Below are 59,905 nucleotides of genomic sequence, written 5' to 3' on the forward strand. Positions count from 1 at the left end.
GCCTCAAGGTATGGCTAATAGCCCTACTCTATGTCAAGAATGTGTGGCAGCGGCGTTAGAGTCTACCCCGTCTCCCCACATACAATCCTTAATCACACTCTTTGTTCTAAATTTTTTAAACCTGGATGCGCGTGGCAGATCTGCCGCAGATCGCTTCTGGCATCCTAACACTCAACAAGATTATGCCCAAGTGAGATGGCAGGATCCAGTTACTAACCAGTGGCATGGGCCAGACCCAGTCCTAATTTGGGGACAAGGGCATGTTTGTGTTTATTCACAGGACAATGGAGGTGCGCGGTGGCTGCCTGAGAGGTTGGTGTGGCTTGCTGATGAGCGTCTTCGAGATCCTGCTGGTTGCGCAGATGCCTCAGCATACTGGGCATATGTTCCTGACCCTCCCATGCTACACCCCACTGTGTGGAACGGGCCTGAAGTCATTGGTGGGACAAATGACACTAGGCTGTTAGGACATCCATTCGCTCCTGCCGTCCTACAAGCTGTTGGATTCAATCATAGCGGCTTGGGCATAGGACTCCTCATATGCTTCGCGATAATGTCAGCGTTACTGGATGTTTCCGTGTGGGCAGCCAGACAATTCACGGAGACAACCTAGGACAGAGTGTCACATTCCATCAGCCAGCAGGATGGAAAAACATCAGGGATAAAAACCCACCTCCACCACAAGCCCATGATCCTTGCAGTGAGGAGAACAGAAAAAATAGCAGATCCATCCTTTGGAGACAATGTTATAAAGAACCCGGGGAATATAGTGTCCCTGGGTTTAATCAAGCTGTTATAGATGGTCCGGAGGCCATGACACAGGTGCTGATGTCCAACACGGGACTAAGACTGGAGTGGTTGTGGGATTATGGTATACCTCCCGGCCCCAAAGACATATTTGGAAACTAGTGGGAGCAGTGGATACAGTGACTATGAGTATGGACGAGGGACGAGGCAAGGTAGAAGGCAATACCACTGCTTGTGTCAAGGCTCCATATGTGCTTATGATTGGTAATTCTAACATCACCCCTATTGACGGGGTCCAGTTTAATGTATCTTGTATACAGTGTACCTAAGTAATAGCATCAATTGGTCAAATGACAAAAGTAGAGCTGTAGTTCTCCACCGACCCTCTTTCATTATGGTACCTGTTAACATTTCAGGTCCTTGGTACTCGGACCTCAGAGGAGAATTCCCCTCCTTTCTAGCTCTTTTCCATTTGCTACTGCCTTTTGTAATAATCTTTGTTGGTGTTCCTCTATTCATGTGGTTTACTCCGTTGCTCAGAAAGGTAATACTCAAGGGCTTCATCGATCTCCAAACAAAGGTTCATGAGTTGAGATTATCTGCCCAGGTCCACCGTGTCGCTGACACCCGTGTATAAAGCCCCTACAATGGGTCGGCAGCCAAAGATGGGTAAGGATTTGGTAAGAATGTACATAACCTAAGACAGGAACCGTTCGCTAGAGGGATGGTCTCCTATGACGGGTAAATGGACATATCTGTACCAACCACCTAAGCCAGGCGCAACCCTTGTGTTAATTTTATATAAAAAAGGGTGACCTGTGGGAAACCGTGCTGAAGTGCTAGCAGGTGTTGTTTTGTGAAATGTTGAACCTTTGACTTCCTTGAGTGGTTTGTGCTCCCAGCGAGGCAAAACTTGCTACTCTGAGAACACAGAACCAGACTAGGTCAGGAAGTGTGGAGCTGGCCAAAAAACAGGCCCTTGTGTATTACCTTTATTGTAACTACTAGATTGCAGACAGTTCTGTTACTTTTTGATGCCCAGAGTATATAAGCTGCAAAAATAAACTTGGGCTGAGGCATTCTACTTAGAACTGCGGCAGTCTACTTAGAATTGCCTGCCCTCCCGATCCCATCTTTGTCTCTCTTCTTTTTTCTCAATCCTCACTCCCCACTTCAGGGACTGTTCGTCTCGTCGGCAGGCACCGACAGTTAGTGTAGCCACAGCAGTTATATTAGTGGCCAGTGGCTCACTGGTTACAGCTGACGGCCAACTAGTCACAGCTGACGGCCATCCAACCACAGTTGATGGCCATCTACTACCTGAGCCAGCACCCCTCCACGTGAGGCCGAGAGCCTGGAAACTGCTCTCTGGGGCTCTGTCGTGCGGGGTACCCTGCTCGCTGCGCCATTTGTCGTGCAGGGTCTCAGCTCCCGCTCCCCGCCCAAGAACGCAGGACACGGTAAGGCCAAAAAGGAACACCCACGGAGCCATAGATAGGGGAGTCAAACCAATATATTCTCGCTGGCGGCTGGGCTGGAGACACAGGAAGTAGGATCTACATAATCTGCCTAACAGCAGTCCGCGCTTGCCAGCCACCATCTTCTTGCTAGCCCCTATTCCTTTTTGCTAGCATAGCCACAGCCGTTATATTAGTGGCCAATGGCTTACGGGTTACAGCTGACGGCCAACTAGCCACAGCTGCTGGCATCTGATCACAGTTTATGGCCATTTACTACCCGAGCCAGCACCTTTCTATGTGAGGCCGAGAGCCTGGAAACTGTTTTTTGGGGTTTTGTCCCCACACTCCACCCCTACAGGTTCTCGCCTCACAATCTACGCGACAAGTGTCTTCCGCGAGGGTCCCTGTGCGAGGAGCCTGGAGGTGAATGCAATATCCTGGACACAGCCAGGCTCTCTGAGCACAGCCAGGGTTTCTCAGGGCACCACCAGTACTTCTGGGCACAGCCAGACTTCCTGGGCTTCTTAAGGTACCACCAGTCTCCCCGGGCACAGCCAGGGTTTCTCAGGGCACCACCCCAGTACTTCTGGGCACAGCCAGACATCCTGGGCTTCTTAGGGTACCACCTGTTTCCCCGGGCACAGCCAGCTTTTCTCAGGGCACTGCCACTCTCTCTGGGCACAGCCAGACTTCCTGGACACAGCCAGGGCCTCTCAGGGCACTGCCACTCTCTCTGGGCACAGCCAGACTTCCTGGACACAGCCAGGGCTCACAGGGCACTGCCACTCTCTCTGGGCACAGCCAGACTTCCTGGACTCAGCCAGGGCCTCTCAGGACACTGCCACTCTCTGGACACAGCCAGACTTCCTGGACACAGCCAGACTTCCTGGACACAGCCAGGGCCTCAGGGCACTGCCACTCTCTCTGGGCACAGCCAGACTTCCTGGACACAGCCAGGGCTCTCAGGGCACTGCCACTCTCTCTCTGGGCCTCTCGGGGTACCGTGCTGGAACAACAGTGGCTCACATCAAGGTGCTTACATATTATCAATGGTGGCCAGTCAAGACACAAAAGCAAACATCCGCCAGTCCCACTACATGATGGTATGTTCCCAAACAGTCAAGCGTCCATTAAATCAGGGATAGAAGGCAATTCCTCATAGTCCATAGTCATTCGCCAGGGCTGTCCTGGGGGTGAGGGATGACCTTGACCTCACCCTCATCTCACAATGAGGACTCAGCAAGCGTTTCCTCCTGGGACAAGTCCCGCATCCAGGCTGCGTCAGCAAGCAGTTCCCAGCCCACAGGGCCGCAACAACCTTCGCTTTCTCCGCTTTCTCCGGCCTCTGCTGGTTGGGGAACCATCCACATCTTCCCACCGCTCCACGGAAATCGAGCTCTCCGGCAGCTGCTCCTCCTGGTCTTCCTCAGACTGAGCTTTCATACGCACAAACTGCTCCACTGCCCTTCGGAGAGCTTTGGCCAGCACCGTATCCTGCCGACTACGCCATGTGTCACGCGGTGGACCCTGCTCGCTGCGCCATTTGTCGTGCAGGGTCTCAGCTCCCGCTCCCCGCCCAAGAACGCAGGACACGGTAAGGCCAAAAAGGAACACCCACGGAGCCATAGATAGGGGAGTCAAACCAATATATTCTCGCTGGCGGCTGGGCTGGAGACACAGGAAGTAGGATCTACATAATCTGCCTAACAGCAGTCCGCGCTTGCCAGCCACCATCTTCTTGCTAGCCCCCATTCCTTTTTGCTAGCATAGCCACAGCCGTTATATTAGTGGCCAATGGCTTACGGGTTACAGCTGACGGCCAACTAGCCACAGCTGCTGGCATCTGATCACAGTTTATGGCCATTTACTACCCGAGCCAGCACCTTTCTATGTGAGGCCGAGAGCCTGGAAACTGTTTTTTGGGGTTTTGTCCCCACAGGCTCTGTCCCCACAACATATGATACAAAAATATTTTCCTGTAATAAGGATTTCACATGCCATATATTTTGGGATACAATTAACATGTTGTTTAAACAGCCCAGTAAATACACTTGTACTATTTATATTTTAGAGCTTATACTTTTTTTTCAAATTGTAGACGATTTCTAGTTTTATATTCTCAAGTAGATTATCAATAGGTGATAGAGGAACTTTTCGATTGAATTTAGATTCAAATTCAGCAGGAGCTGGAAAGAAAAAGACAGAATTATGTTCTTTAAAATACAACTAAGTATAAGTGTTAAGAAGAATGAGAAAACCTCTAGATGAGGCTACAGCTCACAACAGGAGATCATATTCAATACAGTTTGCCCACGGCTGCACACTGACTTGACTGCTATTGTGGCCAAGTATCAGAGCTTCTGGTTGTCTCATCCTTCATTCATTTATAAACAAGGTCGTACGACAAGCACTGAAGTTACAAGACGAAGATGACACGGTCCAGCCCTGACCCATCATCTACTATAAGCTGAAGGAACAGATGAACAGGCAATTTCCATTCAGAGGCCCCTATACCATACAAATGCACAACAGGACGCCAGTGGGACCCACAAAAGGGACATCCCAGTATTGATTGTCTGCTCTCTGGTGGAGGTGACATGGATGTTGATGCCTGAAGGACAAGGACAGAGGATGCCAGAGAGAGGGAAGACGCAGATGCGAAGACTAGTGTGGGGGAGAACACTACGGAACGAGAAGTAGTCTGGTTTAGCTAGATGCTAGAGCAAAGGGGCAAACGAGGGTTGGTAGCAAGATATAGGCTGAGATGTTTGGTGAGAACTACATTGATTTGGGTGTTTTCATTCCATGCAAAGCAATGTGGAGTTTCTCCTGAGGGTACATGGTAAACTAATGACAAAGTAAATGACTGGAGATTTAAATGTCACCCATCAGGTGACAGCTACAGTGTTTCCTCCAAAAATAAGACTAACCAGAAATTAAGCCCTAATGCGTCTTTTGGAGCTATAATTAATATAAGACCTGGTCTTATTTTCGGGGAAATATGGTAGCTTGGCCCTTCTAGGAGGTACCGTATTTCCCCAAAAATATGACCTGGTCTTATATTCATTTTTGCTCCCAAAGACACATTAGGTATTATTTTCCGGTTAGGTCTTATTTTCGGGGAAACACCATATATGAACAGTAATTGCTTAAGTATCACTAGATAAGTCTGGTTATTGGGCCTCATATCACTGGCAAAAACATAAAAGTTGATGAAGCCCCGTTTTCAACGTGCAGGTGGAAAGTTCCATAGGGATGGCAGAAGAAAGGAAGGGGACAGGCCAGAAATAAAAAGAGATACATAGACTCTTGAGATATTACTCATATGACCTTGTCTTCACTATGAATGTTTATGCTTTCACCTTTTTTATTTGCTAAGGCCAAGAAAATATTTAATGTAGTATCTATTATCAGAACATGGAAAGGGATGCCATTTAATATTTACATTTTATTCCAGAAATCAATGATATCTAACTTGAATTAATACATTTTGGCAACATACCGTCTTTGTATAGTTCTTTAGTTTTTTTTTTCCTGGTACTCCAGCAGCGACTGAAATAAATCAAATCTTATTATAGCATTTAAGGTAAACAAGAGACTTTATTGTAGAAATGATATATCTTATGAAATGTGCTGTTTAAATAATGCCTTTAGAGAATAGACTTAACGTATGATTTATATAAATACAAAAAAGTTTAAAAATGAATAACATAAATTACTGCTTATTTTGATTGTACATAATAGAGACCATCTATATGAGATGCTATTTAGATTAATCTGACCAACAGTGCAATTGATATTGGTCTACCTAAGATACATAATTTCAAAAGAGTGACGTTTGATTTGATTGGTACAATGAAGTTTAAACAAGTCAAGTCATATTTTACACTGAATGCATTACTTTGCAATTTTTAGAAAAATTGTCCTTTATAAATGTTTCTTGTTCTTTGTTTTTACTTTAATGGACTTTTACTTAAAATGAGCTTTCCATTCTTGCACTTCTAGAAAAGTAATCTTAAGGTGTATTCTAGGCTATTCATTTTTCAGCATAGAACCTTAAAGACATAAAATGATGAAAGTGGTACTGTGCCGTCATGTGAAAATTCTACTGACAGAAACAATAACCAAAACGATTTTGCAGTCTATGACTGAAACATTACCGTATTCGTATGCACAGAAAGATTTCCGTAAAGCTGCTTGAATAAAGTATGACCTAGAGCCAGTTTTCAAATTTACTTTCTCATTTATGACTTTGTAGAGTTAGAAACAAAAAATAATATATAATTTTTAAATGTGACTTTGTTCCTTAGAAATCAGGTCCAATTTTCGAAACACTAAAATAGCTGTAGTTATAGTCTATTTAATTATGAAATGTGTGGGAGTATTTCAAACTATATTACAAGTGTCCCAGTCTAGAGTGGTCTTACTGAAACCTTTCTTCTGAAAGCTATCCTCTCACAAAATGTCCAAAGTAGTGCTTAAAATAATATCCAGAAACTAATAGACACTATGGTGACAACAATGTGACAGCCAATCCTTGTACAAATTTAGGGGGAATGTGGGAAACCGTGCTAAAGTGCTAGCAGGTGTTGTTTTGTGAAATGTTGAACCTTTGACTTCCTTGAGTGGTCTGTGCTCCCAGCAAGGCAGAAGTTCCTACTCTGAGAACACAGAACTAGACAAGGTCAGGAAGTGTGGAGCTGGCCAAAAAACAGGCCCTTGTGTATTACCTTTATTGTAACTACTAGATTGCAGACAGTTCTGTTACTTTTTGATGCCCAGAGTATATAAGCTGCAAAAATAAACTTGGGCTGAGGCATTCTACTTAGATCTGAGGCATTCTACTTAGAACTGCGGCAGTCTACTTAGAATTGCCTGCCCTCCCGATCCCATCTTTGTCTCTCTTCTATTTTTTCTCAATCCTCACTCCCCACTTCAGGGACTCTTCTTCTCGTCGGCAGGCACCGACAGGGGAAGACAAATTTGTTTTCCAATATTTGCATAACACTTTTTTTTGTGAATGGCTTGATAGAAAGGGCTTATAACGTGAATAATGTGACAACAACATCACCAGACAGGCCGTGTAAAATCAATAACTAAATACCATAGAAAGGGAGAGGACTTTCATGAAACAGTTTTAAGTTATTGTTAATCAACAATATAAAATGTAAATCACATTTTTACACGACTTGAATTAAGGAACTACCAATGTAGCGTTATTATTTTCCCCCAAAACAGCTCTTTTCTTAAATATTTACTTCAGCACTTTCTGTCGTGTTTCCCTGAAAATAAGATGTAGCTGGACCATCAGCTCTAATGCGACTTTTGGAGCAAAAATTAATATAAGACCCGGTCTTATTTTAACATAATATAAGAATGGGTCTTATGTAATATAAAATAATATCAGACCAGGTCTTATACTAATTTTTGCTCCAAAAGACACATTAGAGATGATGGTCCAGCTATGTCTTATTTTTGGGAAACACGGTATGTTTATTTCTAGGTGAGGAGTGTGTTCAGATGGTGGAAGTAGCTTGAAGTCCAACATTAATAAGGACAACATATCTGCAGTCTTATTATACTTTTCCATTTATCAAATATATAGAAAGGTGAGAAAATTATACACAAAAAAAATGTATCAGCAAACTTTAATTCAAAGGATTTCAACTAGAAGGATTTTCTCATTACTGGCAGTTCTTACTAGACTACGTCTCGGAGAAAGCTCAGGTTCCACTGGGGACACCCACGGGATAGCACAGCTTAGGAGTCTGCATCCCTCCTTTAGCTAGGTAGCTCTACACGTCTCTGCTTTGGTTTGTTTTGTGTTAATTGGGGACTACTGAGGAACAGTTTGCTTTTCCCGGATGTCAAATTGTTCTTTTTTTCAATCTAGTTGTGGATGGTGCATCTCACTGGCCAATGTGGGACTTGAACCGGTTACCTTGGTGTTATGGGCACCTCGCTCCAACCACTGAGCCAACAGGCTCCCCACCAGCAGCCCAATTCCAAGCTCAACCCATTGCTTCTCACGGGTCTATGTGGGAATGGAACTGTCAACCTTGGTGTTATGAGCACAGTGCTCCAACCACTGGGCCAACCGGCTGCCCACCATGGTTCATCTCCAAGTTCAAGCCATTGTTTTCAATCTAGCGGTGGAGGGTGCAGTTCACTGGCTCATGTGGGAATCGAACCCACAACCTTGTTGTTAAGAACTTGCACTCTAACCAACTGAGGCATGTGGCCACCCTTGGTCTCTGTTTTTATATACCGTGTTTCCCCGAAAATAAGACCTAGCTAGACAATCAGCTCTAATGCATTTTGGAACAAAAATTAATTAAGACCCGGTCTTATTTTACTATGATATAAGACCGCGTATGACATATGATATGATGTGACGTGATGTGACCGGATCTTACATTAATTTTTGTTCCAAAAGACACATTAGAGCTGATTGTCCGGCTAGGTCTTATTTTTGGGTAAACACAGTAATTACACAAAAAAAATTTTCTCAAAGAACGGTACTATTCTTTGATAAAAAGAATATTTTTCAGGTCTGAAAGTCACTGATTTAGTGAAAGTCCCTAATTTTGCATAAGAGGCAACCAAGACTCACAGAGATTACATAGGTCACCTGAGGTCACCAAACCAAGGAGCTGCGGGCCAGGAATGGGATAAGTCTCCCTATTGAGGCTAGCCTGCTATGCCAGCTACTACCTCATATTCCGGAAAATTCCATCAATTTCTGAGTACAACTCAAAGAAAATGAATATGCAAAACTTTGTCATGTAGCTCAATAATGTTAAAGCATGAGAAACAAAATAGTAGCTTTCTAACTCAAGTATTATCTTTAAAGTCATTATTAAAAATAAAGACAGATTAACATCACAAGTCCTATTAGCAGTAGTCAAACACACTCAATTTATAAAGCATAAACATTTCTAAACACAGAAAAGGGAACTTGAAGGAGAAAATCATGAGTTAAAGAAAGCAAACTCAAGTTGAGGAAATTCTTCCTTAAAATGACTTGTCTTTTCCTCAGAATCAAATTTGGCTGACCAATATAAACCAACACAGGTAATATTCATGGTGGGGGTTAAGTATAGCGAAATGGGAAACACAAAACAGATTTCTCTTTACCATCTAGTGCACTTGTGTCCAACCTCACATCATCACAACTGCATCATCAGTCTTTCCAGTGTTCCCTAGTGATTTGGGACACTTATCTCTGGATCTTGACAGAGTGGGGCTTTTCCATCTCTTATTCAGCCTTGCATGATTGGGCAACCCAACGCCTCACAAGGGAACAACGTTGGCCTTGGAATGAGGGCATTGACTTTAACATAAACAATTTTCCAATTTATGAGGAAATACTGAAAACTAAACACCTCTTTCCTACCAAAAAATAATTAAAGGAAAAATGTCCACAAGCATATTCTCTCTCATTGCTTCTGCCTTTACACTCTTTCATCTTCTGATTTCTGTGGTGAAACCACTGAGAACATTTTAATTGTGCATCATGCTTAAGAATTTACAGAAGCGTTGGCCATTCACTTTCTTTTTGTACCCAGTCCTTCCTCCAGGTTCACCACTTTGAAGGACTTGGACTCCATTTAGCCGAAGGGCTGTCCGAAAATCCTTGGCTTTGTTCTCCTATGATTTATTAAGGGGAAGCTAAATGAAAACACAAGGTTGGAGCCCCATTTAGCACAGGCCTGTGCTATGTTTCTCTGCATTAAGAAGGCCACAGTTGTTAGATGTGGGAGGGGGTTGGAGATGGGGGGAAGGGTGAAGGGATTGGGGGGCGGTTGGTGACCACAGGATGGCCTCAGGGTCTTTTGAGAATTACTTTGGGGAACTTACTCAATAGTGTTTGGGGATTTTGTTGGGTGTCCGATGGACATGTGTCCTGTTTGGGAGACCACCTCAGGGATGCGGTGGATGCTTGGTCATGGCATTGTACACCAGAGACTGGACATTAATGAATGCCAACTATAAATTTATGTGTATAATGTGATGGCTCGGTGTGAGGTCGGGGTGGTGGTGGATGGGGGGAGGGGGGTTCACGTTGTGAGGGATGTAAAAATAAAATAAAACTGAAAAAAAAAAAAAAGGAGGCCAGAAAACACCATCAAAACCACAAACCACCCTGCATTGATCAAAATGGATATTCTTTGGAATGATGTAAACATCATGTCAAGAGAGACAACCCCTTTCTATCTCCACGATATCTACAACTCATCGGGCATCTATAGCCCAAGAAAGGATCTTCTGCTCAACACACTACGATTCCTTAAAACACCACGCATCTGTAAAAGGGAAGGAGGGTGCACTGGATGTGAAAGGGAGGCAGGATGGAGGAAAGCACAGGGACAGCCCACAGCTGCAGTTCCAGGGGGACAAGGCTGAGCCTGAAGCCCCAGCAAAGGCAGTGGTGGTGGAGGGGACGGGGTGCAGCTCCCACATCACTGCCCAGGGGAGGCTAAGTGGGGCAGCAGCAGCATCCCCCCACCCCTCTCCAGATGCAGCAGTGCTGGCACCACCAGGGACCAGTAGCAGCAGCAGAAACAATTCTCCAGTCTCACGACCACACACAGTGCTACCAGTAGACATAGGGAACCAGGTAGCAGCTCAGCGGGCTCAAGAACACGCTCCCCTCAACCACCCACTTCCCCCACCTGCTTGGTGGTGGTGACCAGAGACCCTGGAGACCTGGATGCAGTTGCAACACCCATCTCCCTGGTCACCCAGGCTTGGACTCCCACACCCACAGCTAAGCCCCCGCCCCTGGATCCCCCATACTCAAGGAGCACCTGTGGGAGAAAACAGAAATTACACTCTTGTACCATCTACTGAAAACAAAAGAAAGACCTCTAACTATATACCTGTTTAATTGTTCAAATCGAAATGTACCTACATAAGAAAGTATTCACTACTTCAAATGTGCCTGTAGAGGAACAAGGCACTCAGCAGCATGAAGAAGCAAGGTGACATGGTTAACACTGAGAGAAGATGACACTTCTCCAGAAACCAAGTCAAAGTTATGGAAGATTGTGATCTCTGTGACCGAGATTTCAAAACAGCAGTCATGCTCTCTGCTCATCACACAGAACAGCTAAGAGACTTGTAGGAGGATGACTTGAAGGTGGGCAAACTGGGCGAGCAGGGGAAGTGGGAAGGGAGACGTGGCCCGCATCCATGGCTGCGGAGGTGCAGGTGGTCCCAGGACAGAACAGAGACCACAAGAGCCAGGAGGTGGGCTCTTTCCCTGTGTCCCACAGCTCATCTCCCTGCCCGGAGAGCAGCATATCAGAGTTTGAGGCAGTCACCTCAGCTGAGACCTCCAGCTGGGCCCTAGGTAGGACAAAGGAAGTAAACACCATACCTGGGCCCCTCCCCCGACTCTCCCAATCCTACCCCCACCCTTCCAGAGACTCACGCTGGCCCCTGATCTGAGGAGTAGTGTCAGATTACAGAGGACCCATAGTGCTCAGGATCTGGGAGGACCCGGTTTGTAGCTACTGCGACCCAGGGAAGAAGCTGGGAAGTGTGTGACACTGCTGGGCTGAGAGAGAGAAGACTCCTCCATCCCCAGTCCCCACCTTCTCTGACCTGCCCAGGGCAGGGCAATTACAACTGTGGAGACATGCCCAGGGGTTAGCAGTAGGCAGCAGTCGCAGCTCTGGGCTTTCAGCAGCTCAGAAATCTCCCACCACACACGCACACATGCACGCACGCACACACACACACGGAAGGAGTGACCTAAGACTCAGGAGACCTGGGCACAGGGCTGGTTGTGTTACTCTCAGTGCGCATATGTGCAGGCAAGAGCAGAAACTGCACTGACTTTGTAGAAACTACCATCCAGACCCGATAGCCCCACTCATCTACATCTGCCGTCCCAGGGTCACTCTGGGCACCAGGTGACCGGCTCTGCCTGAACAATACACAGAGGACTCTCTGGTACAGCAGAGGACGGCCTGGAGATTACTTGGTGGGCTTAAGCCAAGACTGGCGCTGCGTTTTTTGTTTTGTTTTGTTTTTGTATCTTTGATATTTTTGCCTGTGTTGAGTGTGGGTTACTGGTTGTTTTCACACGTGAGTGTATTTGGTTTTGACTTTGTTGTTGCTGTTGTGCTTGGTGATTGGCTTTGTTCTGAAATTGCCCTACACCAGGGCCCAGCCCAAGAGTCACAAGATTCAACACCTCCTGACACCAACTCCAGACCCAACCAGAGTATTATTGGGTTTGACCTACAAGTGACACACCCAGAGGGAATTCTCTACAGGCACAAGAGCCCATAGAGGCCAAGTCTAATTGGAGTGGTCAACCCTCACGCAGCAGATCATCCACCGAGGGCAGAGCTAAGTCTCACAACTAGGCAGCCTAGGAGCAACCCCACCTACTGACCAGCCAAAAGCAATGAAAGTTCAACTTTACACAGGACAATATACACAACACCAGGGTCAACTTTGGAGCACACGCACAGGAGAATAGGGAAGTGGTGCAAGTCAGATGTAAAGGACACACACTACATAAGATAACCCAGCAAAGACCGAGAATCCTAGGGGATCTACCTAATACATCGAAGCAAACACGGAGAGTCAACCAGAATGGGGAAACAAAGAAACATGTCCCAAATAAAAGAACAGAAGAAACCTCCAGAATTGGAACCAAATGAAATAGAGGTAACCAATCTATCAGAGACAGAGTTCAGAACACTGACGATAAGAATGTTTAAAGAGCTTAGTGACGACATAAAGAAGGATAGAGAAATCATAATGAACAACCAGTTAGAACTAAAGAATACAACAAGTGAAATAAAGCACACGCTTGAAGGAATTACCAGTGGGTTAGATGAGTCAGAGAATCGAATCAGCGACTCAGAAGACAAGTTAACAGTGAACACACAAGCGGACCAAAAATAAATCCACGCCTATATGGCCATTTAATCTACGACAATGGAAGCAAGAATTTACGGTGAGGTAAAGACAGTCTTTTCAATAAATGGTGCTGGGAAACCTGGACAGACACATGCAAAAAGATGAAGCTGGACCACCTCCTTACACCATATACAAGAATAAATTGAAAATGGGTCAAAAACTTAAATGTAACATCTGATACCATAAAACTCCTAGAAGACAATATAGGAAGCAACTTTACATATATTACCCGGAGTAAGATTTTTACTGATACATCCCCTTGGGCAAGGGAAGTAACAGAAAAAATAAACATATGGGATTACATCAAACTAAACATTTTTTTCACAGTAAAGGAAACCATCATTACAACAAAAAAGGGTCCTACTGAATGGGAGAAGATATCTGCCATTGATATATCCAAACTTTACTAAAAAACTCACTCAACTCAGCTCCGAAAAAACAATCAACCCAATTAAAAAATGGGCAGAGGACATGAAGAGACATTTATCTAAAGAGGACATACAGATGGCAAACAGACATATGAAGAAATGCTCAACCTCACTAACCAGCAGAGAAATGCAAATAAAAACCACAATGAGATACCACCTCACCCCAGTCAAAATGGTTATCATCAATAAATCAACAAACAACAAGCGCTGGCGAGGATGTGGAGAAAAGGGAACCCTTGTGCACTGTTGGTGGGATTGCAGATTGGTGCAGCCACTATGGAAAACAGTATGGAGGTATCTCAAAAATCTGAGAATGGAACTACCTTATGACCCAGCAATTCCACTCCTAGGCATCGATCCGGAGAAATCCAAAACTCTAATTCAAAAAAATGTATGCACCCCTATGTTTATTGCAGCTCTATACACAATAGCCAAGACATGGAAACAATCAAAATGCCCATCGGTAGACGACTGGATTAAGAAACTGTGGTACATTTATACAATGGAGTATTACGCAGCCATAAAGAAGAAGGAAATCTTACCATTTGCAACAATATGTATGGACCTAGAGAACATTACGTTAAGTGAAATAAGTCAGACAGAGAAAGACAAATACCTTATGATCTCACTTATATGTGGAATCTAAAGAAAACAATAAATGAGTGAACTAATCAGAAACAGTCTCAGAGACACAGAGGAAAAACTGAAGGTTGCTAGATGGGAGGGGGGTGGGAATAAGGGGGAAGGTGAGGGGATTACAAAGCACAATCGATAACCCCAAGATTGCCATGGGGATACGAAAGTCAATTTGGTGAATGTAATCAATAATGTAAAGATTTTGTAGGGTATCTGATTACACTTGTCTCATTAGGGAGAGCACCTCAGAGATGATGTAGATGCCTGACAACTGCACTGTACACCTGAAGCTGAAGCTGAACAATAATGAATGTTAATGTTAACTACAATTGTTATACACACACACACATATACATGTATGTATATATATGTTTACAAGAAGTAGAGTACAGCCTGAGGGATAGAGGCAGTGGAAATGTAATGGCTGTATGTGATGTCAAAGGGGTCGTTGATGAGGGGAGAGGGGTCATCATTATGTGAGGCATACAAATTATAAATGTGTAACTATTACATTGTTTTGTACACCTGAAACTAATAATAAAAAAGAGTTAAAAATAATAATACTCATTCACTGAAAAAAAAGAAGACACCCAGAACTAGTTTCTGCACAGTGAAACAAACAAACCAAAAAAAATAGCACTTCTTGATGACTTTCAGGCACATATATAACACCTGTCAATCAGCAATCTGGCCCTCAGCTTAAAATAACCCAGTTCAACACAGTCGAGTCATGGCCAAAGAGAAACAGGGCTGAACTATTTTCAGCTGTAGCCCCAGCAAGAAGCTGAGTATATTATATACTATATTATATAAAATACTATATGTCAATAGTCAAAAGACATACAGTATTTACTTCTAGGGCCAAAGAGTAGCACGAACCAGGAAAAGCTTGTTCACCTGAAACTAACGACATACATTATACTTCACTTAATTTTTCAAATACAAAGGAGATAACAGACTCTCTGCCACATATTATATACTCCCCCATGAAAGAATTATTATTTCATTATCCTTTTTATGCCTACTGCTGCCTAGAGAAAAAAAAATCAAACTCACTTAAAGCCCTCCTCAATTTGACCTCTACTAACCGGTTTAAACTAATTTTCTATATTGTATGCTGCATATAAATTAGACCAATTGTTCCGAGCAGATGATTTGTGCTTTCCTTCCTGTATTCTCCATGTTGCTTAAATGTAACAAACATTTTGGAGGGTAAAACAAAACAAAGTCACAGCATGAAGAATGTCACTGAGATATAACAACACTCACAGGCAGTTCAATGAGTTCAGGAGTAAAATTAATGACCCGGAGGAGAACTTTATCAAAGAGATGGAAACTATGAAACAGAACCGAACAGAACTCCTGCTGGTCAAGAACTCAAGAATGAGTATTTTTAACAACCACGTCACACGAAGAAAACGAGTTGTGATTTAAAGACTCCCTAGCACTGCCACCTTACTCATCAATTACCCAAATGCTGTCAAGACATATAGACATAAGTGAACTTCATTTTAAAAATTCAATTATTTGCTTAATGTCCCTATTTAGAATATGTACAACTGTGAAGCAACTCATTTTAAAACACTGAAATAGATAGTGCTACGAATAAAATAAAAATTAAGGATATACTCTCTTGTTAGAAGATAACATTAACCATAAAAACAGAGACTAATCTTTCTGCAGTATTATAAGTTTGCCGAATTAATAAAAAGGATTATATCTGTTTCATTTAATAATAAACATCCATTTGTGGTTAGGTGTTTGGCCGGCCATCATTCACTTACACTTAGGGGAAGAAAAACTGGGATGCACAAAACTTTAAAATTTTTATGAATCATCTCCAACTAAAACCAATTAAGAAGCCAAAGCATCTCAAAGCATACCATTGGTTATTAGGCAATGATATTTAACATCTGTAATAAAATTTAAAGGCAAATTTTCAAGCATTTTAAATGTATCACTTTAGTTACATTTATTAAATAATAATAAATAACTCTTAACACATGAGAGCTCTAGTGACTTAAAAAAAGATTGTTAAATTTCTATCTCCTTTCTATGCATATTAGCACACATATTATGCCTTTTACTTCGTGTGCATTAGTCAATGAAACAACTCAAAATTTCATCAACGACAAACAAAGAAACAAAAACTCATAGACACAGACAACACTTAGTGGGTGAGGGGGGAGAGAGAGAGGTAGAAGAGGGAAAAGGGGGTCAAATACATGGCGATGGAAGGAGAACTGACTCGGGATGGTGAACACACAGTGAAATATATACATGATGTATTATGGAAATGTACACTTGAAACCCATATGATTTCACTAACCAATATCACCCTAATGAATATATAAGACAAAACAAAACAATATTATATCAAAGAAATAAAAAAGAAAGAAATCTGAAACGCAAGGGAAAGAAGCTAATATAACTAACCTTGGGACAGTAATACCCCATGATGTCATTTGAAGCCCGTGCGGTTGACTTAGGAATCACCAAATTTTCTCTTGGAGCAGGATTTCCACTGAGGAGTAACTCAGTATTCAAACTTCCAACACATGGTGGCTCAAGGACTCCCCTCCTAAGAGCAGTGCTGAGAAACTCCTTGGGCTGTTCCTTTGCCTGAAGATCGGTTCTAGCCTCTGCCAGTCTTTCATTAGCACTGTGAAGATTGTAAAACACAAAGCTTTGAATTTTATTTTTCCTGAATGACTTGCATTTTTTTCAAGCTGCCATAATAAATAGTAAAAGAAATTTCCCATTAAACAGCATTTTAACATTGAAAATGCGTCAGGGCAGACCTAGCATGCACAAGGATAGGTTTCAAATTATCCTAAACAAGCACATATGTTTCTATGGGGACGCCAGACTAAGAAGAAATTCAAAGTAGGGAGGGGAGGAAACGGGCTATCAGTGACATCCACGGCTTCACAGATAATACTTGCTGCCTTCTGCAATGGCTGAACCAATAAGATTCTTGAGGATTGCCATGAGACGTACATAGCAAACGAGTTTAGAATTTTTTAAAAATCCCACCAAGATATTTTCAAGCCTTTGCAGTCACCGCCCTTGGGTAGCGCCCTCATTACCCTGAGGACTGAAGTGTCATGTAGAACAACAGCCTCTGGGGGAGAAGGAGGGAGCCTGGTGGGTGACCCTACTGAACTGAAACCGCTCCGCAGGCGTGTAGCTTATAATATAACACTGTGACCAAGGCGCTGGGCGTGGGCTCTGCGCTTTCTGTCTTCCACACACCCCCCCAGGCTCACCACCTTATCTTTTTAGCCACTTCTTGGGTTATACTACCCTCACCCCTACGTTGTTAACCCTCTGCTATATTTCACATGTATGCCTTTGTGGACATCAGAAAGACTAGAAAGAAGAGCTTGTCTGAAAGCGACCTCCAGAGATAATAACACAGAGCACAATGGAGACAGTACATGTACCAAGTGCCAGAACATGCAGAGTACTTAACCCTTTGGGTTTAAGTTGTTATCTTATAATAAATAGTTACCTCATTAAAAACTATTTAGGGGAATTCTGACAAGAAATTTTATAAAAAATAGCGTTGTCTAAATCATAAAGCTTCAAAAACACTTTGCTTAAAGACTGGTAGATCAGATTAACTCTATGAAAACCGCGGGAGGAAAAATACAATCATGTAAAACCAAAAATGGGGAGAGATGCAAATGTCCTGAACTAACTAACATTTTAAAAGTAATTTATTCACTAACATCATTTTCCAAAATTATACTATTTAGTAAGCTTTCATTTCCTATCAATCTCGGGAATCTGCCTTGATAAAAATTATACTTTAGAGGCAAATTAATGAGCTCGATTGATTTTCTCTGACTTTGTTTGGACTTACTTGTTTAGTTTGTTTTGCAATGATGTGATAAGTTTTAATTCCTCTAGGTAGAGGTGTTCATATTCTTCCAATTCTATTTCATGAGAAGTTTTCATTTTGGAGAGTTCAGATTCCAGATATTTAATTCTGAGTATGTCCATGTCACTTACGGAAGCGCCATCATGGTCATTTAACGGGTGTACGTTTTTTTGAGATGCTGTTTGTTCCTAAAGCCAACAGAAAGGATACATTTTAAAAATAAATATAAACTGAATAATTACAGTCTATTTGTATTCTTTAGTTTTAAGTCAATGATTTGGAGGGCAATTTAAATGAAAAAAAAAAGCTGAAGTTTAAAATATTTACCATCAATACGGAATGAAATAGATCTGAATCATGAAAATATTTTGAATCATCTCATCTAACTATTCCAATAAGAGAATCAATTTTAAATTTTAAAAATTGAACAATATGACTTAATAATCTAAGAATATGGTGCATTTTATTTTCTTTATTTCCTAATAGTCTCGTTTTATATCAATTGGTCTTAAAAATCAAATGATTTTTCAGAAAGAACAAATCTCAAAGATCAACTGAGTGACAATAATGATGGGAACTGAAATATTAAAAAGGAGAAGCAGATACCACCTTAGTTCCAGAAATCTAAAAAAAATAAAATAAAAACAACTGCCGTTAAGGGGAGTAGAAGAATCACATACACTATGCATATCGAAAACGTAATTTGCAGCAAAATGAATTAAGGCGTGTTAAAAATCAATGAATTAACCTGTAAAAATAGATTTAAAAAGCTTTTTCTACTACATCCTGTCTTGCTCAGTCTTCAATATCCCAGAATTTACTGTGTTCTGCTTCACTCTTTTTTACCACATTCGTGACTATATGAATTTTGAGGTTTAATAATTTTTATCTCCACTCTTTTTATTCTCTACTTTTTCACATGATATTTGTACTCCTTTCATAGATAATAACTCCTGTTTAAGATTGATTTTCTTCAACAAGGTATAGATATCTTTTTTTAAAAAAACTTTTTAAAACAAATTTATTTTTTATAATTGGGGAACACTGTTTTTGCCAGAACCCATCAGCTCCCTGTCAAGTAACAGTTTCCAATCTAGTTGTGGGATGCGCAGCTCAGCTCCAAGTCAAATTGTTCTCTTCAATCTACTAGTTATGGGGGGTACAGCTCACTGACCCATGCGGGATTCGAACCGGCAACCTTGGTGTTATGAGCACTGCGCTCTAACCACTGAACCAACTGGCCGGCCGCCCACTGGGGGCTCAGCTCCAAGCTCCAGCCATTGTTTTCAACCTAGTTATGGAGGGTGTAGCTAACTGGTCCATGTGGGAATCGAACCAGCGACCTTGGTTACCAAGGATTGGAACCAGCACGATGCTCTAACCATTAAGCCAACTGGCCACCCCACAGATGGAGACATTCTCAAGATGCAGTCTCCAGTTTTGCTTTGAGAGCATCATTCTGAATGAGTAAGATAGTATGATTTGGTTACGAAGGAAGTTGACTGAGAATAGTCTAACCCCAAACCAGTATCAACTTGTGAAATAAACTCAGTTGCCATAAAATGTCATCCATACTGTAGTAGAGTCTTAGAATGTGGAAACTTGAATTACTCAGAATGAAGAACAAAGAGAAAAGCACCAGGAGACTCAAAAATGTATCCTTTATTGTCATCGACTTTGCCACACAACATCTGTACTTGATTTTCTACGATTTCCTGAATGATTGGTTCATGTTTTTCTTCTATAAAATGACTGTAAGTCACCTCTGAGTTGATAGTCTCTCACCTGTTCCCCATTTTAACTCTCCGTAATTTCTTACAAAGTTGTAGGGAGTTACAAGTAACTCATCTTGAGATAGTTAGGCCTCCGTCAGCTACAAATGTTTCATGGTAATTTGAATTGCTTTCAAGAAGAAATGATTCCCAAGGTTAAGGAGAAATCACATCTCACACTGTGAATGTTTAGTGAGATGATCGATACATTTTTTCAACAACAAAAAAGTGTCTTAATTCGATAATGCTATCTTGTAATCCTCTCTTTCCACAATATACAAGAACATCCTAAACAGCAATAATAACAACAAATCTGCTGGAATTTCAGTGATACTGAGTTGGGTAGAACTGCTTTCCTGTAGATACAATGCTTATTTGGTAAGATGAGGTGAGTGGATGGATGTAGTGTTTTTAAAACATGGCTACAAATTCTTGACATTTCTCCATGAAATTCCCTCCCTTTTAATATGTGCTGGCCTTAGGATGTAACTGGATTCTAGTGCATGGAATAGGGCAGAACTGCTGTGAGAATGCTATGCCTGCGGCAGAAAATGTGATACAGCTTCCATCTGACTTTCTCTCGGGAAGCTCGCCCTGAAAACCCAGCCACCATGTTGTGCAGATGAAGAAGCCCAGGACACACAGCGAGGCCTCCTACAGATGTTCGCGCTGAGACGGCCCCAGTGGGCGTCCCGGCCAAAACCCCGCTTCAACTGCTACACGTGTGTGTAACAGCCTTTAGATGATTCTCATTCGCAGCTTCATGGCAACGCAGCTGATGCCAGGTGGAACAGAAATGAGCTAGTCTCACTGAGCTTCACTCAACTGCATTACTGGTGAACAAAACAGATGCTGTTTTGAGCCACTAGCTTTTGAGTTGGTTTCTTGAGCAGCAATGAACAACTGCATTGATACTGATATTCAAAATGGTGTGAGGCCACAAAGAAAAGCAATCTAAAACCTGTAGGAGTGCCTTTCCACCAGGAGGTAGGTGGAACCCGAAAGGATGTGGAGAAGAATGAGAACGACACCCACAATAGCCTCCAAGAGACGGTTATTGGGGGCTTGCGGGCCCCTAAAGAGGATGGCCACAAAGACTTCTCAGCTAGTGAAGAAAATGAGTCTGAAATCTGGATAAAAGGGGACTCTTGCTGTGAAGTAACCAAGTAAAATCCATGAGATACATGAGCTAACGAAAGACTGTGAACTGTAAAGGAACCAGGACTTATTGTGTTCAAATGTGTTTCCCATTTACAGCCTCTCCCACATGCCCTGTTGTCAAATCATGCTAAAATGAAGAAATGGCTTCTGAGTGAAGATCAAATTCGCGGTGCTCCCAGGAAGACATGATCTACGGATGAGGACAAGACTGTAAAGCCTTCCTCAAGACTTCGAAACAGTTAAGGTGGGGCCTTAAATTCCTGGAAGGCTCTTCCGAGGAAAAGAATTTTATAGGCATGGTCCTACAACAGCTACCGGAAGCCCAAGAGCTTATCTCAAAACGATGTATGACGGTGGCTTTTCTAATGGCACGAACCCCAATAAACTCTCACGCAACTCCAAGTTTTTAGGATAATCAAGTAGCAAAAAACCACCTTGTTACCTTGGACTAATAAAAACCAAGAGAGTGAAAAATAGAGGAGGCCTGTAGGTCTTAGACATTTGGGTGGAGGAATGACGCTGAGGGATGAGCTGCAAGCACAGGTCATTTCTTATAAAAAGGACAGAACAAAGAGCTCACAGGGGACAGCAAAGGGCCATGGAGAAGCATTGGCATGATTAGGACTAAGTCCTAATCAAAGAACGGACAGCACACATCAGGCTGTATTTCAGAATTGCTATGGACTAACGTGCCTTCCACTTTCTATTTCTGCAGGGGAAACTTCAGCAGTCGAGCAGAATGTTGGGTGTGTGGGTGGTAGATAACTTGTCTCTTCCTTTCTCATGTTTTCATATTGAAAGGAATTGTCCTCAAGGGGCTTTATCCTAGAAACCAAAACCCAGGCCCTTCATCCCCATTTGCACCAGACTAAGATGGTAAAATCTTAGATTCGAACCTGAGCCTGATGCCATTAAATTGAGACTTGTGGCGAGTATTGTGTAGGGATGAGTGTATTTTCCATGTGGGGGGAACGTAAAGAATTGTGGCCAGTGGACAGATCAAGGTGGTTTTTAAATGTGTCCTTAAATTTTGAAATATTCATTGCATAAAACCACTACAATATGGGTCAACATTAGTGACTGGCTCCTAATGAACAGAATATGTTGAAAGACATTCCCTGTGAATTCCAAGACTCCTTCACAAAGGGCAACACAGCTCCTGTTGGTTATGTCTCTGAGGATCTGAACCTTGGAATCCAGCCCCGTGTTGTGGGGAGGCTCGGGCCACAATGCGAGCCGGGTGTTCAGGTGTAGGTCTTCCTGCTGTCTGCCCCAAACAAATCTTTTACTTGTTTCTGATTGATTAATTACTTCCTGAATTTTAACAGCTGTACTCTTGAAATGTTTTCTTTGGATGGGATGAAATATTTATTCCATTAATTATATATGAAGCTAAAGGTACAACTATGCATCTCAATGTGTTTCTGAGAATGTAGGACCTATGCCAAGAACAAGATTGGCACCAGTGTTTCAGAAAAGAACCGGGTCAAACAGAATCTACTTTTCAATTGCAAGATGATGGATTAGAGAGATTTCTAAAGAGGAAAGCAGATGGTCCAGGTTTCATCTTCTCCTTCCTAGACAGTGAAATCTATGGAAGAGGCTATGGATTAGGAGATAGACAAAATGAAGAAAGTTGTCCACCAAGTATCAGATCCTATTACCGACATTTGATGGAAATGGGAGTGAAAGGGAGGCACTGGGTTAAAGATTAATGTTTTGAATGAAGAAAACAAAAGGAATGAGTCGACTTTGTAAGCCTAATATCCCATCATGTCATAAGGTCACCAAGGTCTGCGGGCCACAGTCTCCATCCAGAAGCAAAACATCTCCATAGAAGTGGAATTAAAGATATTCCCCTACATTGACATTTTATTATTACATAAGGCATTTGGTAATATGTAAGATGACTGGGGAAGCGTTCTCATAACATTTGATTTGGTAATGGCGTAAGGACAGATCTATAGACCAATAAATTGGAAAAGATGATCCAAAAATTAACCCTCATATATACAGTCAAGCGATTTTTGACAAGGGTGCCGAAAAATCCAGTTGGGCATGAACAGTCTTTTGAACTAACGATACTGGGTCTACTGGATATCCACATGCAAAAGAAAAATTAAACCTCTACATCATACCATATATAAAATTATTTCAAAAGGTAAAAGCTAAAACTATAAAAGCTTTGAAGAAGCTTCATGTCTTCACGACTGGAGTTGGCAATTGTGTCTTAGATATGACAGTACCAAACAAAAGTAGATAACTGGACTTCATTAAAATAAAAAAAAAAAACTCTATGCTTTAAAGGACACCATTGAAAAACTAAAAAGGCAAGCTAATGAAAGGGAGAAATATTTGAAAATCCTATATCTGATAAGCGATTTGTATCTAGGATATATAAAGAATTCTTACAATTCAACAAGACAAAGACAAACCAATTTTAATGGGCAATGGAATTGAATAATCAGTTCTTCAAAGAAGTTATACAAATGGACAATAAGCATGTGAAAAGATAGCTCAGCATCATTAGTCATCAGAAAATACATCAAAACCACAATATGGAGCAGAGAGTTCACTAGTGGTTCCCTAGGGCTAGGAAGAGTGAGAAGGGCAGACTGGCACACGGTGAAGGCTAACAGTACACAGATACTTTCCAGGGTGATGAAAATGTTGTAAAACTGATTGTGATGATGACTGCATAAAGCTTTGAATACACTAATGTGGGAAACCGTGCTGACGTGCTAGCAGATGTTATTTTGTGAAATGTTGAACGTTTGACTTCCTTGAGTGGTTTGTGCTCCCAGCAAGGCAAAACTTGCTACTCTGAGAACACAGAACCAGACAAGGTCAGGAAGTGTGGAGCTGGCCAAAAAACAAGCCCTTGTGTATCCCAACATTGTAACTATTAGATTGCAGACAGTTCTGTTAGTTTTTTGAGGCCCAGAGTATATAAGCTGCAAAAATAAACTTGGGGTGAGTCATTCTACTTAGAACTGAGGCATTCTACTTAGAACTGCATCAGTCTACTTAGAATTGCCTGCCCCCCCTTCCCCCCTCCCCCCCCATCCCATCTTTGTCTCTCTTCTTTTTTCTCAATCCTCACTCCCTACTTCAGGGACTGTTAGTCTCGTCGGCAGGCACCGACAAGTGGCGCCCGAACAGGGACCTGAATACTGGGGATAAAGTGAAGGACACCGCAAGGAGCTGAGACGCGTCACATAAGGTAAGGGGTGCGGTGAGATACCACAGTCGGGAGTAAAAAATCATGGGACAGGGTAAAAGCAGAATGTCTTTTACTCAAATGTTAAAAAGTGTGCTAAACGGACTGGACCCCCAAGATGAGGAGGGCCTAGATGAGGAAGGCCTAGAGGAAGCCGCTCCTCGATATCATGACCCTGAAGATTATAATGGGGTGGTTCAGACAGAAACAGGTGCTAAGACAGGACATCTGAATCCTCTCCAGGCAGAGATTGATGTATTGCAGTCAGCAATTGCCTCCCTCTCTGTGCAGGTGCAGATGGTACAATCGAGGCAGGCAGAACAGACTTGCCCTCGTGATTCTCCTCTGCGTAAGGTTTTGCAAACCGCCTGCAAGTTAGGGGAAGATACTGGAGATTCTGGGTTGGCATTTCCAGTGATAGAAAGACAGGACGCACAAGGAAATCCTGTCCGAGACCATGTGCCTTTTGCATTCAAAAGTTTAAAAGAATTAAAAATGGCATGTTCTCAATATGGTCCTAATGCCCCGTTCACCCAGGCCCTGCTAGAATCACTAGCTACAGAAGCCCTGCCGCCTAGTGATTGGAAGCAACTTGCTAGGGCTTGCTTATCAGGAGGGGACTATATCTTATGGCAGTCTGACTTTGCAGAATTCTGTCAGAGTACTGCAGAGATAAATCAGACACAAAACATTCCTATCTCCTTTGATATGTTGGCAGGTGAAGGACCTTATAGAGACTTGCAAACACAATTAAATTTTGACCCGGCTGCTTATGCACAAACAAGTGCTGCCGCCAGGCGTGCATGGAAAAAGATTCCTATGCCTGGAAAACGTTCTGAGGACCTCTCTAAAATTATCCAGGGGCCTGATGAGACTTTCCAAGACTTCCTTTCGCGATTAATGCAGGCGGCTGGAAGAATTCTGGGAGACTCAGATGCCAGCATGCTGTTAGTTAAATAGCTCGCTTTTGAGAATGCTAATTCTGCATGCCAGGCTGCATTATGACCTTACAAAAATAAGAGTGACTTGTCAGATTATGTCTGGTTGTGCTCAAAAATAGGACCTTCTTATACACAGGGTCTTGCAATGGCCGCTGCTTTGCAAGGAAAGACTGTTAGAGAAATGTTATTCCAACAACAACAACAAAAGAAAATAAAGGGACAGGGCAACTGTTTTGGGTGTGGACAGCCGGGCCATATGATCAAAAACTTCCCTAATAAACAAGGTCAGCCTCAAAGGAAGGAGGGCCCAAAACAACCTGGATTATGCCCAAAATGTAAGAGAGGTAAACACTGGGCCAATGCATGTAAATCTAAGAGGGATGCCTCCGGTAATCCTCTTCTTCCAGGAAACAGGAAGAGGGGCCAGCCCCAGGCCCCGCAACAATGCTATGGGGCGCTGCCGCAGTTGGTCCCCCACCAGGGAAATCCATTCAGGAACTCTTCCGACCAACCCCAGGCAGCGCAGGATTGGACCTCAGTAGCGCCGCCTACACAGTACTAACACCTGAGATGGGAATGCGAGCTATTCCTACAGGGGTCTTTGGGCCTCTGCCTCCACAGACTGTGGGACTCATCCTAGGAAGGAGTAGTATTACCATGAAAGGGATATTGGTTGCTCCGGGAGTTGTGGATATGGATTATACAGGAGAGATCAGGATTATGACACATTCGCCTGGAGGCATTTCAGTGATCGATAAGGGCCAACGCATAGCACAATCATTGTTAATTCCACATGTCAAACCGGGTAAAACCGCAGGCCATAAATCCCGAGGCGACGCGGGCCTTGGTTCATCAGATGCTTATTGGGTCCAGGCCATTCACCACCAGGCCAGAATTACCACTATCCATTAATGGCCGTTCCTTCATGGGCCTTTTAGACACGGGGGCCGATGTCTCTGTTTTAACTGCAGATCAGTGGCCTAGCCACTGGCCAAAGCAGCAAACAGTAACCCAATTACAAGGCATAGGACAATCTCAGTCACCAGAACAGAGCAGTGATATATTGTTGTGGAAAGATCAAGAGGGACATGAAGGATCCTTTCAACCATACACAGTGGCAGGATTGCCTGTCAATCTATGGGGCAGAGATGTCATGAGTCAGATGGGAGGTTACCTGTACAGCCCTAATCAACAGGTCACTAAGATGATGTTCCATCAGGGACTCCTGCCTAGAGATGGCTCAGGTCCCTCTGGACAAGGGAGAAAAGAGCCTATCTTTCCCTCGCCCTTACCACAAAGAGCTGGCTTGGGATATTTTTAACGGGGGTCACTACTCCTCCTGTACCCCATGCAGATGCTATCACTTGGAAAAGCGACACACCTGTTTGGGTAGAACAGTGGCCCCTATCATCAGAAAAGATACAGGCTGGAAGGTTGCTGGAACAGGAGCAACTTGATAAGGGACATATAGCACTTTCTAACTCTCCATGGAACTCTCCATATTTGTAATTAAGAAAAAATCAGGTAAATGGAGGTTGTTATAAGATTTGAGAAAAATAAATGAGACTATGGAGCTCACGGGGGCTTTACAACCAGGATTGCCTAATCCTTCTGCTATACCCAAAAACACATATAAGAGAATCCTGGCTTTAAAGGATTGTTTTTATACAATACCATTGTGCCCCAAGGACTGTAAAAGGTTTGCATTCAGTGTTCCTTCAACTAACTTACAAGAACCTATGAAGAGATATCAATGGCTGGTGCTGCCTCAAGGTATGGCTAATAGCCCTACTCTATGTCAAAAATGTGTGGCAGCAGCGTTAGAGTCTACCCCGTCTCCCCACATACAATCCTTAATCACACTCTTTGTTCTAAATTTTTTAAACCTGGATGCGCGTGGCAGATCTGCCGCAGATCGCTTGTGGCATCCTAACACTAAACAAGATTATGCCCAAGTGAGATGGCGAGATCCACTTACTAACCAATGGCTTGGGCGGGGCCAGTCCTAATCTGGGGACGAGGGCATGTTTGTGTTTATTCACAGGACAATGGAGGTGCCCGGTGGCTGCCTGAGAGGTTGGTGCGGCTTGCTGATGAGCGTCTTCGAGATCCTGCTGGTTGCGCAGATGCCTCAGCATACTGGGCATATGTTCCTGACCCTCCCATGCTACACCCCACTGTGTGGAACGGGCCTGAAGTCATTGTTGGGACAAATGACACTAGGCTGTTAGGACATCCATTCGCTCCTGCCGTCCTACAAGCTGTTGGATTCAATCATAGCGGCTTGGGCATAGGACTCCCCATATGCTTCGCGAAGAATGTCAACGTTACTGGATGTTTCCATGTGGGCAGCCAGACAATTCACTGAGACAACCAAGGACAGACTGTCATATCCCATCAGCCAGCAGGATGGAAAAACATCAGGGATAATGTTTTTATCCCTCCACCACAAGCCCATGATCCTTGCGGTGAGGAGAACAGAAAAAACAACGGATCCATCCTTTGGAGACAATGTTATAAAGAACCCGGGGAATATAGTGTCCCTGGGTTTAATCAAGCTGTTATAGATGGTCCGGAGGCCATGACACAGGTGCTGATGTCCAACAAGGGACTAAGGCTGGAGTGGTTGTGGGATTATGGTATACCTCCCGGCCCCAAAGACATATTTGGAAACTAGTGGGAGCAGTGGATACAGTGACTATGAGTATGGACGAGGGACGAGGCAAGGTAGAAGGCAATGCCACTGCTTGTGTCAAGGCTCCATATGTGCTTATGATTGGTAATTCTAACATCACCCCTATTGACAGGGTCCAGTTTAATGTATCTTGTATACAGTGTACCTAAGTAATAGCATCAATTGGTCAAATGACAAAAGTAGAGCTGTAGTTCTCCACCGACCCTCTTTCATTTTGGTACCTGTTTACATTTCAGGTCCTTGGTACTCGGACCTCAGAGGAGAATTCCCCTCCTTTCTAGCTCTGTTCCATTTGCTACTGCCTTTTGTAATAATGTTTGTTGGTGTTCTTCTATTCATATGTTTTACTCCGTTGCTCAGAAAGGTAATACTCAAGGGCTACATCGATCTCCAAACAAAGGTTCATGAGTTGAGATTATCTGCCCAGGTCCACCGTGTCGCTGACACCCGTGTATAAAGCCCCTACAATGGGTCGGCAGCCAAAGATGGGTAAGGATTTGGTAAGAATGTACATAACCTAAGACAGGAACCGTTCGCTAGAGGGATGGTCTCCTATGACGGGTAAATGGACATATCTGTACCAACCACCTAAGCCAGGCGCAACCCTTGTGTTAATTTTATATATAAAAGGGGGACCTGTGGGAAACCGTGCTGAAGTGCTAGCAGGTGTTGTTTTGTGAAATGTTGAACCTTTGACTTCCTTGAGTGGTTTGTGCTCCCAGCAAGGCAAAACTTGCTACTCTGAGAACAGAGAACCAGACAAGGTCAGGAAGTGTGGAGCTGGCCAAAAAACAGGCCCTTGTGTATTACCTTTATTGTAACTACTAGATTGCAGACAGTTCTGTTACTTTTTGATGCCCAGAGTATATAAGCTGCAAAAATAAACTTGGGCTGAGGCATTCTACTTAGAACTGCAGCAGTCTACTTAGAATTGCCTGCCCTCCCGATCCCATCTTTGTCTCTCTTCTTTTTTCTCAATCCTCACTCCCCACTTCAGGGACTGTTCGTCTCGTCGGCAGGCACCGACAGTTAGTGTAGCCACAGCAGTTATATTAGTGGCCAGTGGCTCACTGGTTACAGCTGACGGCCAACTAGCCACAGCTGACGGCCATCCAACCACAGTTGATGGCCATCTACTACCTGAGCCAGCACCCCTCCACGTGAGGCCGAGAGCCTGGAAACTGCTCTCTGGGGCTCTGTCCCCACAACATATGATACAAAAATATTTTCCTGTAATAAGGATTTCACATGCTATATATTTTGGGATACAATTAACATGTTGTTTAAACAGCCCAGTAAATACACTTGTACTATTTATATTTTAGAGCTTATACTTTTTTTTCAAATTGTAGACGATTTCTAGTTTTATATTCTCAAGTAGATTATCAATGGGTGATGGAGGAAATTTTCGGTTGCATTCAGATTCAAATTCAGCAGGAGCTGGAAAGAAAAAACAGAATTATGTTCTTTAAAATACAACTAAGTATAAGTGTTAAGAAGAATGAGAAAACCTCTAGATGAGGCCACAGCTCACAACAGGAGATCATATTCAATACAGTTTGCCCACGGCTGCACACTGACTTGACTGCTATTGTGGCCAAGTATCAGAGCTTCTGGTTGTCTCATCCTTCATTCATTTATAAACAAGGTCGTAGGACAAGCACTGAAGTTACAAGACGAAGATGACACGGTCCAGCCCTGACCCATCATCTACTATAAGCTGAAGGAACAGATGAACAGGCAATTTCCATTCAGAGGCCCCTATACCATACAAATGCACAACAGGACGCGAGTGGGACCCACAGAAGGGACATCCCAGTATTGATTGTCTGCTCTCTGGTGGAGGTGACATGGACGTTGATGCCTGAAGGACAAGGACAGAGGATGCCATTGAGAGGGAAGACGCAGATGCGAAGACTAGCATGGGGGAGAACACTACGGAACGAGAAGTAGTCTGGTTTAGCTAGATGCTAGAGCAAAGGGGCAAACGAGGGTTGGTAGCAAGATATAGGCTGAGATGTTTGGTGAGAACTACATTGATTTGGGTGTTTTCATTCCATGCAAAGCAATGTGGAGTTTCTCCTGAGGATACATGGTAAACTAATGACAAAGTAAATGACTGGAGATTTAAATGTCACCCATCAGGTGACAGCTACAGTGTTTCCTCCAAAAATAAGACTAACCGGAAATTAAGCCCTAATGCGTCTTTTGGAGCTATAATTAATAAAAGACCTGGTCTTATTTTCGGGGAAATATGGTAGCTTGGCCCTTCTAGGAGGTACCGTATTTCCCCAAAAATAGACCGGGTCTTATATTCATTTTTGCTCCCAAAGACACATTAGGTATTATTTTCCGGTTAGGTCTTATTTTCAGGGAAACACCATATATGAACAGTAATTGCTTAAGTATCACTAGATAAGTCTGGTTATTGGGCCTCATATCACTGGCAAAAACATAAAAGTTGATGAAGCCCCGTTTTCAACGTGCAGGTGGAAAGTTCCATAGGGATGGCAGAAGAAAGGAAGGGGACAGGCCAGAAATAAAAAGAGATACATAGTCTCTTGAGATATTACTCATATGTCCTTGTCTTCACTATGAATATTTATGCTTTCACCTTTTTTATTTGCTAAGGCCAAGAAAATATTTAATGTAGTATCTATTATCAGAACATGAAAAGGGATGCCATTTAATATTTACATTTTATTCCAGAAATCAATGATATCTAACTTGAATTAATACATTTTGGCAACATACCGTCTTTGTATAGTTCTTTAGTTATTTTTTCCTGGTACTCCTGTAGAGGAACAAGCCACTCAGCAGCATGAAGAAGCAAGGTGACATGGTTAACACTGAGAGAAGATGACACTTCTCCAGAAACCAAGTCAAAGTTATGGAAGATTGTGATCTCTGTGACCGAGATTTCAAAACAGCAGTCATGCTCTCTGCTCATCACACAGAACAGCTAAGAGACTTGTAGGAGGATGACTTGAAGGTGGGCAAACTGGGCGAGCAGGGGAAGTGGGAAGAGAGACGTGGCCCGCATCCATGGCTGCGGAGGTGCAGGTGGTCCCAGGACAGAACAGAGACCACAAGAGCCAGGAGGTGGGCTCTTTCCCTGTGTCCCACAGCTCATCTCCCTGCCCAGAGAGCAGCATATCAGAGTTTGAGGCAGTCACCTCAGCTGAGACCTCCAGCTGGGCCCTAGGTAGGACAAAGGAAGTAAACACCATACCTGGGCCCCTCCCCCGACTCTCCCAATCCTACCCCCACCCTTCCAGAGACTCACGCTGGCCCCTGATCTGAGGAGTAGTGTCAGATTACAGAGGACCCATAGTGCTCAGGATCTGGGAGGACCCGGTTTGTAGCTACTGCGACCCAGGGAAGAAGCTGGGAAGTGTGTGACACTGCTGGGCTGAGAGAGAGAAGACTCCTCCATCCCCAGTCCCCACCTTCTCTGACCTGCCCAGGGCAGGGCAATTACAACTGTGGAGACATGCCCAGGGGTTAGCAGTAGGCAGCAGTCGCAGCTCTGGGCTTTCAGCAGCTCAGAAATCTCCCACCACACACGCACACATGCACGCACGCACACACACACACGGAAGGAGTGACCTAAGACTCAGGAGACCTGGGCACAGGGCTGGTTGTGTTACTCTCAGTGCGCATATGTGCAGGCAAGAGCAGAAACTGCACTGACTTTGTAGAAACTACCATCCAGACCCGATAGCCCCACTCATCTACATCTGCCGTCCCAGGGTCACTCTGGGCACCAGGTGACCGGCTCTGCCTGAACAATACACAGAGGACTCTCTGGTACAGCAGAGGACGGCCTGGAGATTACTTGGTGGGCTTAAGCCAAGACTGGCGCTGCGTTTTTTGTTTTGTTTTGTTTTTGTATCTTTGATATTTTTGCCTGTGTTGAGTGTGGGTTACTGGTTGTTTTCACACGTGAGTGTATTTGGTTTTGACTTTGTTGTTGCTGTTGTGCTTGGTGATTGGCTTTGTTCTGAAATTGCCCTACACCAGGGCCCAGCCCAAGAGTCACAAGATTCAACACCTCCTGACACCAACTCCAGACCCAACCAGAGTATTATTGGGTTTGACCTACAAGTGACACACCCAGAGGGAATTCTCTACAGGCACAAGAGCCCATAGAGGCCAAGTCTAATTGGAGTGGTCAACCCTCACGCAGCAGATCATCCACCGAGGGCAGAGCTAAGTCTCACAACTAGGCAGCCTAGGAGCAACCCCACCTACTGACCAGCCAAAAGCAATGAAAGTTCAACTTTACACAGGACAATATACACAACACCAGGGTCAACTTTGGAGCACACGCACAGGAGAATAGGGAAGTGGTGCAAGTCAGATGTAAAGGACACACACTACATAAGATAACCCAGCAAAGACCGAGAATCCTAGGGGATCTACCTAATACATCGAAGCAAACACGGAGAGTCAACCAGAATGGGGAAACAAAGAAACATGTCCCAAATAAAAGAACAGAAGAAACCTCCAGAATTGGAACCAAATGAAATAGAGGTAACCAATCTATCAGAGACAGAGTTCAGAACACCGACGATAAGAATGTTTAAAGAGCTTAGTGACGACATAAAGAAGGATAGAGAAATCATAATGAACAACCAGTTAGAACTAAAGAATACAACAAGTGAAATAAAGCACACGCTTGAAGGAATTACCAGTGGGTTAGATGAGTCAGAGAATCGAATCAGCGACTCAGAAGACAAGTTAACAGTGAACACACAAGCGGACCAAAAATAAATCCACGCCTATATGGCCATTTAATCTACGACAATGGAAGCAAGAATTTACGGTGAGGTAAAGACAGTCTTTTCAATAAATGGTGCTGGGAAACCTGGACAGACACATGCAAAAAGATGAAGCTGGACCACCTCCTTACACCATATACAAGAATAAATTGAAAATGGGTCAAAAACTTAAATGTAACATCTGATACCATAAAACTCCTAGAAGACAATATAGGAAGCAACTTTACATATATTACCCGGAGTAAGATTTTTACTGATACATCCCCTTGGGCAAGGGAAGTAACAGAAAAAATAAACATATGGGATTACATCAAACTAAACATTTTTTTCACAGTAAAGGAAACCATCATTACAACAAAAAAGGGTCCTACTGAATGGGAGAAGATATCTGCCATTGATATATCCAAACTTTATTAAAAAACTCACTCAACTCAGCTCCGAAAAAACAATCAACCCAATTAAAAAATGGGCAGAGGACATGAAGAGACATTTATCTAAAGAGGACATACAGATGGCAAACAGACATATGAAGAAATGCTCAACCTCACTAACCAGCAGAGAAATGCAAATAAAAACCACAATGAGATACCACCTCACCCCAGTCAAAATGGTTATCATCAATAAATCAACAAACAACAAGCGCTGGCGAGGATGTGGAGAAAAGGGAACCCTTGTGCACTGTTGGTGGGATTGCAGATTGGTGCAGCCACTATGGAAAACAGTATGGAGGTATCTCAAAAATCTGAGAATGGAACTACCTTATGACCCAGCAATTCCATTCCTAGGCATCGATCCGGAGAAATCCAAAACTCTAATTCAAAAAATGTATGCACCCCTATGTTTATTGCAGCTCTATACACAATAGCCAAGACATGGAAACAATCAAAATGCCCATCGGTAGACGACTGGATTAAGAAACTGTGGTACATTTATACAATGGAATATTACGCAGCCATAAAGAAGAAGGAAATCTTACCATTTGCAACAATATGGATGGACCTAGAGAACATTACGTTAAGTGAAATAAGTCAGACAGAGAAAGACAAATACCTTATGATCTCACTTATATATGGAATCTAAAGAAAACAATAAATGAGTGAACTAATCAGAAACAGTCTCAGAGACACAGAGGAAAAACTGAAGGTTGCTAGATGGGAGGGGGGTGGGGATAAGGGGGAAGGTGAGGGGATTACAAAGCACAATCGATAACCCCAAGATTGCCATGGGGATACGAAAGTCAATTTGGTGAATGTAATCAATAATGTAAAGATTTTGTAGGGTATCTGATTACACTTGTCTCATTAGGGAGAGCACCTCAGAGATGATGTAGATGCCTGACAACTGCACTGTACACCGGAAGCTGAAGCTGAACAATAATGAATGTTAATGTTAACTACAATTGTTATACACACACACACATATACATGTATGTATATATATGTTTACAAGAAGTAGAATACAGCAATGAGGGATAGAGGCAGTGGAAATGTAATGGCTGTATGTGATGTCAGAGGGGTCGTTGATGAGGGGAGAGGGGTCATCATTATGTGAGGCATACAAATTATAAATGTGTAACTATTACATTGTTTTGTACACCTGAAACTAATAATAAAAAAAGAGTTAAAAATAATAATACTCATTCACTGAAAAAAAAGAAGACACCCAGAACTAGTTTCTGCACAGTAAAACAAACAAACAAAAAACAATAGCACTTCTTGATGACTTTCAGGCACATATATAACACCTGTCAATCAGCAATCTGGCCCTCAGCTTAAAATAACCCAGTTCAACACAGTCGAGTCATGGCCAAAGAGAAACAGGGCTGAGCTATTTTCAGCTGTAGCCCCAGCAAGAAGCTCAGTATATTATATACTATATTATATAAAATACTATATGTCAATAGTCAAAAGACATACAGTATTTACTTCTAGGGCCAAAGATTAGCACAAACCAGGAAAAGCTTGTTCACCTGAAACTAACGACATACATTATACTTCACTTAATTTTTCAAATACAAAGGAGATAACAGACTCTCTGCCACATATTATATACTCCCCCATGAAAGAATTATTATTTCATTATCCTTTTTATACCTACTGCTGCCTAGAGAAAAAAAATCAAACTCACTTATAGCCCTCCTCAATTTGACCTCTACTAACCGGTTTAAACTAATTTTCTATATTGTATGCTGCATATAAATTAGACCAATTGTTCCGAGCAGATGATTTGTGCTTTCCTTCCTGTATTCTCCATGTTGCTTAAATGTAATAAACATTTTGGAGGGTAAAACAAAACAAAGTAACAGCATGAAGAATGTCACTGAGATATAACAACGCTCACAAGGCAGTTCAATGAGTTCAGGAGTAAAATTAATGACCCGGAGGAGAACTTTATCAAAGAGATGGAAACTATGAAACAGAACCGAACAGAACTCCTGCTGGTCAAGAACTCAAGAATGAGTATTTTTAACAACCACGTCACACGAAGAAAACGAGTTGTGATTTAAAGACTCCCTAGCACTGCCACCTTACTCATCAATTACCCAAATGCTGTCAAGACATATAGACATAAGTGAACTTCATTTTAAAAATTGAATTATTTGCTTAATGTCCCTATTTAGAATATGTACAACTGTGAAGCAACTCATTTTAAAACACTGAAATAGATAGTGCTACGAATAAAATAAAAATTAAGGATATACTCTCTTGTTAGAAGATAACTTTAACCATAAAAACAGAGACTAATCTTTCTGCAGTATTATAAGTTTGCCGAATTATTAAAAAGGATTATATCTGTTTCATTTAATAATAAACATCCATTTGTGGTTAGGTGTTTGGCCGGCCATCATTCACTTACGCTTAGGGGAAGAAAAACTGGGATGCACAAAACTTTAAAATTTTTATGAATCATCTCCAACTAAAACCAATTAAGAAGCCAAAGCATCTCAAAGCATACCATTGGTTATTAGGCAATGATATTTAACATCTGAAATAAAATTTAAAGGCAAATTTTCAAGCATTTTAAATGTATCACTTTAGTTACATTTATTAAATAATAACAAATAACTCTTTAACACATGAGAGCTCTAGGGACTTAAAAAAAGATTGTAAAATTTCTGTCTCCTTTCTATGCATATTAGCACACATAATTATGCCTTTTACCTCGTGTGCATTAGTCAATGAAACAACTCAAAATTTCATCAACGACAAACAAAGAAACAAAAACTCTAGACACAGACAACACTTAATGGGTGAGGGGGGAGAGAGAGAGGTAGAAGAGGGAAAAAGGGGTCAAATACATGGCGATGGAAGGAGAACTGACTCGGGATGGTGAACACACAGTGAAATATATACATGATGTATTATGGAAATGTACACTTGAAACCCATATGATTTCACTAACCAATATCACCCCAATGAATACATAAGACAAAACAAAACAATATTATATCAAAGAAATAAAAAAGAAAGAAATCTGAAACCCAAGGGAAAGAAGCTAATGTAACTAACCTTGGGACAGTAATACCCCATGCTATCATTTGAAGCCCCTGCGGTTGAATTAGGAATCACCAAATTTTCTCTTGGAGCAGGATTTCCACTGAGGAGTAACTCAGTATTAAACTTCCAACACAAGGTGGCTCAAGGACTCACCTCCTAAGACCAGTGCTGAGAAACTCGTTCTGCTGTTCCTTTGCCTGAAGATCGGTTCTAGCCTCTGCCAGTCTTTCATTAGCACTGTGAAGATTGTAAATTTTTTTTTTCCTGAATGACTTGCATTTTTTTCAAGTTGCCATAATAAATAGTAAAAGAAATTTCCCATTAAACAGCATTTTAACATTGAAAATGCGTCAGGGCAGACCTACCATGCACAAGGATAGGTTTCAAATTATCCTAAACAAGCACATATGTTTCTATGGGGACGCCAGACTAAGAAGAAATTCAAAGTAGGGAAGGGAGGAAACGGGCTATCAGTGACATCCACGGCTTCACAGATAATACTTGCTGCCTTCTGCAATGGCTGAACCAATAAGATTCTTGAGGATTGCCATGAGACGTACATAGCAAACGAGTTTAGAATTTTTTAAAAATCCCACCAAGATATTTTCAAGCCTTTGCAGTCACCGCCCTTGGGTAACGCCCTCATTACCCTGAGGACTGAGGTGTCATGGAGAACAACAGCCTCTGGGGGAGAAGGAGGGAGCCTGGTGGGTGACCCTACTGAACTGAAACCGCTCCGCAGGCGTGTAGCTTATAATATAACACTGTGACCAAGGCGCTGGGCGTGGGCTCTGCGCTTTCTGTCTTCCACACACCCCCTCAGGCTCACCACCTTATCTTTTTAGCCACTTCTTGGGTTATACTACCCTCACCCCTACGTTGTTAACCCTCTGCTGTATTTCACATATATGCCTTTGTGGACATCAGAAAGACTAGAAAGAAGAGCTTGTCTGAAAGCGACCTCTAGAGATAATAACACTGAGCACAATGGAGACAGTACATGTACCAAGTGCCAGAACATGCAGAGTACTTAACCCTTTGGGTTTAAGTTGTTATCTTATAATAAATAGTTACCTCATTAAAAACTATTTAGGGGAATTCTGACAAGAAATTTTATAATAAATAGCGTTGTCTAAATCATAAAGCTTCAAAAACACTTTGCTTAAAGACTGGTAGATCAGATTAACTCTATGAAAACCGCGAGAAGGAAAAATACAATCATGTAAAACCAAAAATGGGGAGAGATGCAAATGTCCTGAACTAACTAACATTTTAAAAGTAATTTATTCACTAACATCATTTTCCAAAATTATACTATTTAGTAAGCTTTCATTTCCTATCAATCTCGGGAATCTGCCTGGATAAAAATTATACTTTAGAGGCAAATTAATGAGCTCGATTGATTTTCTCTGACTTTGTTTGGACTTACTTGTTTAGTTTGTTTTGCAATGATGCGATAAGTTTTAATTCCTCTAGGTGGAGGTGTTTATATTTTTCCAATTCTATTTCATGAGAAGTTTTCACTTTGGCGATTTCAGATTCCAGATATTTAATTCTGAGTATGTACATGTCACTTACGGAAGCGCAATCATGGTCATTTAACGGGTGTACGTTTTTTTGAGATGCTGCTTGTTCCTAAAGCCAACAGAAAGGATACATTTTAAAAATAAATATAAACTGAATAATTACAGTCTATTTGTATTCTTTAGTTTTAAGTCAATGATTTGGAGGGCAATTTAAACGTAAAAAAAAGCTGAAGTTTAAAATATTTATCATCAATACGGAATGAAATAGATCTGAATCATGAAAATATTTTGAATCATCTCATCTAACTATTCCAATAAGAGAATCAATTTTAAATTTTAAAAATTGAACAATATGACTTAATAATCTAAGAATATGGTGCATTTTATTTTCTTTATTTCCTAATAGTCTCGTTTTATATCAATTGGTCTTAAAAATCAAATGATTTTTCAGAAAGAACAAATCTCAAAGATCAACTGAGTGACAATAATGATGGGAACTGAAATATTAAAAAGGAGAAGCAGATACCACCTTAGTTCCAGAAATCTAAAAAAAATAAAATAAAAACAACTGCCGTTAAGGGGAGTAGAAGAATCACATACACTATGCATATCGAAAACGTAATTTGCAGCAAAATGAATTAAGGCGTGTTAAAAATCAATGAATTAACCTGTAAAAATAGATTTAAAAAACTTTTTCTACTACATCCTGTCTTGCTCAGTCTTCAATATCCCAGAATTTACTGTGTTCTGCTTCACTCTTTTCTACCACATTCGTGACTATATGAATTTTGAGGTTTAATAATTTTTATCTCCACTCTTTTTATTCTCTACTTTTTCACATGACATTTGTACTCCTTTCATAGATAATAACTCCTGTTTAAGATTGATTTTCTTCATCAAGGTATAGATATCTTTTTTTAAAAAAACTTTTTAAAACAAATTTTTTCTTTAGAATTGGGGAACAGTGTTTTTGCCAGAACCCATCAGCTCCCTGTCAAGTAACAGTTTCCAATCTAGTTGTGGGATGCGCAGCTCAGCTCCAAGTCAAATTGTTCTCTTCAATCTACTAGTTATGGAGGGTACAGCTCACTGACCCATGCGGGAATCGAACCGGCAACCTTGGTGTTATGAGCACTGCGCTCTAACCACTGAACCAACTGGCCGGCCGCCCACTGGGGGCTCAGCTCCAAGCTCCAGCCATTGTTTTCAACCTAGTTGTGGAGGGTGTAGCTAACTGGTCCATGTGGGAATCGAACCAGCGACCTTGGTTACCAAGGATTGGAACCAGCACGATTCTCTAACCATGGAGCCAACTGGCCACCCCACAGATGGAGACATTCTGAAGATGCAGTTTCCAGTTTTGCTTTGAGAGCATCATTCTGAATGAGTAAGATAGTATGATTTGGTTACGAAGGAAGTTGACTGAGAATAGTCTAACCCCAAACCAGTATCAACTTGTGAAATAAACTCAGTTGCCATAAAATGTCATCCATACTGTCGTAGAGTCTTAGAATGTGGAAACTTGAATTACTCAGAATGAAGAACAAAGAGAAAAGCACCAGGAGACTCAAAAATGTATCCTTTATTGTCATCGACTTTGCCACACAACATCTGTACTTGATTTTCTACGATTTCCTGAATGATTGGTTCATGTTTTTCTTCTATAAAATGACTGTAAGTCACCTCTGAGTTGATAGTCTCTCAGCTGTTCCCCATTTTAACTCTCCGTAATTTCTTACGAAGTTGTAGGGAGTTACAAGTAACTCATCTTGAGATAGTTAGGCCTCCGTCAGCTACAAATGTTTCATGGTAATTTGAATTGCTTTCAAGAAGAAATGATTCCCAAGGTTAAGGAGAAATCACATCTCACACTGTGAATGTTTAGTGAGATGATCGCTACATTTTTTCAACAACAAAAAAGTGTCTTAATTCGATAATGCTATCTTGTAATCCTCTCTTTCCACAATATACAAGAACATCCTAAACAGCAATAATAACAACAAATCTGCTGGAATTTCAGTGATACTGAGTTGGGTAGAACTACTTTCCTGTAGATACAATGCTTATTTGGTAAGATGAGGTGAGTGGATGGATGTAGTGTTTTTAAAACATGGCTACAAATTCTTGACATTTCTCCATGAAATTCCCTCCCTTTTAATATGTGCTGGCCTTAGGATGTAACTGGATTCTAGTGCATGGAATAGGGCAGAACTGCTGTGAGAATGCTATGCCTGCGGCAGAAAATGTGATACAGCTTCCATCTGACTTTCTCTCGGGAAGCTCGCCCTGAGAACCCAGCCACCATGTTGTGCAGATGAAGAAGCCCAGGACACACAGCGAGGCCTCCTACAGATGTTCATGCTGAGACGGCCCCAGTGGGCGTCCCCGCGAAAACCCTGCTTCAACTGCTACACGTGTGTGTAACAGCCTTTAGATGATTCTCATTCGCAGCTTCATGGCAACGCAGCTGATGCCAAGTGGAACAGAAATGAGCTGGTCTCACTGAGCTTCACTCAACTGCATTACTGGTGAACAAAACAGATGCTGTTTTGAGCCACTAGCTTTTGAGTTGGTTTCTTGAGCAGCAATGAACAACTGCATTGATAATGATATTCAAAATGGTGTGAGGCCACAAAGAAAAGCAATCTAAAACCTGTAGGAGTGCCTTTCCACCAGGAGGTAGGTGGAACCCGAAAGGATGTGGAGAAGAATGAGAACGACACCCACAATAGCCTCCAAGAGACGGTTATTGGGGGCTTGCGGGCCCCTAAAGAGGATGGCCACAAATACTTCTCAGCTAGTGAAGAAAATGAGTCTGAAATCCGGATGAAAGGGGACTCTTGCTGTGAAGTAACCAAGTAACATCCATGAGATACATGAGCTAACGAAAGACTGTGAACTGTAAAGGAACCAGGACTTATTGTGTTCAAATGTGTTTCCCATTTACAGCCTCTCCCACATGCCCTGTTGTCAAATCATGCTAAAATGAAGAAATGGCTTCTGAGTGAAGATCAAATTCGCTGTGCTCCCAGGAAGACATGATCTACGGATGAGGACAAGACTGTAAAGCCTTCCTCAAGACTTCGAAAGAGTTAAAGTGGGGCCTTAAATTCCTGGAAGGCTCTTCGGAGGAAAAGAATTTTAAAGGCATGGTCCTACAACAGCTACAGGAAGCCCAAGAGCTTATCTCAAAACGATGTATGACGGTGGCTTTTCTAATGGCACGAACCCCAATAAACTCTCACGCAACTCCAAGTTTTTAGGATAATCAAGTAGCAAAAAACTACCTTGTTACCTTGGACTAATAAAAACCAAGAGAGTGAAAAATAGAGGAGGCCTGTGGGTCTTAGACATTTGGGTGGAGGAATGACGCTGAGGGAAGAGCTGCAAGCACAGGTCATTTCTTATGAAAAGGACAGAACAAAGAGCTCACAGGGGACAGCAAAGGGCCATGGAGAAGCATTGGCATGATTAGGACTCAGTCCTAATCAAAGAACGGACAGCACACATCAGGCTGTATTTCAGAATTGCTATGGACTAACGTGCTTTCCACTTTCTATTTCTGCAGGGGAAACTTCAGCAGTCGAGCAGAATGTTGGGTGTGTGGGTGGTAGATAACTTGTCTCTTCCTTTCTCATGTTTTCATATTGAAAGGAATTGTCCTCAAGGGGCTTTATCCTAGAAACCAAAACCCAGGCCCTTCATCACCATTTGCACCAGACTAAGATGGTAAAATCTTAGATTCGAACCTGAGCCTGATGCCATTAAATTGAGACTTGTGGCGAGTATTGTGTAGGGATGAGTGTATTTTCCATGTGGGGGGAACGTAAAGAATTGTGGCCAGTGGACAGATCAAGGTGGTTTTTAAATGTGTCCGTAAATTTTGAAATATTCATTGCATAAAACCACTAGAATATGGGTCAACATTAGTGACTGGCTCCTAATAAACAGAATATGTTGAAAGACATTTCGTGTGAATTCCAAGACTCCTTCACAAAGGGCAACACAGCTCCTGTTGGTTATGTCTCTGAGGATCTGAACCTTGGAATCCAGCCCCGTGTTGTGGGGAGGCTCGGGCCACAATGCGAGCCGGGTGTTCAGGTGTAGGTGTTCCTGCTGTCTCCTCCAGCTAGAGAGCCGACCAACAGTAGGCACCAACTACCGGACACGTTGCTGAGCAAACTTTCAAATGATTCCAGCCTCCAGCCATCGAGCCGCCCCAATTGAAGCTGAGGGGAACGGAGACAGATGGTTCTGGCCACACTCTTCTTAAGTATGGATCTGTGAGTCAAATAACTGTTGTTTATTTCAACTACTCCATTAGAGATTTAAGGAAAAAATAGCCACACCTCCTGGATTAAAAAAAGAGATAATAGGAAACGTAACTGATAAGTTATTAATTACAGATATCTTCTTTTATTGCACTTTGCTGTATTGTGTTTTGCAAGTATGTTTTACAAATTGAAAGCTTTTGACAATCATGCATTCCCCAAGTGTATGAACAGCACTTTTCCGACCCAGTTGGATTATGTTTGGCAGTTTAGCAATGAAGTACTTTTTAATTAAGGTATGTACACTGTCTATTTAGACATAATGTTACCACACACTTAATAGACTACAGACTAGTGTAAAATAAATTTATATGCACAATTCTTGTGATTCACTTCATTGGGTTACTAGTGTATTGCTGTGGTTGGAACCAAATCTGCAATATCTCCGAGGTATGCCTTTAGTCTCCTTTATAGTGTAATCTAAGTAATGTGGAGATTGACTTATTAATGGCACACAATGCTAATGAGAAGAAGCAGTGAATACAAGAAAAGCATAAGAAGTATCTCAAGGGTTCCCTTCAACGACAGCTAGGCAGGTAGGCATCTTTAGAAGCTTCCCTCAACGTACAGGATAAGGAAGGCTGGCAAGGAGACATATGATTTCTAGTACGATAGTTGTAAAACTAGAAATAGCCAGTTAATAACCAAAATCAAACCTTTTTCCTGATTTCCATTCCCTAAAATTCTAAAAGAGATAGGCAGCTTTCAATATTTATTCATCAATCTAGTACTCAATCTTCACTTCCTTTTCCTCGGTGAGGAAATAGAGAGCATATGGAATCATTTTTAATCTCAGTAGTAAAACAATCATAGTGTCCTCTGGCACTATTTAAATACAATCTCTCCTTTACCGTACTTCAAGCTTGTTTGTATGGGAAGGGAAGACCATGTCTTCTGTATCTTATACCAAAATGCTTCTCCGTATCACAAAAAAGGCTTTGACATTTTATAATTCACATCACGAATCTATTATTTCTTTCTGATTGATTAATTACTTCCTGAATTTTAACAGCTGTACTCTTGAAATGTTTTCTTTGGATGGGATGAAATATTTATTCCATTAATTATATATGAAGCTAAAGGTACAACTATGCATCTCAATGTGTTTCTGAGAATGTAGGATCTATGCCAAGAACAAGATTGGCACCAGTGTTTCAGAAAAGAACCGGGTCAAACAGAATCTACTTTTCAATTGCAAGATGATGGATTAGAGAGATTTCTAAAGAGGAAAGCAGATGGTCCTGGTTTCATCTTCTCCTTCCTAGACAGTGAAATCTATGGAAGAGGCTATGGATTAGGAGATAGACAAAATGAAGAAAGTTGTCACCAAGTGTCAGATCCTATTACCGACATTTGATGGAAATGGGAGGGAAAGGGAGGCACTGGGTTAAAGATTAATGTTTTGAATGAAGAAAACAAAAGGAATGAGTCGACTTTGTAAGCCTAATATCCCATCATGTCATAAGGTCACCAAGGTCTGCAGGCCACAGTCTCCATCCAGAAGCAAAACATCTCCACAGAAGTGGAATTAAAGATATTCCCCTACATTGACATTTTATTATTCCATAAGGCATCTGGTAATATGCAAGATGACTGGGGAAGCGTTCTCATAACATTTGATTTGGTAATGGCGTAAGGACAGATCTATAGATCAATGAATCAAAATTAAGGATCCGGAAATTAACCTCATATGTAGAGCCGAGTGATTTTTGACAAGGGTGCTAAAAAATCCAATTGGAGGTGAATAGTCTTTTGAGCAAATGATACTGGATCAACTGGATATCCACATGCAAAAGAAAAAATTAGAGCTCTACATCATACCAGATATAAAAATTATCTCAAAATGTAAAAGCTAAAATTATAAAAGCTTAGAAGAAATCATAGTTATACGTCTTCATGAAAGAGTTCGTAATTGAGTGTTTAAAAAAATAGATTAACTGGACTCCATTAAAATAAAATGCTTCTGTGCTTTAAAGGATACCATTGAAAGACTAAAAAGGCAAGCTAATGAAAGGGAGAAATATTTGAAAATCCTATATCTGATAAGCGATTTGTATCCAGGATATATAAAGAACTCTTACAATTCAACAAGAAAGAGACAGTGCAATTTTAAAAGGGCAAAGGAATTGAAACAACAGTTTTTCAAAGAAGTTATACAAATGGATAATAAGCATGGGAAAAGATTGCTCAGCATCATTAGTCATCAGAAAAAACTACATCAAAACCACAATATGGAGCAGAGAGTTCACTAGTGGTTCCCTAGGGCTAGGAAGAGTGGGAAGGGCAGACTGGCACACGGTGAAGGCTAACAGTACACAGATACTTTCCAGGGTGATGAAAATGGTGTAAAACTGATTGTGATGATGACTGCATAAAGCTTTGAATACACTAAAAGCCACTGCACTGCATACTTTAAATGATGGAACTGCATGCTATGTTCATTACATCTCAATGAAGATTGGAGCCAGTGCTTTGGGGTCATGCAACGGTGTCCTTCTTGGCTTTAGATCACTAGCCAGGGTTGAGACATAGGAGAGGTAACAGTATGCCCTTTTATAGAAAAATGATATAGAAAATAAGCTATCTTTTTCACTGCTTGAGTCTGTAAAATTAAGAGAGAAATCAATATTGTACTGCTCAAAGCATTGAGTGGTTTCTATTTCCCCAAATTAAGTGATTTCTGGGTCCCAAACGGATTACAAAGTACCTTCTGTTTTAACCTAGCCATCTGAATATCCATTTCAGATTGATTGGGTTCTAAATCTCCAAGGAAACTAACCTCTCCATTTTGACTGTCATGTAGCATCCTTGTATTCTGAAAGAGGGTCTTCAGTCTGCAGAATTGTAGAAAACGAGTAAGTCAAATTCTTTAAGAGTAAATGTTTAGTAATTATTTAAAGAGATGATATGTCTATCATACAAAATAAACAAATCTATAAATTATGATCCTCTCCTATTTGTTCCAGTATAAGAGTTTGAAAGCATACTAATAAAATTATAACCTTAGGTAAGTAACATAAAACAATTGTGATACATATGATACAGACTTCATATTGTAACAATGTAAGGTTCTTATAATTAAAGTATTATTAATATCCACTTAAGATTGTTAGTATCAAACATATTAAATATCAGCTATAAACCAGAGATTAGTATCCTAGGTGAAGAAGAAAAGTATAATATATGTGGATGTTTTGAAAAGACACCAAAATACCATTCGGTGCCTACTGACCGCAGTCTGCCAGAAGAAAAGAAAGTAGGTACCAACAAGAGATCATTCAAAATAGAAAGAGAAACCGGAAAGAAAAATCTGAAGTCTGAGTGGAGGGGAAAGGAAAGGGGCAGGGCTTTAGAAGAAAGGAAATTGGAGAGATAATGTGTCACAGTCTCTTCGAGTCTGTTTTACGAAGAGATCTTTGCTAGCACAAAGTTAACAAAATGAGAAGAATACAAAACAATGCAGAGAAAGACAGTGACATGGGAGAAAAAACACTGAGGAGAATCAGAGAAAAAACTTCATTCAGTAAGCAGCAAGTAAACAGAAAGCAAGCCACGTGCGGGATTCCCAGACGTTGGGAAAGATTCCATTATTATCTGAGTGAGATGATTACTCATCTCATTCTTTTTTAAGTTATACATATGGTTTGGTATGTATGACATATTTTATAACTGACAAAAAAGTAGAAAGAACATAGAAGCCAAATCAATAACAATTCTGATGTTGTTAAACAATACCACAGATAGGTTTTTAGACATTAAACTGTTAGAATGCTGAAGGGAAGAACACTACAAAAAGAAGGAAAGATTACCAAAGAGAGCACAGACATCCTGCAGAAATAAAGATTCAATGGAGACCAGGAAGAGTGCAGTTGACAGTATATGCAAAAGACACGGTCATTATAGTTTTAGGAATCATTCAAGAGTAGGTATAATATTTTGGCATTCACACAAGTTTGACTATGCTGTGAGTTTCTGATGTAAATTCGTAAGTAGGATAACTTGTTTAATTATGAAAATTACAGGTATGAAATACATTTGTACTTAGGTTTTCATAAAGTAAGAATTATAATTAAATAGTAATTAATGGTTGACATGATCTGAAATATTAAAACCTTACCTGGTAACCTCGGTCTCTAATTCATCATTTTTCTTCTTTTGTTGATTCAAATTATATTGCAGAGATTCTAACTTCTCATAGTACTTTAATTGTTCCTTTTCATCCTCAGACTTTGAAAAACATTTTTAAAGAAAGTTAATTTTAAAATTCTAGAGACTCGCTCTTCTTTCTTTAAAACATTATTCCTCATGAGTTCATGAGGAACATATGTAGACAGGTGTATAAAATGTAGTTTATAAACCTGATGCCAGTAAGGGCAGATTTCAAAAACAATGACTTTTCTTAAAACAGCTGAAATTGATTTTACAGTGTCATCATTGGTTTCCTGGAATTTAAATTGCCAAACTTTCTTAAAAACAGACGTTTTTACATGTAAAAATACTAAGTGTTAAAGACCTGATTTAAATAGTGGCTCTATTTACATTTCAGTTTGTAGAAATGCCTCCAGAGACATTTTCATCAACAGTTCAAAATTTTACAGGGCTTATGGAATCACATTTTTCTACGATAATCTTTGAAAACTTCCCGTGCAGTCCACCTTACATTATTGTGATAATCTGATATGAGCATCAGAGGAAGACACTCATTCTCTGTTAAGCGTTCTTCCATAGGTTTCAATTTCTGCTTTTCTAGTAAATATTTTTCTCTTTAACTAAAGTTTATCTTCTCTATATTATATAAACACATAACTTTTTCTTGATTCCTGTAACTTTTTCTGTCATCTTGTTTTTCTCCTTGGACTCTAACCCTCTTTAATGTGTGGTCTCATCCCCAGGTCCATATTTTCGCCACTTATTCTCTTCTTTTACATGAGAGCCTGACTTTCTGTCCTTATAATTGCGCGAAAACATTTTTCAGGGTCATCTCTTTTAGTCCTTGTCCTGCTTTACTTCTCAGCAGCAACTGATAAGGATGCCCACACCCTTTCTATAGTCTTCCTAGCCCAACTCATCTCTGAACAGCAGTCCTGGTGGTCAGGCCTTGACCCTTTTCTATTCCTCTTTTTAAATTCTCTCAGTTCCTTACATCCCAGTGCTTCAAACCACATTCCCTCATCTACAGTGGCAGCCTTGACCCCTTTACTGAGGTCATCTGTACTTTCCTTTTTCCCCTGGAGCTCCTCATAGACAGTGTCCCTCAACCACACACTCATACACCATGACTTGCTGTGGATCAGCTCATCTGGTACATTTCATGGGGATTCTTATCACTGTTACTGTGAACATAGCGTTATTTTCAGTTCTTGGCAGCTCCTCACCCTTAGGATGTTGACCAGCATACTTTGTCCTATTTTTCTCTCAGAATGCATACGTTTTTTCATAAGGTTCACATTATCTACTATTCGCCTTTCCATTTTTGTTTGCTCTATTGAATAACTTCCTATTCCTTGGGACCTGACCTGACCTATGGAAGTGTTCTGAAATTCCTTTCGCAAGTACACTCCACCATCTTGTTTGACAGCTTAAGTCAGTTGGAGCTATCCTTTCTTCCCAGTCCAGATGCTTCCTCTCACATTGTGTGAATCAAATGTCTTACTCCAGGTACTCTCTCACCTGGGGGGCTATTGATCGAATTCGTTGAAACCTGTCGTAATTAAACTTTTGATTTACAGGGTAGACCTTATGGTGGCTGATAATTTTGTTGAGATCCTAATTACTTCCCCTAGGAACCTATCGTCCCTCATTATTTTGGTATAAGCTTAATCAGTTTTGGGTGTTTTTACAAATTTTTCAATTTTTTGACATTCAATATTATTTTATATTAATTTTAGGTGTACAGCATAGTGGTTAGAATTTAAGTAATTTAACAAAGTGATTCCCCTGACTCATCCAGTACCCACCTGGCACTATACATAGTTATTGTCATAGTATTAACTATATTCCCCATGCTTTACATTACATCCCCGTGACTATTTAGTAACTACCAATTTGTACTTTTTAACCCCTTCACCTTTTCCACCCTGCTCCTAACTCCTCTCCCACCTATCACCCTAAATTACCTAGTACTCATCTGATGCCATGTGTTGTTATTGCAATATCATTAATACATGCCTTATACTAAACCCTGGATCCCCATGACTACTTTGTAACGACCAATTTGTACTTTTTAATCTCTCCCCTTTTAACCCACTTCACAAACCCCCTTCCAGCTGGCAACCAACAAAATGTCCTTTGTATGTATGAACTTTGTTCTGTTTGTTTGTTCTGTTCTTCAATCCCACTTAGAAGCACAGTCACAGTGCATCTTTCTCGGTCTGACACACTCCACTCAGCACTGTACCCTCCAGGTCCATCCACACTGCCACAGATGGCCAGAGCCCATTTCCTTCTGTGGCCAAGCAATATTCCATTGCATACATGTATCATCTCTTCTTTATCCATTCATCCATTGATAGGCTGCATGCACATCTTGGCCATTGTAAAGAATCCTGCAGTGAACATATTGATGTACACATCGCCTCGAATTGGCATTTTTCGGTTTCTTTGGATAAATTCTCTGAAGTGGGATATCTGGGTCATTCTTCAACTCTTGTGATAGCCTTTGTTTAAAAGTCTATATTGTGTGATACAAGTATTGCTCCCACAGCTTTTTAAATTTTATTTTGTTTTCATGAAATATCCCTTTAATTTCAGTCTCTGTGTCTTTTGATCTGAAGCAAGTCTGTTGTAGGGAGCATATGTAAGGATCTTATTTTCTTATCCTTTCAGCCACCCTGTGTTTTGATTGGAGAATTTAATCTATTTACACATAAAGTAATTGTGCATAGATATGTAGTTACTGCTATTTTATGATTGATATTTTTGTTCTTCCTTTTTTGTTCCTTTTAAAGAAGTCCCTCTAATATTCCTTGTAATACTGGTTTGGTACTGATGAACTCCTTCAGTCTTTTTCTTTTTTTTCCTCCAGAAAGCTCTTGATCTGTCCTATGATACTAAATTATAGCTTTGCTGGGTAAAGAAATCTTAGTTGTAGGCATGTGTTTCATCACTTTGAATATTTTGTGCCAATCCCTTCTGGCCTAAAAAGTTGCTCTTGAGAAATCACCTGCTAGTCTTATGGGTGCTCCTTTACAGGTTACTAACTGCTTTTTGCTTGCTGTTTTAAAAAGTCTTTATTTGCCTATAAACTTTGGTATTTTAATTATGACGTATCTTGGTATGGGCCTGTTTGGGCTCATCTTCTTTGAAATTCTGGGCTTATATGTCCATTTCCTTTACCAAGTTAGGGAAGTTCTCAGTCATTATCAAGTACATTTCGAATTCCTTCATTTCTTCTTCTCGTAGTACCCCATATGATAATGTTGGTATGCTTGACATTCTCAGAGGTCCCTTAAACTGTCCTCATATTTTGGATTCTTTTTGCTGTTCTGACTGGGTATTCTCTGCTACCGTATCTTCTAAATCACTCATTCGATTCTCTGCTTCATCTAGTCAGTTTTCATTCCCTCTAAGACATTCGCTTTTTCAGTTATTTTATTCTTTACTTATGACTGGTTCATTTTTATGTTTTCTATCTTCATTTTTATGTTTCCTATGTCTTAGTGGAAGTTCTTCTTGAGGTCCCTGAGCATCCTAATAACCAGTGTTTTGAACTCTGCATCTGATAGATTGCTTGTCTCTATCTTGCTCAGTATTTTTCTGGAGGTTTCTTCTGTTCTTTTAGTTGGCATGTTTCTTTGACTCCCCATTTTGGCTCCCTCCTTCTGAATGTTTCTGTGTATGAGGTAGGACTGCTGTGTCTCCCAGGCCTATTTGAGTGGCCTTATATAGTAGGTGTCCTGTGGGGCCGTGTGGCACAGCCTACTTGTTACCCAGAGCCGGGGGCGGCAGCTCTGCCCCTTGTGTGAGTTCTCTGTGCTCTCCTGTTGTAGTGCAGCCTTGGCTGCTGTTTGCATGTCAATGGGAGGGATTGATGGTCAGACTGTGTGGTTGTGAGGACTGACCACGACTACAGTGGAGGAGCTGTTTTGCAGGGGCTGCCCCTATAGAGCAGGATTTGCTTTAGCAGGGCACTGGTGTCTGCCCTGTGTACACTTTGGTTGTGTCTTTCTGGGAGGCACCAGAGCGGTGATGCTCCTGCTCTGTCCAAAGATGGCCACCAGGTATGTCAGCCCTAGGGACTCCTAGAAGTGGCCCACCCCCAGGCCTAGTTCAGCCGCAGCCTATGTCCTGCAGAGGGCCACCTAGCTTGACCACAAAGCAGGATGCAGATGGCGCCACCTGCACCGGCTTTGGAGGTGCCTCAAGAGTTCCAGTTATGAACCACAGCCAGCTTCCATTAGTGCCATCTTGGGTCTACACAGCAAGAAGTAAAGGACAGCTGAGGCCACATAACGCTTGTTTAGGTTTTGTGAACCTTTGAGAGATGTTAGGCAAGTCTGCAGCATGAGCCAAGACAGGATGTTTTTTTTTTGGAAAAGTCACTGGAAGAAGCTTGGGTTGGCTCTCAAGTTAGGTGGGGCAGGTTCTCAGGGAATCACCAGGGTGGGGTGGACAGTGTTAGCCAGGTTGATGTAGACTCAAGAGATGGAGGCCGTCTATGTCTCACACTGCAGCAGGTGATGGATCAGTACAGAAACAATGGATTCTACAAGGACCTCTGTGTGGGAAGAAGCTCCCCTCCAGCCATCACCCTAAAGGCAAAAAGCTTAGTTCCTCCCCTTATATCCCTGAACTACTGCCCAGTGTTAGAGTTCAGGGCAAATGAATCTGTCAGTTAGTAAGCCCATTCCAAGCCCTATAAAAGAATCAACTGGGACTCTAGCCACCCTTTTCATCTCACCCAACCAGAATGACCAGTGGTTTCCACAGCCAGAAGCTATGGGGACATCTCTCTCTAGCATTGGAATCCTGGGCTAGGATGCCTGGTGTGGAGCTGGGACCTCTCACACCCCTAGTGGACCTCGACAAGCAAGCTATCCCTCTAGACTTCTGACAGTCGCACAAGGGTCTGGCATCAGCTCGTTCTGTTTTTTCTGCTCCTCCTACCAGTCTCGAGGTGACTTCTTCTGTATGTCCCTAGAGGTAGGACGACTTTGGTTGAGCTAGACTTCAGGTGATGCTCAGTGATGATTGTTCTGTAGTTTAGTTGTAATTTTGATGTGGTCGTGAGAGGAGGCAAGCATGGCATTTACCTACTCTGCTATCTTGACCACAAATCCCCAATTTTTCAATTTTTGATACCTTAATATAATAGATTTCTCTATAAAGCTGTGATGTGACAACTCATGGAACTCACATTCATGTAAGACTCCTTATCAACACATTATCATGTCACTCGTATGAAAAGTATGTTAGCAACATAATGTGACTTAATTGACAAGAAGTCTAGACAAAAATTTTTTTTCAAAGTTTCTTTGGCCACAAGAAGGACCATCAGAACAATCTTCTGTTTCCCTTGATGGGCATGACTGTCTAATGAAATTGCTTAGACCTGGCTACTGTGACTGAAAGACACCAGCTGGAAGGTACATCTATGTCATTGGTCCACCTCAGGGGTCACAATGCGATCTTATGATGGGAAATCCTAGGGAGCCTCTCCTACATAGGACAGGAGGATGGCAGAGGAATGTTGTTCTGCTTAGGAAAGATAGTGACACGGTTTTCACTGTCCATCAGGAAATTGTCATCCTGGATGACACATCAATCTTTTCTGACATCAAACTGTTAAATCTTTAAAGGCGTATGATTAACTCAAGTGAATGGAAAAAGATTAGTTTCTAAACTTGCAAAGCTAGAAGCACTATGTTACTATGTAAGGACTTGATTGGGCATTCATTTCTACTTTTACACTGGCATCTCTTTTCTTTTTCAAAATCCAACAAAGAGAAAAGTATATTCTTTTCAGGAAACATTTGCCTAATGACCCAGTATGCGTTAATGATGAAGAAAACAAATTAGAACATTAAAAGTAATTCATTCTCCAAATCTCACTAAAGGGTTTAGATTTCAAGGGAAATTTAGAATTCTGGATCAAATCATTACTCAAATGCCTGGACTCAAACAGATATTTGTAGTCCAATGTTTGTGGCAGCATAAATAGCAACAGCCAACAGTTGGAAAAACTCAAATGTTGGACACACGAAAGGATAAATGAAACATGGTGTATATCAAATGTTGCCTTTAGACTATCACAATCTTTTTCTATAAAAATCTTACTACAAAAATCATTAATTTTATGAACTGAGATTTCTTTCTCTGTGGAGAGGAATTACGTTACTCCCAGCAAGTAGTATCAACATGAATACAGTACTTTTATTAATGAGACTGTTCTTATTGTCTAAAATATCCTTATATGGTACTATGACAGACATAGAAATTCCTTTGCAGTATGACAGAAATGAAGAGATTCACTTACCAAACTTGTACCTGACAGGTGCCTGTGAAGCTGTTCGATTATGCCCATTAGCTTGTCAATTGTCAGTATTAGGTCAATATTTTCAGCTGCAAGCCTAAAGTGAATATTTTGACATAATTATTCTCACACATTGACTTTAAAGCATACCAGATAATCACTGAACAAATATCTATTGTGCAACTACATAAAATCTTACAATTTGAAAAGCGCATGATTTGGCAATTGTGCTATTTTTCTAGTTGTGACTTTTGCATAATATGCAAAATTAGAGATAATGTACACAAATTATTCTTTTCAAGGTAGCTCAAAGCTGCCATTTTGACCCAGCTTCACACTCACGTGTTTATTGTTATAACTGATCTAATGGTCATACTACACTACACATCTGCTTTATAAATACTCAAGTTATTTTCTGTGCTGCTTTAACTTATACTTTTGCACGTGATCTTGCATCTTCTCAGTGCATCGTGCATCCTCTGGATGTTGAGCTCCTGCTTCTTGCAGCTAAAATAAAGAAAAAGTTATGTTTACTGATGATCTATGACATCTGACAATTAAGTTCGCAAACTTGTTGCAATGATGTTGCTCCCCTTTTTTTATATATATGTGAGGGACTGTTCATTATGAATTTCTACCAACTGGACCCACAGTTAACCAAGTTTACTCTTTGGAATTGCTTAAAAGATTGTGTGAAAAAGTTAAGATGACCTGAACTTTTAGCCAACGACTCATTGCTCTTGCATCACGACAATGCACCAGCTCACAGGGCACTGTGTCTGAGGGAGTTTTTAGCCTGTAAACAAATAACTGTATTGCAACACCCTCCCTACTCACCTGATCTGGTCCCCAGTGACTAAATATGTCATTATCCAAAGATAAAGAAAATATGGAAAGGAAGACTATTTGATGACATTCAGGACATCAAGGGTAATATGATGACAGCAATGATGGCCATTCCAGAAAAAGAGTTCCAATGTGCTTTGAACTGTGAACTAGGCGGTGGCATTGGTGCAGAGTTTCCCAAAGGGAGCTTTGTGACCGCAGTGATATTCAGCAACGAGGTATGGAGCACTTTTTCTTGAATGAGTTCTCACAATTATCATACTTGTGGTACAAATGACCCAAGAAATCAAACATACTGTATTCCAAGCATCCCATCAACTCTAATTTTAAATATTCACATACGTGAATTACCAGGCTAGTCCAGTGATTATGAAAGTTAACAGGCTACTCTTGGGGGCAGTCAGATAGTCATGGAATAGTTTGAGGGGCAGTAACTAAATAAGAGCCAAAATGCCTGGGTTTTTATCCCAAGTCCACCAGTTATTAGCTGGGTGACCTTGAGCAAAATACTTAAATTTTTGGGGTCTCAGCTTCTTCATGTATAAAATGAGACAATAGTGGCATCTACCTCACTGGGATATTGGGAAGATTAAATTAGGGAACATATGTAATAGAAAAGGACATGACACACAGTAAAACCAAAGGGTTTGCAGTTAGCCTTATTATTGTTGCTGTATTTTAGGTTCTAATAAAATTTGATATTTTACACAGATGGGATGCCAATGGAAGTGGTCTCTTACACCAGTTACACTGAAATCATTCATCAAACTATCAGCAATGTCAAAAAATGGGGAGCATTAAGCCCAGAATAGAACCCCAGTACTAAAATCCTTTTACCAATTCCAAGAGCCAACAGTACATTTTCTCTGCTTGTAATCATGTATACGTTCCTATGTACACTCAGTGTAGTCCATAATGAGTATGGACTACAATGCAAATACCACCTCCTGGATTGAGCATACAATTTATATGACCGTGAGAGGCAGGGTAAAGCCACTGACACAAATCTATAAATTATGATCCTCTCCTATTTGTTCCAGTATAAGAGTTTGAAAACATACTAATTAAATTATAATCTTAGGTAAGTAACATAAAACAATTATGATACATATGATACAGACTTCATATTGTAACAATGTAAGGTTCTTATAATTAAAGTATTATTAATATCCACTTAAGATTGTTAGTATCAAACATATTAAATATCAGCTATAAACCAGAGATTAGTATCCAAGGTACGTCTCAGCAGCAACTGATAAGGATGCCCACACCTTTTCTATAGGGAAAACAATATGGAAGCTCCTCAAAAATTTGAAAATAGAACTACCAGGTGGCATAGCAATCCCACTTCTGGGTTTTTCTCCGCAGAAATCCCAAACACTGATTTGAAACATGTATGCATCTGTATGGTTCTATTGACATTATTTACAATACTCCAGATAAAGAAATAACTGAAGTATCCATCGTAGTGGATAAAGAAGAAGTGGTACATATACACAACAACATACTACTTGGCTGTAAACAAAGAACAAAATCTTACCATTTGCGACAATGTGCGTGGACCTAGAGGGTATTATTCGAAGTGAAAAAAGTCAGATAGAGAAAGGCAAATACCACATGATTTCACCTATTGGTGATATGTAAAAAAAAATAAATGAACACAGTAAAAAGAAACAAACTCATAGGTGCAGAGAACTAACTGATCGTTGCCCAGAGGGAAGAGTATTGGGGAACAAATTGAAAAGGTTAAAGGGTTAAGAAGTACAAATTGGCAGTTATAAAATAGTCATGTAGATGTCAAGTATAGCACGAAGATATAGTAAATAACACTGTAATAACTAAGTATGGTGTCAGGTATACCACACTAATCAGGGTACCACTTTACACATTATATAAATGCCTAACCACTATGCTGTACACCTGAGGCTGACATCATTGAATGTCAACTGTAACAGAAATGAAAAATTTTACATTTAAAACTAAAAACTTTCTGAAATTTGATACTTTATTATGTAGTTTTTAAGAATCTCTGCTTTTCACCAGAGTAAAGAAAGGATCCTGTCTTCTGCAGACACAGATCCTTTCTTTACTTTGGTCAATGCATCATGGTCAATGGGCATAAAATCTCATGGACATGTTTTTATAGGGAGCAGCTAAGAGCATCATCAGCTTTGGAGCCAAGTGGATTTTGCATCAAACCCTCAAACTTCTCCCTGGCTACTGCAAGACATGCTGCCTAGATTGCCTTGGACTCCATTTCCTTATCTCTGAACATGAGGATTCCCTTTCTTGACAAGGCTATTCTGAGGATTAAATCAGATCATGCTTGTTACAGAATAGGTACAGAACAAGTGTTGATTTGACTATGGAGTATTTCAGCATATCAGTTAAATGAAAATCTGTGTCGCTCTTGCTTATACGGACGCAGGGACCCACGCATCAAAAACCATGTAATCAAACACGCCATTAAAACACTAAACTTGAAAAAAAAAAGAACCTCTGCTTTTCAAATTGGTTATTATTTTATACAAAACATATACTCTTCAATTAGATAAAGACATTTAAATATATTCACAATGCAATGATTTAGAACATAGTGGAATCCCTTTGTAATATGGGTTTTGAGATGGAGAACATGAATTCTAAACTTTCAAAACTTCTACTAGTATTTTAAGTCTAAATGATGAACCTGGTATACCGGAAACTAATATAAAATAATATGGAATGTCCACGGGATGTAAGTGAAAAAATAATGGAGAAAACACTCCCTCCTAACAAGTATACCATACCAACATACAAAGCTTAAAAAAATAAAACTATATGTCATATGCTATATAGTTTTAAAACTGAAAGGTATCAGGAAGAATTCATGACTGTTACAATGAGTACCTGAATCCATTAAAGATTTCATTTCGGCACGAGTATGATAAAAGTCATGCTGGTATAACGTAAAAGTCACATTAAGAATCCTTACCTTTAACCAAATTGCATATCTCCGTCACTGTGGGAAAACTCCCTATAGAATTTTACTATCACTATACATTTCCCAGACCCTTCTTTTCTCAGCTCCCATTTTCGATACTTACTAAAGTTAAAAGAACAACAACAAAACAATGAAGTGTCAAATGGTCATATGTTATAAAATGGTTCACGCTGACCAATTTTCCATAACAAACATAAAACAATGATAGGTGGAGCACTACTAAATTTTACAACTCGGTGCTACACAAAACTAAATTAAGAGCACAACAGTTAATTTCACACAGGAGCCTTTTACCTTGGTACCAACATCGAAGAGTCCATCGTCTGACGTACACCATAAATCATCACTGCCAGGTTTCCAGGAAAGACTTCCGGGGAAAGATACACAACAGACACAAGTGAGTTCATTTCTTTACAAAGGCAGCAACAACAACAACAAAAGGAGTGCAATTCAGCTATCTGCATATGAAATGAAGTTTCTTGATATGATTAAAATTTAGACGATGTTCTAGAAAAGCTATCAGTTATCTATTGCTGCCTCCACCACTCCCAACTCGTGCAATATTTAATGAAGATACACTCTAAGTTTCCATAACAAAGAATGACAGCAAACATGTTGGCAACACCTGAGAGTACCTTGTTTTCACCAAAAGTCCTGAAGGCTGAAATGAAAATGCAATTAATAGCTGACAATAGGAACCTGAACTGGGACAAAAGCAATGAGCTAAATCAAGGTAGAATGATACACTGAGCCTTCTCCACGGTCTGTCCCTGGTTGAAAGATTAATCTGTGTGGGTCAAAAACGGCAGTCTTGCTTCTTTAACATAGAAAGCAGTTACTAAACTTACCCCATTCCTTGTTTTCACTCAAAAACACTACAGTGAGGTCCCTGAAATGCATGAAATGTTTGCAACTTACATGTACAAAAGTCAAAGAACAAATATGTACGTTGTTAGCCTCCCCACTCCCAGATCACTTGTCCGCACAGCTTCCTGGCAATCTCCAACCTTGAAAACTTCAGCCTACGGAGGCATAGACCCCTGAAACAAGGTTGGGCTCAAATGACCCACAGTAGGACTTCTTTATTTCGCTGTTCCTGGAAAACAAGCTAAATGGAGCCTCAGTCATCCACTCCCAGCACAGGCATGTTACCACCTACCCAACTCCATTACTGTTTTCACAATCAGTCCTCCCTCTGCCCAACCCTCCATCTCCATGGGAAGGACATCAGCGCGTTGGGCAAAGAGGTGGAGGTGACGAGACACCTGCCGTGGGCCATAGATCTATGTAGTTCAGCAATCTCCAGTGCCTTTGGACTCAAGGGGACCCCCTCTGTAATTCCGGGTGCAGGTGGAAGATACCACATTCCTACTTGCTATAAAGAGAATGTTTCCAGAGGCTCAACTGTTTAATATGTTTTCATACAAACCTTAAATTTTGCTGGTTCCTCCAATTCAACAAACAAAACAGCAGCAACCTGTTCAGGCAGGATGCCCTTGAGCCCCTTATTTTAATCTGCTTTTTTAGACAACTACCAACATCCTGTGTCCTTCCTTCCTGTAATTTCTCTTTACCTTGTCATACCCTACCATTCTGATCTCTTTTCCCTCATCTGATCCCTAATCTCTGCTCTAAGAGCCTTATTCCTATCCCAACCTGTGTTGTTCCTTTGAAACGTGGATTCCCCTGCTAATTCCATTCTTAGCCTCTTCCATTGCATTCACTAGACCTTTCCATAATTAAAACACTCACCCAAAGGATGATAAAGAAGGAAGTGTACTGGGCTTAGAAACCTACACTTAATCTCATTTCATCACTCACTGTAGTCAAAGAAGTCACTTCAATCTCTTGGAGTTCAAACTCCTCATGTGATCAACCACTTGACCAAAACATTAATGGCAGCATGAAGTACTAGGGGTGTTTGCAATAATTAATTGATGACATTCCTTCAACACCTGGAATTCTATGTACCTTTGATTCTGTCAAGAAAAATGGAGAATACTTAGCTGGCAGAAGTGGAAAAAAAATAACACAACAACAGCAACAAAAAAACCCCAAGAAAAGCAGAGAAAAAGGTAAAAAATCAAGAAAAGTCATGGAAGAAGGAAGAAAGACTCTGGAAAAAGAGAAAAAACTTCCTAGAACAAGGTAAAGGTATTAGCCAGAAGGAAAACACAGGCTGAGGAGTCAGTAAGTAGAGAAATCAATTAGAAATATCCTCTCAATTTGTGCTGAATTAGCACAACAGTCTATACAGAGATGATCTTCACTTACAGAACGACGATTCGTCCCAAGTGTACGTCGCATTATACCTGAAAACATTTATCTGATTAGGTCTTGCTTATGTAAACCTGTGGTTCTGTGGCCATAGCGAACTGACATCTGCCCTCAACACTGATGGTGAAAACAAGGTTCTCGTGACTGCTGCAACTGTCAAGTACATTTAGACAGAGCTTGGGCTACCTGGGCTTGATAGGAAACTTCTAAATCAGCATTAAGGCATCACTAAACGGGACTCTCTGAGGCCACCACCTGACGTGCACCTGAATCTTGAATCCAGACCTGTCCAGGCACTTCTCAGTACAGGCTGAGGGACAAGAGAACGGACTTGGGAAGCCAAGCAGGCTGAAGGTCACATCACGGGTCAGCCACTTGGTAACTATGGAACCAAGGGTCAATTAATCCACCTCCTGGAACCACACTCCTCTAATGAATAAAAACGGCCGAACAGCACAGCTACTTTGCAAATCTACTGTGCCGACGACCTGGGATAACCAATGTTAGGCACATAGTATAGGGTCTAGCCCAGAGCAGAACACTCATTAAAGCTTACTGGCTTCTCTCCGCAGTCTCTTAGTTAACATGCAATTTTAGAAATCCATAAAATCCTACCTGCTTGCAGGGTCGCATTGAGAACACTCATCCACTGTTAAAAGAAAAAAGTCAAATACATTGTAAATACACAATAGAAAAACACAGAACTTTGAAAGCGTCAGATTGAAGTGATGTAAAAATATTTCTTTGGGAACACCCCTGAAGACTATAGTAGAGTGAATGTTACTCATACAACTGGTGGGCAATTAATACATGAAGAACTTTTACTTCCTCTGCTCTATGTCTGTGTGTGTGTGTGTGTGTATTTATATTTATATATTAATATATATATATACATACACATATACCAAATATATATATAAATATATACATATGTACCTATATATGTGTGCATGTATGCATATATACTCCCCAGTGTACGCTAAATACTAGTCTAAATGGAATCACACTTTCTCCTTATTCCCTTTCTTATTTCCTTATGTTACTCTGATTGAGGAAGAATGCCAATGTCTTGCTAAAAGTTATTTTATTTGGCTGTGAGTTGCGTAAACATAAAGCAGATTTTGCTACAAAATGACTGTAGGAAATTCATAACTACGATCAACCTACAGAGAGGTGGGCTAGGGTTGAACTCTTTCTGTTTTTTTTATTTCCTTCTTTGCTTTCTCTGTTTTCTTGTAGCTGTGATTCACACAATTCACGGAGCGAAGAATTATGTAAGAGAAACACACCTACAATCTGAGTC

At 41.0% G+C, this 59,905-nt stretch overlaps 1 long non-coding RNA gene across 1 annotated transcript; it reads right to left on the reverse strand.

The window, feature by feature from the left end:
• Positions 1-2,243: 2,243 nt before the first annotated feature.
• Positions 2,244-36,895, reverse strand: LOC308495635. Its single transcript, XR_013993022.1, has 5 exons — positions 36,322-36,895; positions 18,081-18,286; positions 16,649-16,874; positions 5,710-5,759; positions 2,244-4,393 (listed from the first exon to the last, which is right to left on the reverse strand). It is a non-coding gene; the product is annotated as an uncharacterized lncRNA (long non-coding RNA).
• Between the last annotated feature and the right edge of the window lie 23,010 nt (positions 36,896-59,905).

This window comes from Rhinolophus hipposideros, assembly GCF_964194185.1.
Source record: "Rhinolophus hipposideros genome assembly, contig: HAP1_SCAFFOLD_322, whole genome shotgun sequence".
Lineage (NCBI taxonomy): Eukaryota > Metazoa > Chordata > Mammalia > Chiroptera > Rhinolophidae > Rhinolophus > Rhinolophus hipposideros.